This window comes from Pleuronectes platessa, chromosome 5, assembly GCF_947347685.1.
Source record: "Pleuronectes platessa chromosome 5, fPlePla1.1, whole genome shotgun sequence".
NCBI lineage: Eukaryota > Metazoa > Chordata > Actinopteri > Pleuronectiformes > Pleuronectidae > Pleuronectes > Pleuronectes platessa.
Window position 1 is genome coordinate 15,382,221 of NC_070630.1, and position 72,089 is coordinate 15,454,309.

The 72,089-nt window shown below is 41.5% G+C and overlaps 1 long non-coding RNA gene across 1 annotated transcript; it reads right to left on the reverse strand.

The window, feature by feature from the left end:
* Positions 1–36,642: 36,642 nt before the first annotated feature.
* On the reverse strand, positions 36,643–41,708 carry LOC128440850 (uncharacterized). The gene is made up of 4 exons (XR_008338583.1): positions 41,584–41,708; positions 41,323–41,378; positions 40,217–40,425; positions 36,643–36,756 (listed from the first exon to the last, which is right to left on the reverse strand). It is a non-coding gene; the product is annotated as an uncharacterized LOC128440850 (long non-coding RNA).
* Positions 41,709–72,089: the final 30,381 nt, after the last annotated feature.

Consider the following 72,089-nt stretch of genomic DNA (forward strand, 5'->3'; position numbering starts at 1 on the left):
GAATAATCCGACGCTTTGGAAAATGACCACACTTATTTTAGTCGAGAAGATTGATACCAAGTGCCGTAGAAATGGCAGTTGTATCGCAGGGAGTTACATGCTGCAGACATGACTGGTATTGATCTTCTCCTCGGACTTTCTGCAGGAAGGGGAAAAAGCCTTTTTTCCCACAATTGCAGAATAAGCGTACAGATGACCTAGGAAGCATCAGAGCGTCACATATAGGATCCCATCCGTCCCATGTAATAGACTGAAGGGAAAGAAGAACTGATCATACGTCATTTGCCTCGATAGAGTTTAAGCTACTCGGACCTGTGCAGCGTCCAGCTAATTGAAGAGATCAGGATTCACAGCCTCTCCAATATTGTACTTCTGCCTGTTAAATGCCCTCCTAGGACACAATGTACAGATATGCATTAATGCTTATTGATGACTTAGAGTGTGAGTGTGTGTGTGTGTGGTACAGTGCGTATGAGGGCGCGCTGACCTTTGTAATTGTGCTTCGGGGACAGATGGATAGGCAGATGAATAATAGATAGGGTGCAAATCGAACACTAATCCTGGGTCGAGAAATGATCTATTCTCCTGACTCCTCGCATGTTAATGCAAATGCTCACGCACACTGCCACACATGCATGACCACAAACACACACACACACCTCAATCAATGTTCAAATGAAGAGTGATGGCGTGCATCGGTCTATTTCACTGCAGTGTTGTCTTGCCATCTTTCTTTGCCTTTGCTTGTCCACACTCATTCTAAGAATATAACCATGTTTCCATCACTCGAACATTTGTTTCCCTTGTATTGTATAGCCATCCCTATGAGGTAGATGCTACACCATATCTCTTCCCGCTCTAAATTGGTCATGCAATTCAACTCCTGCTAAATTATAGACAAGAATTCTATTACCAACAGACTGTTTGTTTTACTCAGTGTATCAGGCAACCCACAAGCAAGGCACTGTTGTAGCTGTCATCATTCGTTTACAGGTGCAGTGGAGAACATTTACAATTATAACTAATAACTAATCATATTTACTAAAACTGTCACTATGATCCGACAGTAGTACATGTGGCAGGTAAATCTGAAAAATTTGGCTTCTCCGGCTCCAGCTCATTTAAGGCTATTGAAAAGAAACCAGAGCTCTCATTCCACCAATCAGAGCTAGAGGCAGGGGCGTTTCTAGGGTTGAAAGAAAGGGGGGGCTAAAAGAAGTAGGAGTTCAATCTTGCCTTCTATTTTTCTTCCACAGATGTCGACATAATTCTGAAGACCCAAGCCTCCCCTGTGTTTACGGATGACGATGTCACCTTGTGTTATCAGCATCAGAGCGGCAAACACAAACAAACCAGCTTCTTTAAAAACGGAGCATTGATTGACTCTAACAGTTCGTCTGGTTCAGACCGAGTCATAAAGATGACTCTTAAGAATGTGACACGGGAAGATGAAGGCTTCTACAGGTGTGCGTCCCACGACAGACAGCTGCAGAGTCCAGAGAGCTGGTTATCAGTGAGACCGGACAGAGGTCAGCTGAACATCATCACTCTGCTGTGTGTTCTATAGAAGTGGATCAGTGTCAAATATCAACTGTTGTTTCTTTTAGGAAACTTCACATCAGAGGAGACACCAGCCTCCACTGGTATTTTTCTTTTTCTTATTTTAAATACTAATATTAATCAACACATTTTCCATTATTGAGTGAAGCCTTTTGGTTGTCTGGTTCTCCTCCTGCTCTGTCTTTTCATCAAGGTCTAATTTCATCAGGAAGATCCCTCAGGATCTAATGAGATGAAAGAAACTAGAATGGGACTAAGTAGAGTGCATATTCACCAAGGCCCAGCAGTCCCCTTAAATACAATCAAGCCGCACCAAATTTCACACACTCATAGATATCAGTCCTCTACATACGGCAGATTTTTTTCATTAAGGTCCAAGAATTATTCCCTGGGAAAACGTTTTAAAGCACAATGTTAAAGAAAGAGATAAAAAATGACTGGATCAGCTTAATACAGAAATACAGTGGGTCCTTTCCTGACACTTACTACATCTGTCCGCCAAGTTGATTGGAAATCCAATTGTTGTTGTTATTATAACAGTTTTATTTATTTAAACAAGTATTGTGTCGTCTTGATCAGGTTCCTGGAAATGGATCATTACTTCATGTGGGGTTCTACTTCTGATCGTCATTCCTTTGACTGTTTGGCTCGTTTGTCACTACAGGTTAGTATTTATAAAATCTTCATCCGTCTTGACTTCCTACTTTCCACTGCATGAACGACAAGCCCAACAGGTGGTGAAGTAAATGATTCACTGCCTGTTGTTTTTTCTTGAAGGTACCACCAAGTTGGATGTGACGGAGGTGCAGTGGGACCTGTCCTGGATGGAGATGTCCAACCTGTTGGAAAAGGATTCTTATTGTGGCACTTAAAGGGAAACTCTCTTCTGAAGCCCAGAGCAAGTATTAACTATGTGGTCAAACCTATGAGAAAGCTCAGTCAGTGCTGCAATTTGATGGTCACATGTCAAAATAGTGCTGCCTGATATATTTTTGAATTGAATTAAATGAGATGTTTAGGATTTATAAGGATGACTACATTTGCTGATGTTTTTTCCACTTTGTTTGATAAGCAGGGGTTTATTTCTAATAATGTAGAAAATATTGGCTGTGTCAGGGATTACATCTCTTTGCGAGGACTTCACTCTTATAATGACTGATATAAATATGGCGACGCCTGCGAGCTAGTTCTGGCAGACAACTCGAGCTGCGCTGCGCCAATTATATTACATACATCATGTGACATACCTCAATCTCCACAACCATCTATAATACACACCCACCTTATCAGGTGGTCTATTTAACCAGAGAGACATTTCCCATCAACCCCTCTTGCTCGCACTGCTGCTGCAGTATTGCTACCTGTTGCTTCAAACCCTCCACTACCCCAGCATCCACCTGTAGGCTCCAACGGGGGGGTTACAAGTATTTGCTCATCACTCCCATCATTCCTGTGTAATCATATGGGGGAGTGATTAAGTTGGAGCCTAGACGCCAAACACTAAATCTGTTGTAATAAATATATTACATGATCGAACGTAAGTTGTCTGACTGAACTCACAGTGTGAGCAACAAAGTAAAGACTCAAGATCATCCAGTGCTGCTGTGTGCACACAGTTTGCCATGGATTTTCAGGAAAGCATTTGGTATGAGTTACCAGAGGAACAGAGAGGTGACGTGCAGGACAGAGAGCAACATTAATATTACAGCCCTACACTGTAAGACACGCTGAAGAAGAATCTGTCAAAACATCAGGTCAGAATTTGATCTCATAAAAAACTTCTCTTACATAATGAATGGTGTGTTATGTTGATAGTTGAAGGAGAAGGAGAAGGAGAAAGAGAAGGAGAAGGAGAAATAGAAGGAGAAATAGAAGGAGAAAGAGAAGGAGAAGGAGAAAGAGAAGGAGAAGGAGAAGGACAAGGAGAAGGAGAAACTTGTGACGATCTACAATGTCGAAATCCTCCGAGCCAACAGGAAGATGTTGGCTCTTAAGGAGGAGGTGTGGCAGCTGGAAAACCATCTTAAAGACAGAGATGATATCATAAAGATGGCGGTAGAGGAGGAGAAGGAGAAGGAGAAGGAGATTAAGATTGAGACTGAGACCGAGAGGGAGATGGAGACGGAGAAGGAGAATGAGATCCAGGCTCTGAAGGAGAAGTAGGAGCAGCTGGAAAACCACCTGAAAGACAAAGATGATGTCATAACGAAGGAGGTCAAGAAACGGCGCGCTCGCCTCAGGGCCTATGTTGACTGCTTGGCTGAGCTCACTGACTGTCAGGCCAAGGCTAAAATTCTGGAAGCAAGTATGCACAAGGAGCCTGCACCAGGAACCTGAGACAAGAAGGAGCAGTGAGGTGGAGGTCAACAAGGAGAAGGACAAGGAGAACGAGAACGAGAAGGTGCTTGCTTCAGGGCCGAAAGGAAACAAAACTGCAGCAGGAGAAAACTCCAACTATGGGACTGAGCTACAGAAAGGAGGAGGCCGAGATGAGCTGGAGGAGAGAGAAGAGGTGGAGAAGCCCCCGCCCTCACCCTTATTCTACTCCTCAAAACAAACCCCTCCCCTGTCCCCCTTTGTACATATTTGAAATGATCTAATGATGTGTTGTAAATATGTTAAACTTTTTTAATAAAAATAACTAGTATAGTAACATCTACCTCTGTCTTTCTGAATATACACACAGGATTCATTGATCAATTAACACAGTGTTGGAGTGAAACAAATCAGAGTGATTCATTTAGTTTGCTACTATTCATACGAACACAGCAGAGCATAGACAAACAATGTTTCTTAACTTTTTTACATTTGGTCAAATCTATATATTAATTATGACAACAATACAATAATAATACTATCATCTCATCTGAGGGCCCACCCATCACACTGACCACGCCCATCTGACACGCACACACACTCACGCACACACACACATGTGCACACACACACACACACACACACACACACACACACACATACACGTACACACACACGCATACACACACACGCACGCACACACACACACACACAAGTCATTATCATTTATATATTTACTGTATATATACACATTTATTTCAATATATTCATGGTTGAGGTCAATATCAGGTCAGAAGACATGTTCATGGAACTGAAGTCAATTTGAAATGACATGTAGCATGTTAGAGTTATAAATAACTTGTCCATGTGTAAAACAATAGTTTAATTAAAAAAAAAAAAAAATCACAATAATTATTTTGGGGGGCTGAAGCACATTTTAGGGGGGCTTCAGCCCCCCTAAAACAGGCCTAACGACGCCTCTGGCTAGAGGGAGTATCTGACAAAGTGTTTGAGCTGATATTTAAGAAAGTCTGAGCTCACACTTGTATTTGTGCACAACTGCATCTGAGACTATGAGGTCTGCTCTTTCTGCGTGGAAGCTAACACCTTTATGTACAATAGCGCACGTGAGAAAGTGAGCAGGCAGCAAATAGACATTAGTGATCTCTTATTTCATGATAAATGTTTGGTTCATTATGAAACTGTGGCAGGACAAATTTTTATATATATATATATATATATATATATATATATATATATATATATGCTATGGTTACAATAGTTGGTCATGTGCCTGGGGTGGGACTGGAGGGAGGGCTCTTGAATTAAAATGCACTTAAAGTCATTAAAACTCTCACATTCTCTTTCTCTCCTGAAGCTTTACAGAAAGGACACGTAACATAAGTTATCAGAATCCAATTTTTGTATATTGTTGCTTTTCATTTGTATGTGGCACCTGCAACCACTGTAGCAACAGTGTGGAGCGTGTTTGAATTTACACCAAATTCACTAAGCTGCATGTGTGAAAAAATCATTCATCTAGAGCATGCACTCTGAATGACCCTGTCCCTCTCCAAGCTCCTTCCTCAACTTTTTCCCAACATGAAAACAGTAAATGAGAAAACTGCAGGGACGAGAGGAGCCGACAACCGTCACAGAAACTGAGCGACACGCTTGCGTTGGAATGCACAAAAAATAAAAAATCTCTCTTTCATCTCATTAATAAAGATGACAGTAATGTGTACCCCTCAACAGATGACATCACATCTCATCACCTTGGTTACTCACTCGCCCCGTTTCCATGGCGTCTCGGGGGGAGCCGGTTTCAAAAGCAGATTTGATTGGCCGCTGGGGCTGCTTTCCTCTGTGCCGCTAATTAGCAGTCTTATGACTTCCCACCGGTCTGAAGTGAAGTTGGTGGGCAAACAGGCTCTCGTAAAAACACACACACATACATACACAGAGAAAAAAAACACGCACACAAACACACACTGATATGTTGTCGCACACGGGGAAACATGCATGCTGCAGTGCGCTGTGGTGAAGTCAGCGGGAAAACTGCACCTGTGGGCTTTCATCATGCGGGTTCAACTGGAACACAGCCATCTTCCTCTTCCTCTCTGTAGTTCATGTGTGGAGTCCCCCCCCCTTTGTGTGTCATCACTTCCACGTACTCCCCCTCACTCACAAACACACACCCTGCCTGACTTGGGGATGTAATCAGAGAAACAAGCTGGAAGAGAGTCAACTCCTGATGCAGACGAATGGAAATACAAAAATAAAATCCTAGTCTGCCTTTTCACTGAGAGAGCTGCATCTTTCTCTCATCCCACAGAAGAATCCTCTGAACCTCATCTCTACAGCTCCCTCTTCATCCTCCCTCGATCCATCACCTGTAGCCCGCTCTCCCCTCCTCATACCCCCTTGAGGACTGCAAATAGGGTTAGTCATTAACCCTGGAATTTCTATGTCTCACCCCTCATTCTACTTTGGTCTAAATTGGATAGTGTTTCCAGGGACATATATTTTCAGTACTCTGCTGTGTGTGTAGGTAGCTTTAATGAGCATTGGGACAAAGCTGTATGATGCAGTCAGGTCTGACTGCTATACCGAGACAAAAGCTCATAATCAATACACAGCCTTGATCTGATACTTGGAATCACAGGGGGAACTAGAAAAGGAATAAATCAGTAGAATAAAAAAGAAAATACAAACTTTTGTCACTTTCAATTTCTTTAGATGCAATAGTTCAACGTTGCTTATTCACTGTTTTGACAAGAGTTTAATGAGAAGTTCAATACTACTCTCATACGTGTATGGTAAACATGGGCAGTTAACTTATGGAGCCAAATCAGTGCCAATTGTTTGGTTCATTCGAAAAAAATGTTTCCTTCTTGAAGATTTTGCCGATCAAACTAAAAAGGCTCAACTGACTTGATGCCATGCCCCCGACACCAAATCCAGGCCAAACTGAACTTTACATTACATTGAGGCACCCAATACATATAAATCCAGTAAATAGACTGGAGACAGATTTGTGTTGACCTTAGCCAGAGTTGAGTCTGGTTGTAAATACTGCAAAGCTTCCTGAGTCTCTAATGTTTGCGGGTATAGAATTTTCCTTCTCCAATACTTTCAGACTTGAAAGTGGGGGAACTCATGCATGACTCTGTTGTTTTCTAATCTAGAACTCAGCACAGAAAAATAACCTGACCTACGCAGTAACATCTATATCTGCTACAGCAGCAGCCTAAAGCGAGCTGCATACGGTTATTAGCAGGAGCCACTGGGGTAAACAATGTCATATTGTTTCTGAGTGTGGCTAACGCTAGCAGGGCTGCCGTTCTCTGGGGGCGCACATGATGACACAGATCAAATGTCAGTTATGATGGATTTCATATTCCGAATCAATGAGAGCTTGTGCATCAGGGCCCAGCTTGAAACTTGGTATGCTGTGGAGGTGTGGGTGGTGCATTCAAGGACCTGAGAGGGGGCGTATGGGGGCAAGTTAGGCGAGGGAGAAAGTGATGCGAGTGAGAGGAGAAAATTTAAAATGCAGTTAAAGATGTGGAAATAGGACAGCGAATCAGTGGGGCGAGAGAGGAGAATGTAGGCGGGAGGGATGCTTGTGCATAAATCTGAATGAACAAGAGATGATGTTCACAGGCTGTACAAACATAACGACGAGGCTTAGACAAAGAAGGTGAGAGAGAAGAACACCCAGGGAGGTGGAGAGAAAGACATGTACAGCAGGTAAGACAGATAGTAAAGGCACGAGGAAAAGTGACACAGCAGAAAGGATGGAGGCGAGGAGAGGGATGTTTATCTTCCTTATGAACATGTAGCCGTCTGTCGCTCATTTAGCTCAAGGTTCTGATTGAGTCGTTTATGTTTAAAGTGGAAGAAGCCTCTAATTCCCCTGCTTTCATCCAACTTCATTATGTGCTGACATTCTCCCTTTCTTCCTTAGAAGGATTTTTTTTTTTTTAAAACAGCTTATGCTTTTATATGGAGCTTTAATGACAGCGGCAAAGAAAGTTTCCTTGACGAATACTTGGCCTTAAGTGCGTCTACGGTGTTAACACAATCCTCTGTGTCCCGCACAGAAGCTTGTAAGCATGCTTTCACAGAGTGGGACACAACATGTCTTTCCATGTTGAACTACAATTCAGTCAAGGAGCTAGAAACATGGTGTTGTGTTTAACACACAGTTGCATTAATGTCCTTTGTTGCCGGCCTCTGTGAAGAGTTTGCACGCTTGTGTAGACGCATGCTGCACAACATCAGGAGAATACTTCCCGTTCTCACTCAGAAGGCAGCGCAGGTTCTGGTCCAGGCTCTGGTCATCTCATGCCTGAACTACTGCAACTCCCTCGTGGCTGATCTGCCTGCTAGTGCCGTCCGACCTCTGCAGCTCATCCAGAATGCAGCAGCTCGACTGGTCTTCAACCAACCTAACTTTTCTCACACTACAACACCCCTCCACTCCTTTCACTGGTTACCAGTGGCTGCCGGCAATCGTTTCAAAACACTAGGACCTGCGTACCGTGCTGCGGATCGGGACCAGTTTACATCCAGGACAATGGTCCAACCTTACACCCCAGCCCGCCCACTCTGCTCTGCATCGGCCAATCGGTTAGCTGCTCCTTCACTGCGAGCCAACCACTCAACAAAATCACGACTGTTTGCTGTCCTGGCTCCTAAATGGTGAAACAAGCTCCCCATTGACATCAGGAGAGCAGAAAGTCTACACATCTTCCACCGCAGACTTAAGACACATCTCTTCCAATTACACCTTGGATAAGAAAACTATATTTAGTAGCACTTATATGTTACTTAGATATAGCACTTTGTAGTTTGGCTTTCATCAAGAAAGTGTTACTTGCTTGCTTCTTGTTGTTCTGGGTTCTTACCCTCACGGTTGAATACACTTATTGTAGTTAACTTTGGATAAAAGCGTCAGCTAAATTAAATAATGTAATGGTAAATTGACCATGTGTTAAATAGCCAAAGCAAACAAGAAGAAGATGAAACTTCTCATGATGTGTCATTACTACAAGTTCTGTACAGTCTTGTAGGAGTGACCAAACTTTGCAATATGAAGATATGTCATGATTTCACTTTTGAATGAAGAATGGTGACATACAGAAATAGGTTTCTGTGGGACTTGGGTGTTTCCATCCTTAAAACATAATGCCTCTGACCACTAGCTCTGGCTGGCACAGTGGCATAAAAAGACATAGGAACCCCAGGTTCTACAGTATGGGATCCTTAACAAAGACCCTTTAATTAGGAGCTTTGGAGTTACTCCCTTAAAACACGCTTGTGTCAGCTTGCTCTGATGTGTGGCACATGGGTCAACTGTCTCAATTTCTAATGAGCTCCCAAAACTTCCCCAAAACCTAGGTGAAGTCGTAAAGAAAAGCATCACCTCAACAATCTAAAGAGATTGTAAGCATTTCTTGGGAAAATAATTAGGACAACAAAGAGAACTCGCACACAAACACTCGTGAAGTTTAGCACACGCTTGCATTTTTAGGCACACACTCACATGGAGGTTGGTTAATATTCCAGGCTAGTCCACACTTCACAGAAATATTCATCCATTCCCCATCAAAACACAAGTTAGGAGACATTCATCAAACTACAGTAGAGCATCAGCTTAACGGGCTTCAGCAAGAATTGTACTGTGAGATTCAGCTGTATAAACAGCACTACAGGTGGGGCTGAGCTAAATCAGCAGAAATAACTTTAATTAGGACGAGGGGAAAGGATAGAGTCACACAGACCAAATAAACAAGACATTCATCACCTCGTTGCTGGAATCACAAACACGTATGTAGGTATTTAAGAAAGAGACGAGGTGTGACCATGTGTGTGTGTGTGAGGACAGGGACAGAAAAGAGAGAGTCAGAGACAAGGAGCAATGAGAAGTTAACCTCAATAAAAACAGAGATTTTAAAGAGGCCATGAACAGGACATGGATAATGAGAGAGACAGTAAAAAAGGGGAGAATGTGAGACTGACAAAAGGCGCTAAATGAATACAGGCGGGAAAATAGAGAGAAGTAGAAATACAGAGCAGCAGCTTATTGGAGGACATGAAGAAACAGAAGAGAACCCAGTTTGGTATTATGCTGCTCCATTTGTTCATGTGTTATATAGGCCAACATCCATCATCCTCACCATGAGGGAAGTTAATGAACCCCATTGGCTTAGGAGCAGGATCCCTATCTGTGTAAATGGAACCTAATACTCAGCGTATCAGTCACTCATCCCTCTGTTTCATAATGAAATACTCTTTCATGCATTAATTCAGTGTTGGGAGTGTTACTTGAAAAAAGTACCCGAGACATTCCTCACTGAAAAAAGTCATTACATTATTTTCCTGATTCCTCACTAATTAAAGTAATTAGTTGAATTCCTCATTCACACTACTCATTTCTGTAAAACGTGTCTTTAAATGGCTCCAGAGCTTCCATAGCATATTCTGTATGTAAAGATGTCAACTCCAAGTGAGTGAAGACGAAATGAATTCAAAGTGGCCCGTCCCACCAGGTGGTCAGCTGCAGTGTAGGTCACAAACATGGCCCCCTCCATGTTAGTGAATTGGAGATGGACCAAACTGTAACGTCATGTACAGGTAGGGGCTTCTCACGAAGACAGGACAATCTCTTTTGTCAAACACTGTACCCGGCATTCTATTGGTTTCATGTGTCCGCAAACGCAGCGTGAGAACGAGAAGAGCCGAAGCTGGAGAACTAGAACTCTGTCAAAGCAACAATATATGAGTGCAAGCGTATCGTTTGAGCACAAGCAGAAAGAAACCTTGGCAGGACCCGGCGTGTAGTGGTGTATTTCTCTTCATGCGGTCTACAGAATTACACAGACACGGTGTGAGAGGGACCAGAAAGCTGATGGATGGGGGGGGGGGTGAACAAGGAATAGCTAACGAGGAGCCCTAACAGGTGTTTCTCATTCAAGAAGGAAGAGAGAGAAAGAAGACAGGGAGAAAGAGAGAGGTGTGAAGAGTGGATGAGACAGGAGGGAAGCAAACGATGAGCTGACATATTCCCCGTGTTATTCATTAGTGTCTTACAGGCTGCTGTTATTTATGATTCACTGTCCGTAACGTTCCCCCATCCCAACCACATCTGACACACAAACACTCACACAAACGCACGACAAAACTAGCTAAGGCTCACGGCCACATCTCCATCACTCTCCACTCTCCTCTGCTCTCTAGCCATTTGTGCTCTTCGAAAAAAAGATATTCCTTCTGTCTTTAGTGCAACTCCTCTGCCAGTTCACTCCTCATGTTATTCTTGCCGTATGTGTGTGACGGTGGGTGGGTGCGTGTGTGGGTGTGTGTGTGTGTGTGTGCATGCGTGTGTGTTCCAGATGTTTGGTGGAGAGAGACTGGTTTTGATTTCAGTGAATTTACTGAAGTTTCTGGAAGTTTATTCAAGGTATAAGATGAGGAACGTTCAGACTGTGACAGAAATATGAAGTTAAAGGATTCAGGGGCAAAACTCAGGAGAGTATATGTACTTGATTACATTTAATCTGATTCGATCTTATTTGAGACTAACCCTAACCCTTTCTCTCTTTCTTTCTATTTAGTCCTTAGTAACTTCCTTCTTGTCTTTATTCCTTCCTTCTTATTCACAAACACACAAACTTGAGTTCCCACCAAAATCTCTACTCTGCCACCCAGTTGTGTTATAGGACCAGTAAACGTGACCTTCGTTATGTAGCAGCCAGGATCGCTGAGTGGGATTCCAACCTATGGTTCCTCCCTCTGCCAGTGTCATGCCTTGTTGTGTAGCATCGTCCTGGTAGAGCTGACCCTCCCGCTCCCAGATGTTACAGTAGATATAATTGAAATAGAAGGTGGACACGTTGGAGATGCTGTCGAAGTGGAAGCACCGACATAGGGGAAGAGGCAGGTCGGAGCCGCACTGGCAGCCGCCTCTGAGGTCTGGTAGTCTGCAGGTCGGCCTCATTTGGCCTGATCTGAGGGGGCTGCTTCCTCTTCCCCCAGCTCAACCAGGAAGTGGGAGAGGCTCGTTTTATGAATGTGTGTGTGATGCGCTTGCATTCGGACACTATATACATAGATAAAAGGGCCTGCTACTAACCACCCTCCCTGACTTATTGAAATTGATTTGCGCATATTTGGCCTATTGGCAACTCTACAGACTGGTTTGTTTTTGAGACTCAAACAGCTTGGTTCCAGAAATGAAAAATTATTGGAATATTATTGTACAGTGGCCGAGAGCTCAAGCATCTGATTCTCATACATTTCCCACATTAGCATATTTTCACCTTAGTGGAGATAAACAGGAACCAAACATGAAGGTGAATGTGTCTGCAGCCTCTAAAGAGCTCCGTGCTCCCTTTATGATTACGGCAGACATTTAATCATGACTCTTCAGAGAGGTGATTTATTTCATGTTTTAATTCACATTACAACACTTTGGAAAAAGTCAATCAGGGCACATTTCAGTAAATCAATTAAAAAGAGCAGTTAAAACACAAGTTAGGTTCTTGACCGTTTTCTATCTCCTGCATGCCCTCTTTTTCCTCACTGGGCAGCTTTCATCCAACACTGGCGCCTCCTCTGCGCGCCTCTTCCTCCCTCGGGTTATGCACCCGGTAAGTGTTAGCTCTTCTGTGAAGCTCACGTTTGTCTTCTTTTTAGACGGGTTGCCATCGCCTGTGGGATCATCAGTCTTTCGCTTCCTCTGCGGGCTTACTGGGCCTTCCCATTGAAGTCTGAGCAAAACACCAGAATATTTACCAAACTGTTGAACTATTCTTCTACAATATAAAATGATGGCGACAGGGAGATATTTCAAACACCCACTTGTTGATGGTGTAGGTCCGCAAGAAGGAAGACTTCTCCTCTCTCATCCCAGCAGAGCCGCCCTCCTCGGCCGGGCCGGCAGTGCTGCTGGAGGAGTCCTCGGTCGGGGACGTTGCCTTGGTCACCTGGTCTCCGTGTCCACCGTCAGAGCTCTGATCCTGGCAGATGTCCATCATGTCCTGAGACCTATTCGCACTGGAAGACAAAATGAAACGTCTTAGCCAAACACCTTAATCTCCTTATATCTCATATATGTTTGGCCTATATCTATCAGCACAGACGTACACAGAGCCTCTCGGCACACACTTACTAGGAGCTGTTTTTGAATCGACCCTCAAAGTGGCTCATCGTCATGAACTGACTCTCGAGAATTTGCCTGGGGTTAATCCTGTCAGACGGGTTCATCTTTAGCATGTCAGTCAGGAGGTCCAGAAAGCACTCCAGGTCCCGTATTTCAGGAGGAGTCATCTGTAACAAGATGAGAGGAAAAACCCTGTTTGTTAAAGATATCTTGTGCTGTTATCAATTCATCCAGGCTGTTGATCGAACTAGAATTGAAACAGTCGACTGAAAAGAATAGTTTGCTCCGAAGGCAGTAGATGGCACAAGGGAACTAAACACAGACCGAAGGAAAGACACCTTATAAGGCAGCTATAAACACAGCCCAGTGATGGTAAACTCATTTCTTACCATGAATTTTCTTGAAATCCAGAACTTTGGCCAGAACCAGCCTGAATGGAATTGTTTATGCTGCCGTGGCCTCCAAGTTTTACGCATTTGCTTAAGCTGAGAAGAAAACACAACGTTGTGAGAGTTAGCTCACGTCAAGTTTGCAAACTCATCATTGTTGATCAGGATCATCAGGTGCTCTTCTATTACTGAGATGTATGGAAGAAGTGTCTCTAGTTTGTCTCATTAATAAAATAGTAGAAATCATTAAACTTCTACTAGAAACTCTCTCACTAGTTAAACAAGTGTGTGGATTTAAAAGAACAAAAAAGAGTCACAGCGTGTATGTAGTGTTTTCAGTGCAGCACGTGTGATAATGACCAAGTCATCCTCATTCCAGGCCGTGAACAACGGAATGCCCATATACAACTGGCCAATAATGCAGCCTAGAGACCAGACGTCGATGGCCTCGTCCAAAGGAGCGTCCCTGGAAGAAGAGAAACACATTCAATTTCATTTATTAGAGCAAACACAGCTGTCCCAGGTATACAGATGTGCTGTCACTTACTTACCTGTAAAACGAGTCCGGCTGGACCTCACCTATCTGCTCCTCATGAGTGGTGCAGGCTGAGCCAAAGCCAATGATTTTTACTTTCAGCGGCTGGATGACGTGATCCACTATCATAATTTTGTGTGCCGTCAAATCTGAATGAATGATCCCTGAACTTTCCAGGAATTCCAAGGATGTCGCCAGCTAAAAACATGAATAACACAAATACACATGTTCACTGATGGTAGCAGAAACAACAATTAGTCCGATATTCTAAAGTCGTAGAGTTGACTATAGCAGGGGTTTTCAACTGGTTTTGTCCCAGGGACCACCATTCGGACTACAAAATAATCCGCGGCCCACTGATGTGCCTACGCGCGCGCGCGTGCCTATTTGTGTGTGTTTGCGTGCATGCATGTGGATAGAAGGAAGTTTTAACATTTGTTTTTCCATGTTGGTTTTATTTAAAAACCTCAATCAAATCTAGAAAAATCTGTGTAAAAACAACAAAAACGGTTGATTTTCAGTGCTTAAGAATTGAAAACAAAATCAAAGTTTTGCTGACAAATATTTAAACTTGACAACAAAAGGTTCAGGTTGGAGCTAAATTAGAGTTTGATTGTGAGTCGCCAATGTGTGAACTTTTCAAAGACATGGAGAAATTGTGTTGTTAGACCTGCTCTGACCAGATGTCTAGCAGCAAAATATTTAAACAAATACAGCCAATCAGAGCCGAACGGACATATTAGGATTATGTAGCTGTATGTAGCTGTGTGTAGGTGTAGTTGTAGTTGTCAATATTGTTGAATCTGTTCCAGGGCCACAAACACACACACATATATATACACACACACACACACATCAGTAAGATAATAATCAGGACATTGTGTCGGGTTGTAGATCATCTGGGTGTGTATCTATATAACAGGTTTTCAGAGTGGGAGGGAGGTGTAATACATAAACCTATCTTTATTATTTCCTTTGTTATCAAGAGGAAATCATGAATTGTGTGTCTGTGTGTGTGTATAGATGTTAAAAGTTTTTCCCACACTCAGAACCTCATAAACCTCCCAAGAACAAACAGAGTGAAGTTATATTAAACAGTCGATTGTTGAGAATCTCTCGAATCAAAAATATCATCATGTTCACATTCATCACAACCGTCCAGAAATTCAGTGAAAAACTAAGGTGTGTGTGTGTGTGGGGGGGGGGGGGGGGGGGGCTTTGTTTCACACACACACACTCACTCTTCTTGCCTAGCATGGCACATGGTTCTTTTCTCCCAAGACAAGACATTTTACTTCCAGCCTTCACCCTCATTACCCGGCTGGACCGACCCATCACCTCGGGAGCTGCTCCGATAAAACGCAATGGCCCAAACCTGCCTTCCTGCCCCCCCCCCCAGAGACCCTCACCTGCCTCACCTGGCCCTTCCTTCATCCACCACCTGCAGTACTCTGCTGCACATGGATGCCTCCGCTCCATTAACCATTAAAACGGACCGCCAAATCCCACGTGCAAAGAGGAGGAGGGCAGTGGTTTTGGTGGTGGGTTCTCATTAAACACTTTGAGCCCCCGACAGAATCAATTACAGTGATGTATTGATTTACCAGCAGGTCTCGGTGGCTCAGCCGGGGAGCTGGGACCTGCCACCAAACATGAGGCAGAGGGGGGACAAATGGAGGGATTAAAAGGAAAAAGGAACAGAGAGGAGGAAAAATGAAAGGACGTGAATGGAGGGAGATGTAAGTGAAGGAGAAATGAGGCAGAGGAGAGAGGGAATAGAGGAAGAGGAGTGTGAAGGTGAAAGGAAAAAAAAGGGAAGGAGTGAGGAAGATACAGCTGAAGGAGGAGCGATGGAATAAGAAGAAGAGGTGGAGAACCGAGAGAGAGAATGAGGGAGGGAGAGAAATGTAGACATGACAAGAGAAGCAGGTGGAAATGTGAGCAGAAAAATACTTTTCTTTATCAAAGTAGATAGAGGTCTACCTCCTGGTGCCGCCCCACTTCTTTCATGTCCACCTTTCTTTAATTTCCATCCTCCACCTCCTCAACCTCTCCGCTCTTTAGATTTTCTCACTGCATCTTCCCCTCTCCTCCCCTCCATTATTACTCTCTCTGCCTGAACATTCAGGCTACACCGTACTTCCATCTCCAGTGTACGGGGTCATCTAAGGACAGACGTGGTTATGACCTTCAGTGTCATTAGGAGCTAAGTTAAGTTAATATAAGATAATATGTTAGCAGCAAGAGGGTAGTCCAAAATAGACAGTAAAGTAGTAATGTGTAGCATGCAGTACTTATTAATATATGGCGATATACAAATTTAAATGGAATAAAAAAGAAATATAAAACCGAATAGGTTTTGTAAGGCGACACTATGTAACTATTAGTGAGCAACAGCGCCCTCTGCAGCCACACACTGTGTGTCCGAGCGATTCAGTGGTTTTTATGTGGAGAAATAACAATGTGGATGTTCCTCATGATCCTCGGCTTCCTGAAACAGACGAGCCGCTGCTGAAACAAATACACCAAACTCTGTTTATGTTTATAGTCACATTTATACATAATGCACAAATAAGACTTAACATTATTACCTCTCGCTGTATTTGCCTGCAAAGTCCTCCCACACCTGTGTTCCGCCTGGCTGCTCCCTCTATTCACAGCCCGGGTGTGTAATAGGGTAGACACGGAGCTGCAGCAGCCGCAAAAACTAAGCAGCTAAGAGGCTTTTTATGTTTCACACTGACAGCCCTCTCCTGTAATGAGGCAGCAGGGCTCCAACAGACGGCCCGGGATGTGATTAGATGATATACATCCACAGCAAATACCTGCAGCCCGGCAACCATAAAAGGAAAAGGAGCCGGTCATTCATACGGTGGAGATGTCGCTGGTGTGCGCAGGTAAAACCCATGTTTCACCTGGCCAGGGGGGACTGATGGTGTCACGCTTCACTAATGGCGAGTTGTTATGCTGCGTTCCAGACAACTCGGGTGTCGGATATTCATAATTTCCAAGCGTTCCAATGCACGGTGATGGCCCAATGTCAAACGTAGACAAAGATGGCTGACCGTGAGAAGCTGGGGTTTATTTAGCTTGTGGTGTGGGTGAGAACACACGCACATGCAGTCATAGGGAGGGTGGACGGGCCTCTGAGCCACAGTCAGACAACTGCTTCTACATGAAGTCAGGTTTGAGAATGAATTTATATTTTTTTAAGCTAATGTACATACAGAATTTTTGCTGTTCAGTGTTTGTACCCTCGTGGTCTAATGTAGCTAAATGATATATAATTTAATGATACATTTTCAGAACTCTGACTTTGAGTGGTGTTCATTTGCTCTTTTTCCAGTAGGAGGTCAGAGAATTCCAGCATCCAGGTGGTCTGGAATGCAGCAGTAGGTTCAGGGGCAGCAGAGACGAGCTGCAACTACACATGAACATAAAGGAAAACTACAAGTGAGAGACGCTTTGATGTCGTGATAATACAACATATAATACAACATGAGACAATGTTTTTGCCATATTTATTTTCATGATTTCCTCATGTTTCTTCATCTTAAAAGCTCAAAGTCCGATCAGAGCATTTCATAATTCACTTGTCCGATTAAAATAAATTTATCTTTCATCTCTACGCTTCTCTGTAAATATCTTTTTTTTTTTCCTGGTGAGTGCAGCCCACTTCTTTTTGCATCAATTAATCAGAATCATGTTCCTGTCTGTGTACATGTTGTTAGAACACAGCTGAATCAAATCAAAATGCATGTGAAGCAGTCAGATCCCTTTTCTCTAAAGACAGCAGCCTCCAACTAGCCTGGATGCCAGACGAACTTAGCCCCGCCCACAACATTTTGGTCGGGCAGTTCGGCCTAATTATAGTCCTGCGACTGCAACTGCGGAAGGCCACGCAGCTGCATCGACGGACTCGTTTTGGTTTATACTTCTCTAACGTGCTGCGCATGTTGCAACGCAATTCACCGCCAGAACCCTAGGCGGAGTAACGTTTTTTTTTCAAAGACAAAACACACAAAGAAGAGACGTCTTCTTCTTCGTCGACTGTTTATTTACATCGCCACTCCGGCTCCTCATAGCCTATTTCTGGCGGACAAATCGGCCAGTCAGTGACGGGTTATACAAGTGGTCATACTTTCGGATCTCTTCTGCAAAGTGCTCTTCTATTTGGTCCATATTCGTTCTTCTAAATCTTCCATGATTTCCGCGTATTGTGGGGCATGAAACCGGAAACTAGAGTCCGGACGGGATGTAGTAAGCAGACCAATCACAAGCCTTGCGGGCTGCGTGAGGCTCGCGTCGCTTTGTCGTGTAGTTAGAAAAATTGGCGGACGCACGCAAGCCCGCAGAGGGCACAAAAGGGGCGTGTTGCGTGTCTTGCGTGCATGCTAGCGTGCGTGCAACACGACTATAATTCGGCTAGCCTCCAACACCAACAACAGCCTTTCTTACATGAGCCACATGTGCTTTTGCAAACCTCCGCTGGTGCAACACACAATCAAAACTATGCAAATAGTTTGTACAACTATTCATGTCAAATAAATCCTGATCTCTGCACTTAAGACCACTGCAGTTAAAATGCACACGTGTTAGTGCCTTTACGTCAACATTGTCATGCTACACATCAGTAGATCAAACAGATGCTCCACTGTTCAACTATTCACATAGTTTTACTTAAAGCTATCAGTGCAAAGGTAATAATACACTCTGATGTACCAGCATCATGAAGCAGCAGGTTGCAGAAGAGTGGAGAGCTCCTACCTTTACAGCGGTGGTGAGGTAGCAGTCTGTCCAGTCCTTGATGGTTCATGTCTCTTTAGTCCACAAGGGGCAATATGTATGTTTGTTTTAAGTTTCCCATGTTTTAGATATTGTTGCGTGACGTCCATGACGCGCTGTCCCGGAAACTCCTTCCTCCACGTGTGTGCTATATCCTCTCCTTCTGACGGCCTGGTTTGCTTGTTTACTCTGACTTTCAGCTTCCAGACTGGTAGTCTTCCGGAAAAGTTCCCACCTCAGGAAGCTCAGGTGGGCACAGCGAGCGCTCCTGAGCAAAAGACCCAATGAGGAGTGTCGAGCAGGTGCAGAATGAGCTCTTATTGGTTAATACTTTTTTCAATTACAATCACCTGCAGACAGACATTTGTACTGTCCAATGAGAGCAGATGATTGGCTGTGTAAAGGAGTGACATAGCCTTCCAAATTACAGGTGGAGTTGAGTAAGAATAAGAGGAGCAACACTCTAATGAATCATGTTAAGTTTTAAGTGATATAATATAAACATCTTATAAGTACCAAAATGCTTCGCTGTGTTTTCAGTGTTGCAGAATTTGAGTATTTGGATTTATTATGGAGAGGATGGAGGACTTCAGTGACACCACAAACTAAAAGGTCTCTGACTCTGATGAGGTTAGGTCTGGAGAAAATATTTCTGACAAAATGTAGAGATGTGGTGACTGTCATGTTTCTCTTATGAAACTGTCTCCTGCTTATTGTTAAATATAATTTTAATAAGGCGAGGACACAAAAGTACTTTTCTGAGCCACACGAGAACTGAAGGAAATTTGGTTGTGTAATGTACAAGCATTTTGACTTTCAGATCTTCTGTCATTTGGGCATGTCAAGTGGGCAAATATAACATTTTAAAAGGTATGAATTTTTAACAGCATGTAAATCCACCTGCATGGGACGTATCAGCTCCTTTAGATGCTGTTTTAGTCCTTGATGTCTTCAATACAACACACAGTCTTTGACACGTGGGCTTCAGCACAAGTTTACTGTATTTCAGCTTCAATACAATATTTGAAAGCAGGGCTGGGGAATGTGATCTATTGTTGTTATGAACAGGCCATTTCGTTTTTCATAACATCCCTCTCAGCCCAAGTTATGGTACACATATATCAGACTAACCTTTCTAATCCAATGGCTGAATCTGCTTCTCTGTGTCTGATGATGATGATGATGATGATGATGATCCTCGCATCTGTTTTTAGTCAAATCAATATGCTCAACCAAACTCTCACCTGTGGTAGTGTCATGCATGGCAGCGATTCCTCTGATTTACCAAACGCTGCAGTGACTCCACACACAGTACTTGCTAAAGAGGATTTAGAAACTATGATTATTGAATAAAAAGTCAACACTGACATGAATTTCCAGACGGATGACTTATTTAACCAATAACCCACCACAGTGTCACCAATGAGTGTGATACAGACAGCAGTTATATTTCCTCCATAATATATTTAATAATACAGTTTTTTTCAGTTAAAGGAACAAATAAAAGACATAAGACGACACATTTGCCGTGAAATACCCACAGAGGATTCCCTTGTGTGTTCACAAAAAGCCCTAATAATTTAACAATATATATGAATATAATCCCTTTCTACATTAGGAGCGCCCTTTCTTCTACTTTACCTATTTCATGGATGCAGCCTCAGTCCCTTGCGGCTCACTGCGGGTGACTTATGAGAGTCTGCGAACAAGTGAGTCCTCTCGGAGCGTTCTGTGTGAGGAAGAAATTGGATGTGTTCTCAACAGAAAACAAGTGAACATGCGGCCCAGAGGCAGAACAAAATGTTTCCTATGTGCAACTCACAGTCACAGAAAAAATGCCAAATCCCAAGAAAAAACAACGTAATATGGTGAAAATCCCAGCGGACTCGTGGGGGAGAGAGGGCAGAAGAAGGCAAACCATATGCTTGGATTTGATTTTCCAGTAATATCCACTGTGACGTGTTGGAAGAGGAAACTTATACAATATGTCTTCGAGAGTTAACTTTTCAGATTCAAAACAGTCACGAAAATTTGCGCAGAGAGATACAAAGTTTCAAAACAAAGCATATTTGAACTCCGGTTCTGAAGAAGGGTCAGTTAATTGTTCAGCTAAATGTCAACTCCTCCAGTTTCATTGCTTTTCTGACCCCATCAACAACATCACACTCAACCGCAAAGTCTAACAAAGGTCAGCTCTCTTTTTGCGTTTCTTTCCCCCATCCTTGTCCACGTGAGAGGGGGGGGGGGGGGGGGGGGAGATCTCAGAGTTGTTTAAACCCGGCCTAGCGGTTCGATATCCATCAGATTTATGTCTCTATTATTTTCCTCCCCTAAACAGTAAGTGATAAACTTAGAGAAGGACACAATAACATAGATCTACCTTTTCACCTCTCTTTCTCCTCGTCTATTGCTTTGTCTCTCGGTCCGTCTCTCCCTCTCTCTCCCTCTCTCTCTCTCTCTCTCTCTGTCTCTGTCTCTCTCTCTCCCTCCCTCCCTCCCTCCCTGTGCTATCAATCATTCTCGCTGTGATTGCTGTTGGATTACGGGGCTTTTGCTGTCCGCTCCTCGCGATTAACGTCGGGACAAATAAAACACCCTTATATCCCTCCACAGTGAGTGAAGTAAACAGCACGGTCACATCAAGGCATAGTCACACACACAACCGCATGCAGTGCGCAAATTAAGCTTAATCTTCAATTTAATCACAGCCTCTCTGACGTTTATGTATCTTCTGAGAGTTTGTGTGTGTTTGAGTGTAACACGGCTGTGACTCTTCTCTCATGTGTACTTTTTTGTCTTTGTTTGAACCCCACATGATGCACATGGTTGCAGATAACAGCGAGTGACGGGCTGTGAACTCAGCTGAGGACAGTTGCAGATATGATAGGTAAGGACGGGCTGTGGGGAGTAACGCAAAACAGTAGAGCTGAGAAAATAACATACAAAATATACACACTCACGCAGACCTACTGTGCGTGTACACAAGCCCGACAGAGATGAGGAACCAGTTCCAGCGCCTGGTGTTTATCTTCCCCAAGTCCTGCACACACGTACGGAGAGATAGCAGCGGCGGCCACTGGCACAGTTCCTTTTACCCTCTCTTACAAACAAAATGTATCACCTGTAGGAGACTCCCGCATAGGGGTGGGTGTGTGTGTGTGTGTGTGTGTGTGTGTGTGTGTGTGTGTGTGTGTGTGTGTGTGTGTGTGTGTGTGTGTGTGTGTGTGTGTGTGTGTGTGTGTGTGTGTGTGTGTGTGTGTGTGTGTGTGTGTGTGTGTGTGTGTCTGCGGCAGTCTGACCCGATCCAGTGCCACTCAAACCTTATTAAGGACCAAACTGGTGACAAAATTCTTCTTAACCCCTGCAGTTAAAATTGGCACCAGAGCCGAGTGCGTCTGTCTTGTAATGCTCACACGTCTCACACAGACTCACACACACTGGAAACACCAAATCAAAGCCATGAAAGCAGCCCCCTGCTGAGAATCAGAGATATTTGTCATCACTTTGCCACCTCCTGTCCTGTACCTATCCTCTGCCTGTCTTTATTGTTTGTTTTGTACCTTCAGCTAATCCATGCACAGGCCGCTTTTTATACGCACTGTAAATATGGTGCATGTTACATATGGAAACATTCAGAGTGATAAATCCCAACACAAAACAAACAGTTCACGACAATGTTTTTCAAATGATAACGTTTTCATCTATTTGAACTCGAAAAAAATTCCACACAGTTAAAGACACTTACAACAACCTTGACACCACAACAATTACACAATTTAAATTACATTAATTTTGCTTGCTTTCCTCTCTTACAACACAGATTATTTTTGTGTATATATATGTGTGTGTGAGAGTGTGTGTATGTGTGCTTTTGTGTGCAAATATGTCAGGGGAGTAATAGGACGCTCTGCCGGTCTCTCTTTGCAGCTTCCTCCACCTCCCTTTGTGCGTCGCTGACTCTGTCCCTGCAAAACCAAAGCCACCAATCAAAGTCAGAACATCAAACACACAAAGCACTTTAATACCAACCCGTGATTAAAAGACAAATGTGCTCAAGCACTTTAGAACCGGTGTCAGACGCAGACACCAAACACAGAAACATGAATCAAAATCAGACACAATGTCCAATGTCAGGTCAACCTTTCAGCTGGCGGTGGATTCAGGGTTGTGGTTTGAAAGCATTTTATCTAATCTGAATCCAAACAGTTCCCTTAAATTCAATCAAACTGCATCAGATTACACTCAAAGATCTTAGTTCAAGAAATACACCAGATTTCTTTCATCAAGTCCATTGAATTATTCCCTGGAACATATGTGAGATTATCATCTATCTTTTTCTTTCATCCTTGCACCAAGTTTCCAGAAAATTGGTTGTGCAGTTTTTTTTTCTTTCATTAATCCTGTTTAAACGCAGGCAAACAACACTGAAACATAACTTCCTCTGCTGAGCTGATTATTAAATCAAGCCAGTAAACATAAACAAATGGGTAAATATACCCCAAGTGTCTCAGTTAATTACAGTCAAGCTCAACTACCGAATTTAAACTTGTTACAATTTAAGGCTCGGTTTGAGATTATTGGAAATCCTGTGCTGTGTAGACTGCGCATGAAATGATAACGTACAGTAGAGGTCCTAATAGACAAACACATCTGACACATGCTGCATTGAAACACTGTCCCAGAATTATCTTGTGTGATATGAGGGGGGGGGGGGGGGGGGGTGCTTTAGAGTGTACATGTCTTACTGCTATAATATTCACTAAACTAAATGTGAATATATTTCATAGTTTCCAGAGATATAAAACCACTCCTTTTTTTTATGGTAGACTGTTATTCTGTATAACTCTTGGGCACCAGAGACCAGAGCACAATAGAACTTCAATATTATACATCTACTCTGTGATGTAAGTGCAGTCACCACACAGAGCAGTCTGAGAGCAACCTGGTGACTGTGAGGACGATAACACTGAGGTGTCCTATCAGTAGAGTGACACTATATTAAAGTAACAGTTTTTTAGTTAAAGAAGGGTTTACATTTATAAAAGGAAAGTGTAAAAGGTGAAGGTCCAGATTTATGGAACGGTGGATTCATTTCCCAAATTTGATCCCTGTATTGATGAGTAAATAACTACAGCCATGATATTAATATTGGATATATCTGAGGAGCCTTTCATCTTGGTTCTGAACCTGGTAACAATCTCCACAATCTTGAAGGCGATGACAAAGATCAAAATGAAACTATTGAAGAAATGACATGCAAAAACAAAACATGATACCTGCACAGGTACGACAAACTGGTCTGGGTAAGTGTAACTGGGTGATGTGTGTGTGTGTGTGTTTGAAGGATGGAAGGAGCTATTTAGAGAGCCCTCTGTGTAGTATGTGGTAATCCGGTTATTACACATCTCAATGTGATATTCACAGTGCTCTGCTCAGCACAAGGCCTCTAGCTCAGATTATGCCCATTACACGCACACACACAAACCGTCAACAAAGCGCATCCCGACACACTCCATTTCTGATATGTGAGAAAAACACACCGACAGGCCGTCTCTCTCCATCTCACACACACACATTAAGCAGCACATTAGGGCGCCCGATACCCAACATGTCGTCAGAGTTAAAGTCGTTCTGCTGGCTAACGATTCATTACACACTCCACATATCCGACAGAGAGCGGGATCGACGGAGCACAAAAAAGAGGGATTACCCCCCATCGTGACCATTGGTATGGTAGAGGAGAGAATAGGATGTGTACAGGGCAATGGATTACATGCCTCTCATGGAGAAAGGAAACGGCAGAGAGTTTGAAAACAGGAAGTCCTCACAGGGCAAGAGTGAATTTGTCTTTGAGGAAACAGTAACCAGAGTTGTAGCTCTTATTCTAAAGCTTAAGACTGTGACATATTTAAGCGACACTATGAAACTTTTGCTTCAAAGTTTAGTTTGAGGGCTCACTGACTTGGAATAAAGAGAATGGAGCAGCTCTCTTCTCAATCCTCACCCTGAACGTCTGTTCTCGATCTATGTAACTTTGGTGAGCGGGTACGATCTCCAGTGCATAACTGACAGATTATCAAGACTTAAGCGTCTTTCAGACAGGCATCGAAGTCCAAACATTTTCATGAAATTTCCCGAAGGATTCTCATATGTGAGAATGCAAAGTTGCTTTGGACATTTTCCAATTTCCATCGGAAGTTCCGTAGAACATTCAAGTCTGAATGGTATTAATGTCAAAGTACAGTAATACCATTCAGACTTGAGTTTACCCTTTAGCATGAGGTCATGTATATGATGTGTGTTGAGCAACCACAATGTAAAGATGGGAGTGGGTTTGTTGTGTGTGTGTGTTTTACCCACCGTGTCAGTCTGTGATTCTCATTCTGAGATTGTCTTCCACTGTTTACTGCAGCAAATAATGAAGCCTGTGTCCCTGTTTCTGAAATACACAAGAAAGGAGGGCAATGCTTATTCCCCTTATTTTAAAACCATTGTCAGCTCAACACTTCCGTGTTTGATTGTCATTACAAAATGCAAAGTAAGGTGTTCATTCATTAAATCGCACCATGGTGGTGAGATTGAATGCATGACTTCCATCTATGCTGTTTGTTTGCGTCTGTACCTTTGAGGTCTTGCTCGAGGCCGTGGAGCGTGTGTGCAGTTGTGTCTGTGTCCAGGTCAGGGTCCTCACAACCTGTCTGGTCCAGTCTACAGATGTCCATGATCTCTTGGGCTGCCTGAGACAATGGGCGAACTACTGGGCCCAATTCTGAGGCCGACGTGGGACGAAACCGGCAGGCAGGGCGAGGAGGAGACGGAGACTGAGAGGAGGAGGGGAACACAGGTGGCCGGGGAGGACTCGGGGTCATCGTTGTTGGGTGAGACAGAGTTGGAGTGGAACTTTTGGGCGCTGAATAAAAATGAAAAAGAAGCAAGACATATGTAATGACATGGATGGATAAATGTATCAGGGCCCAGAGGGATAGACGGAAGGATGTAAAAATGGATATGACGACATGCGGTGAAGTGAAAACAGCCACAGAGAGCTGTGAGAAACAGATAAGAGGAGAGGTAGACAGGAGAGGGTTCAGAGAACGCAGGTGAGAGACAGAAACGATCACCCCAGTTAGTGGAATGGGTGGTGTCTCATCCCACTGTACTGTGAGCTACATCAAATTGAATCAGATTGAACATCCATCCCCACCTGCTCACTGTAAATTACATCGCGGCCCCCGTTGAGAATCTATGATGGTGTGGGTGTGAACGTGTGCGTGTACAGCACACTGATTCCTCTGTTGCATGCTGTCGAACCAGTTTCAGCTCCAACATGAAGTCTTTCATTCTTTTAATCTAGCATTGTCTCTTTACCTCTCCCTCCCTCCCTCCCTCCCTCCCACCTCACTCTCCCCGTGCCTGGTACAGAAACTCCGCTTAGCACTGTCAAACCAAGCAGCGTGGGGAATGATAAATGCGGCATCAGTGCTGCTAACACGTTAACTCACAAATACACAAACCCGTATATTTAATCGGCCTCCATTTCATGGCAAATAGGAAATATATCTAGATTTAATGTCCTGAAAGACCTGACATTTTAAATGGATTCATTATAAAAGGGGAAGATTAAAATTAGATTTCTCTCAAATGGCTCCTCAAGGAAAGTCAGATTTCAATCTTCCACCATTTGCATGTTCTGTATGTGCAATATATTTATAGCTTCAGGACATATGGATCCTTTTCAAGTGATAAATGATTATATAATGTGAGTTTTAGCAGCACCCATGATTTGGTGTATGATAGCTAGAATGATGTTTACAAACCAAGTGCTGTAAACCTGAAAAGGAGTTCCACCCTGACAAAGATGCTCGGGAGCAGAAAGCTATTTCAAGATGTTCATTAATAGCACAAGGGAGTCAGTACACATATGTTTTGCTGAGAAGCATTCTTCAGAGCGCTGTCACACAGAACACACTGCAGCTGCACAAAGACACACACAACTTGCCAAAACATCTGTGCACAGGTTCCCTCGAGGAACTAAAAAACATGTTGAAGTCTCTTTCTGACACTTATAAAGCTTTTCCTTACAGTCATACAGAGTATATACAGTATAAATGTATGTAAAAGTAATTGCTGTGAGACAAGAGCTCAGGCATCTGTACTTTTTTTCTACTTCAGTCACAGATTTCTCTGAACAGGGATCTGCTCCTAACAAAACTAGTTCCCTCCAAACAGTTTACTTGAGCAGCAAAGGTCAACACAACAATACGAGCAACCTATAGCAGACTAGCACAACATTTGTGTTTTTATTTCCTGACGTTTTCGACTTCAGTTGTTATTTTAGGACATCTCCCTAATGTACACCAATTAATAGCGGCTTATATAACAAAAAAATGTATAAACTACATTGAATGATTGAAAATTGCATCCACCATTAAACAATAAGGTAATCATCGGGCTGTTTAATATTAACTGTTTGTCTAGTTCAACTATACACATTCTTCATTGGATTCAGGTTGTTGAAAATGAACTGATGCATTTGAGAATATTTCAATCAGTTCAAATCAATCATGTTCTGTTAGCTAATAGTGGAGTCCCAGAATCCAACCTATGAGCTGTAAATGAGCATAATAGATCTTCTGTAAATATCTTGGAAAGGTTCTGAGCTCTGCTGGCGCTTTCACAGATTCCGACATTAGTGTTAAGTAACTTAACAGAACCTCAAGTCAAGTCAGCAGAGAATCAACATCAATGCCTCAATCTATTTGCTTTGGGAGTTCAACTACAAATGAACCCTAATAGGGAGAGGAAAAGGAAGGATTTTGAGGATTGTGCCTCAAACGAGTAGGAAAGATTCATGAAGAAAACAGCAGAGCTAAAAAGTGTAAAAATAAAAGTAGAAGAATGTCATTTCCACATTTAAACATGGATGTTAACAGTGGCATACGGGATGAGGGGAAGAGGAAGGAAATTGATTAGTGGTGGGTTCCTAAGATACATCTCTGAATAAAACAGATCATTGTTATTTCTCTTTGGTGTGTGTGTGTGCGTGTGTGCGTGTGCGTGTGCGTGTGTGTGTGTGTGTGTGTGTGTGTGTGTGTGTGTGTGTGTGAATGAAAATGTATGCATGTGTGTATCAGTATAAAAAGATTACTTCAAGGTTTTCTGGGGGTGAAGGAAGTAATGGGGAGACATATACATTATTCCTGGACTGACTTCCAATCCCACATATGTGTGAGTAAAATATGTGTGTGTGTGTGTGTGTGTGTGTGTCTGTTAGGGTTTGAGAGTGCTACAGTATAATCTCTTTAAGAAACCTGAATGTTCTGTGCCAAGACAGTGAGTAGCCATGAGCAGAATTGAGGTGTATTAATTGTGTAGGAAATGGAGTTCTGTATGTATGAGAGTAAATTGGTAAAAAGTTAAAACTCAGTCTGCCTGATCTTGTACACAAACATACACACAAACACACACAAGCGTGCATGTGAGAGAACACACACATACACTTACCAGATGTTTCTAGTTCATATGCTGATATTTCTCCTCTCCTGGAAGTCGTGCTTGAGCAGATTTGAATTCCAGTTGGCTGCGTGTTGCTGTCCTCCATCATTCTGCAAACAAGCTGTCTCTCAGTGTTGGTACGGAGGCGACTGCTCGGTCCACAGGACTCTGATCCTAAAAGAAGGAGAGATATAGAAAGAGAATCGAATTAAACAAAGAACAGGCATCATTCCACTACCGGTCAGATGAATCCAGTTGTTACTGTTATGTAAATTCTGTCAGAGGATGTACGATGTATACAAATTATATTTACACTGCGTAATGTCTAAGTGTACAGGAAAGAAAGAAATGAAAAACCTTAAAATTGAAATGATGGAATCTTGAATCTCTCTCAAAAAGACGTTTCTCTACTTTTACATTTGCCTGAGAAAGGTATTGCAGATCGACACATTTATTATTTAAAATAAATTATTGGGAGCCAAACAGTGTGTAGAACTTTTATTTCGTTCTGTCTGGAATAGGAATAGAACACTATATTGAAGTATGTCCCAACACTGCTGCAAAAGTTCTCATAAATATGTTGCTCTTGTACTTTGCTTTGAGTTCACTCTTCTGTTCAACTCATCGCAATCCAGCTCAGTGAGGTTTTAATCTATAGACTCTGCTGCTCTTCTATCATATAAAGCCACCTTCAAGTTCTTTTTTCAAATGTTTTGAGTTATTATTTTGCTGTAGGATGAACCCCCTCATCTACAAGTCTGACTCCCTTTATTATTTTATTTATTTATTTTATTTATTTATTATTGCTCACTATTCGGATATTCTTATATACCATACTAGCTCTTGCAGTACAATGTTGTGCTGAAGATGCAAAAACAGTTGCTTTACATTTGTTTCAACTCCATCTTAAAGTTCAGGCAACTTTAGGAATTGTTTGCATTAACTTTCAAGATTGTATTACTTTAAATGCTGCAGGAAATCTGTGTTTACTTGGTTAAATATGTTAATTGTTAATCTGTTCTACATCATTTTTCAGCTTTAGTGTGACCTGAATCTTTTTTTTCCTATTTGAGCATTCAACTTTCTGTCCCTGTTTAAAAGGTTAATGGTCTTTTGGAATCTTGATGACCACTCAGAGGGCTTTACAGTAACAATCACCCATTCACACACACATTCATACAGAGCATCTGTGCAGCCCTTTCTCCATTATACATCACTCGCATTCGGCCGTCAGGGGAGAGTTAGGGCGCTGTGGCACACGGAATGGGTCTTCTGGAACTGACCCTCTGGTTAGTGGATGACCTGCTCTACCTCTGAGCTGCAGCTGCCCAAAAGCCTTTAAAAGCTTCCCATCACTTATTCCACTTTCATATTCTTTCATTGCCCTTCACATGCCCAAGGAAACATTTGGAGAAACTGCATTCCAGATAAATATCATCCAAAGATAACGACCATGCAATGTGAGGCTGCTATCAGTTGAACCTGTAGCTAGCAAATGGAAACAGCAATGTATGCAATTTACAGCCTATCTGCATCTGTTAGAATTTATAATACGTGAGACTCAAGTCCCAGAACACATTAAGCAAACAAAAAGCCCCAAACCGACCAGTCCTTTAAACGCTGTTGAGTTGATGATAGCTTGAATGAGGAAGAGGTGCGGGGAAGAGTGGACGGGCAAAGCAGGAACGCAGGAGGTCAAGCCCCTAACCAGCAGAACCCACTGGGGGCAAGGTCACACATACGGAAATCTGAAGCAAATATCATTGGGAAAAGTTCAGCAAAATGGACCCTCCCCACGAAGCCACACTGCAAATGTGTTTCCCCACAGGAAGCGAAAGTTTTGTTTTCCCCGCTCGCTTTCGCTGATTGGAAGTGAATCAGGGGGCTATAATTTACTACTGCTGGATTCACTTATATGTGCCCAGGCCCTGTCAGGAGAATAGAAGCAGAGCGGCACAAGGAACCCACACAAACCATCCTATAACCAGAAAGTGAATCGGACCATACAGATGGAAACATTTTTTGATTAAGCTTCTGTCAATTATCGAATATTGTTTTTATTTTGTTTTCATGGCTGATTATTGTATTAAATCAATGATTTCATCCTTAAATTAAATGTAATAATTTATATTTGGCTCAATAAAACAGGAGCAGCATCTGTAGCAAAGCAATATTGCTAACAAGTATGTTCAGCTAATGCTGACGGCTGCAATGCAATCACTGCTGTCTCCCTAGTGGTTAGCCAATCAATTAATAATATCGACTGGATAGAGAGTCCACTAACTAGTTTGAATCAGCTGAAATGAGGAGAGGAGGAGAGAAGGGAGGAGGAGAGAAGGGGGGAGGAGAGGAGCCAGTTCTCCAGATTCTCAACTCATGAACAGAAAACTGAGAGGGTTGAAGTAGTATTTTGGAAAACAAAATAATTTGAAAATACAAGAGATAGATACGACTGGAATTCTGTCAGTCTGCACGTCTGTCTTTTTCTCATCTTGGCTTTTGTTTTTGTCAGGGTGGCTGTCTACCTGTCTTTTCATTAATCTGTCTGCTTTGCACCACATCATACAGCTTGTGTAGCTGCCAGTATATCTCTCTCTCTCTCTCTCTCTCTCTCTCTCTCTCTCTCTCTCTCTCTCTCTCTCTCTCTCTCTCTCTCTCTCTCTCTCTCTCTCATTCTCTCTCTCTCTAACTGGATGCGCACAAGACAGAAACTGCACACTAACAACCTCATTTTCCAACTGACCAGGTGACAGGGAGGACAAAGAGGTGGCGAGGGAGAGCAGGAGACATATTAAAACCTTTTGGACCTCAGCCCTGCCTGCAAAGAGAAAAAAGAGAAAAATAGAAGAGACAGATGGAGGGATGGAGGGAAATAAACGAATGTGGAGTGTTGTCAAGGTGATATTCCTCCTCTCTAACCTTTCTCTCTCATTAACTTTGGTGCTTTAACGATGGTGGCAGAGACAGTGCGAGGTTTTGACGAGAGGCTAGCTGCATGGAGCATTTGACAGTGGTGGTACTTTTGTGTGAGTCTCAAGCTCGACGTCATTCATTTAACAGTCTTGACAATGGCACAGAGAAGAGCTGAGCTTTTAGACCCAATGAAGAGAAGATGAAGATGGAATCCTTTTGGCAGAAGAAATAATAAAAGTATGAATAGGAAATGTTTCCTGAATCCAAAAAGCAACCTTTGTTTTATTGCATTTAATCACAACGCCTTGGACAAGTACAAGGTGTAATGAGCACTGTGTGGCTGGACAAATTACAGCATCTGATTGGATCTGATTGGATCCAGATATTATTACTTTAACTCTGATGCAATTTGGAGGCGCGGGCTCGACTACCATCAGCCGTGCTGCACAGTGTGCACACCTCACAGACAAGGTCAATTTATAAATCATTAGCGTTAAAAAATTATTCCGAATGCCTGGGCTGCAGTCAGAAATAGGATATTTATCATACACCTCAGGGCACTTTCCTCAACAGGCTATTCGGTCGAACAGACACAGTGAATGTCAGATGATTTTAAACCATCTTGTTACAACGGTCTTTGTCTGGTGTAGTTCAAGGTTAAATTTGGCATCGAAAAGAATGAGAAAAATATATTTTAGACTATGCAGGTGCCTGAAGGCAAGGGGCAATGATGATAAAACAAAAGTAGCATGAATAATGACAATACAAAAACCTCCCAATAGATGTGAAGTGCACTGGGCTCTGGATACTGTAAAGTCTGAAAAATAGGATTTCAGAGTTACACTGACAACATGTGAAGGATTCAAACTGCACTAACTTCACCTTTAAGGAAGAAACAACACCTACTGTTTAAGAAATTAGAGGCACTACATACTACATATTCAGAAAAAAAGATGCACGCAGGCTTAGACGTATCTGCAGAAAAAGACACACACATTTATGGGCACACACACACACACTGAATGAAAAGGAGTCTTTGCAACGCTCCCCTCGGACCCACCGGTAGTAAATTATCCTTGTTGTCCCCCATCTCTCGTTTTCCACCGCGCAGCCAACTCTCCTCTGGGTTTAAAACTCATTTTCATCCCTCTTGTAAGCTCTACGTTTTTACGTATTTGTTCTAAATCCTATTATGAGGCCTTTGTGATATGAATAACACTTGCAAATTGGAAAGTATCTCCCGGCAAAAGTTGGACACAGAGGTAATCTTTGCAATCTAATCTCCTGAAGCAAGGAGAGGCAGCTATGGAATTTTCTGATGCAGTGTGTTGGAAAACATGAGAAGAAGAAAACAGTTGGTATGTAAAGGTTCCCGCAAACGTACAAAAACAAATACTTTGCGTCTTTAACATACCTTTTGGGTCTGAGTCATTTGGTGGAGTTTGGCGTGTTCGCTGTGCATCGCAGCTTGTGTGTTCTGGTGTGTTGGAGAGACTAGAACTCAAATCCACACTGAGAGGAGAAAACCTCTCAAGATCATAAGACTGCTCTGATCCAGACCCAGCACTCCAGTTGTGCATCACCTAAGAGGAAAAGGAAACAGATGGGAGGAAGAAGGGAGTGTGTGGTATCAAAGGGAATAAGTGGAAGGAGTGCCACAGAAAGACGAGAAATTTAAATGAGAAATATATTATATAGGGTAGAGGACGTAAAGAGAGAGGAAGAGACATTCAAATAGAGTGAAGAAGGGGGAATAAGTAATTAATATGGTGTTCTCATGGCTTGGGTTCAAGTTTAAAGGACAAAGTGAAATTCAATATCAATTCAACTTAAATTTCGACAGGTAGGTGTGTTAAAACTTGTGTGTTTTTCATTTTTTGACTGTGTAAATGCATTTTAATAAGCCCCTCTCTTTCATTGGAGATTATTCCCTTCCCTCCCTGTTTCCTTTGTTTCCACTTGATGAATTGATTTTTAATTAACCCCTGGAGCTGCCGGGAGCATCTCACAACGCCCTGGTGGGCCAGCCGCTCTTCCCACGCAAGTGTCCTCCTATGAGACGGCTTTAAAATGAGGAAGCTCTGTTTAGTTAAGATTGGAATCTGATGCATTTGCATGCCAGCCACAGTGCTGCTAAAGAGAGAGAGAGAAAGAGAGAGAGCTGCAGATGGGCCAGGAAATAATAGGAGGGAAGGCATGAGGGAATCTTGTTGCTAAGAGTGAGGAGAGAGCGAGAGCTGAGAATGACAAGGGGAGGAAGACAGGGCAAATGAAAGAAGAGTGGCATAATAATGACATAGCGAGAGACCTTGCTGACCGAACTGTCTGGTGAAAGGGAGAAAGAAAAAGAATGGGGAACGGCAAATAGACAAAAAGAATTATGAAAAATAAAGGCAGAGATCGCATAAGAAGGAGAAGAGAGGCTATCGGGTCGAAAGACAGATAGACGGAGGGCTAAAGATGGAAAGAAATGACCTAATCATTATCTAATCGTATTAACAGCAGTTTGATTTAGGTCCATAGGCCACAGCTAACCACCATCTTCACAATCATGAACCTCATATTGCTCCAGCATTTTAATAAGGCTCTACCCCCATCGCCAACCGCCCTCCACCTCCTCCTATGTTTTTCATCCCTCTGTCACGGTATATAAAGGATTCCTACAATTAAATGGCTGACAGATCATTCGGGGACATTCCAGGGGTGTTTTTTTTTTAATCCACTGTTTCTTTTCTCTTCCCTTGGCAGCACACCACAGCCCCTAGGTGTCTCGGATTCAATAGATTAAAAAATGTAAAGCAATTAGTGCGACACAAATCTTATCTAATATATCAGGTCAGCAACAATGATAAACTCGATGTCACAAAATCTGCTCATTCTGCGCAGTAATTATTCCCACTTTAATGATGTGTGTGTAAAACTTCTACAACTCCTAAAAGTTGCCCATTTATATCTTTTATTATTCACTGTAGAGATATTTCCAATACAAATTTGAGCATAATGGCATATAACTATATCAGTATATTTAGGAATTATTTTAATGATTTACTGGCAAGCAAATGTTTTTCAATACTGTTATATCAATAATCATATTTAAGGCAGAAATTTCAATATTTGCATCCAAAGAAATGACGCTTTATTGGTGGTAAATGAGCCAAATTCTAATTATAAAGTCTATTTATTAGGCCAATGTTCAGTACACAGTAAAATACTTTATTGTGCTGGCTGATTGTCGGCTTGAAAAGCACTTAAAAACATATTTACAGCTGAGTCCTGTGACTTTAGCTTAAACTTGTGCCCCAGAGAAAAAATACTGCTATTACATCTCTTGGCCCAAGATTTCCACCTCAAAGAAGCGAAAAGTATGTGGGAATATGAAAATATGTTACCATGTAGGGCTCTGACAGATGTTCTGGCTCATCAGTCTGCAGATCTTTTTCTATGTCTGCATATGTGGGAACAAAGGAATCTCTGAGATGAGATGTGACAGAATTCCCCTGCTCTTCTTCTCTGGATCTCCCTCTTGTTAAACGTCCGTGCATCTGGGTTTCTTCATCTGAGGAGCCTTCGTTGTGTGGAGCCAGACCCAGACTGTCGCTGGACATTTCATCTCCACTGTCTTCATGAAAAGTACAGACACAAACTTTTTAGAGGATAAAAGAGACGTTTGTTGAATCATAATTAAAGCTGGGAAAGTGTTTTTTCCCCCCAAACAAATTCGATTTATTTATTCTACATCCAAGCAAACATAAAAAACTAAAATGGGATCTGAGTGTCCTTGACATTTCCATACACAGATCAAACTCTAAAAAGCTGATAAAGTCGGCTTTTAGAGTCAAACTGGTCAAAGAGGTGCAGGAAGGGGAAGCAAGAGAACGATAGAAACTAAGGCTGAAATAAAAGAAAGAGATGATGAATCAGTGGAGGAAAAGAGGAAAGGGGGAGCAGCGCTTACAGAAGGAAAGTAGACCAATAGTCCATTTTAGACCAATTTTAAAAGATTTGAATCCCCTGATGGATTAACAGCGAGTCAGTGGGGGGATTAACAACGCTTCTAACCCAAATATTGGCCTTGGTAAATTATTCTTTGGTTCTGAAAATCTAACTGCATAGTACTGTCGTATGAGATAACCATAACATCATACTGCTGGACTATTGGGCCTTGCCGGAGGTATGCGCTATATTAGGTGCATTTGTAAGTTAGGGTGGAAATGTTATTTCCAAATTACATGATCAGAGTTAGAGTTGCTAATTATCTGAGGTGTGAATTGGCAAATGTGTTTAGAATAATGAGGAACCTCACGGAGTGAGCAGAATCTCAAGAGGGTCCAGGGAAGTGTATCATTGGCATTGATATGAATGTAGGGAGGACTGAATTCTGATTGCATGTGTTAATATTTATGTAAACAGAGAGGAGGTATGCCATATACTCTTGTTGAAAGGAGAATAGGTGGAGCTCCCGATACTCCTTTGTTGTAATCACTGCCCCAAATTAGATTTGAGTCCAAACCACATAACAATCACGGAGTTGTCGTTCATCATTTGATTTAGAAGTATAAATGTGGAGATACAACCACAACCACAACCAGACACACACACACACACACACACACACACACACACACACACACACACACACACACACACACACACACACACACACACACACACACTCAGACAGCTCATTATCACAATTCACTTACCCACAGATAGTTCCTCTTCCTCCTCTAGTTTCAAAGCGAAAGGATGATTCTGGATGACATTTAAGGATTGTGATGAAAGCGTAGGTTTACACTGCGTATCTCGTTGAGACAGAGTTGATTCATGGTTCCCAGAGAAGGAGCAAGGAGACATTAAAACTGGAGCATCCCCATATGTTGGAGTTGACGTACGTCTAGAATTTGCATCTGGTGGGGACTCATTAAATAAAGATAAACTTAACAGGGCTTTCACAGTTGCGCTTGGTGGTGCTCGGAGGGCTTGTGACTGACTTGGTTCTAGGGATCTTGGTTGTGGGTTTGGCCTGGGAGACTGAGGAAGCTTAAATTGATTATCCGATAGGAGAGACTCTGGGTCACTCAAGGAATGCAGTGATTTCTCTAGGGACTCCAGATTGTTTGGTGGTGATTGAAAAAGCTTTGGTGAAGAGATTGGTTCTTGGAATAAAGTGGAAGGTTGGTGTCGTTCTTGCAGCAGAGCCGAGTCTGAGCTTTGTTGTAACGGGGTTGAATGGCAAACTTTGGCCGACAAGGTTGACTCAGTGGAGCTTGATGGTGAGACTGTGAATGTAGACCCAAGCATGAAGGTTGTGGACGGAGAAGGTGAGAGATGCTGGTTTGGGAATGGTGATCTGGTGGTAGCCAGAGGAAAGACATCAGGTGGAAATGAGAAAGGGGCGTGGGAGGATTTAGGGATCTTAGCCTGGGGATGTGGTAATGAGGACAAACGTGGTGGTGACCCACGTTCAGCTTCTGATTTGTGGAAAGTTGTGGAACAATTGGGCTTTTGCGACTTTGAGGTGTTGATTGATGTCTGTGAAGTCCTTAGGGTCTCAGCAGTGAAGTTTGCTGGTGGCATACTTTTAGAGGGTAATGCTGCACAAAGATATAGCAATAAATAGTTATTCGATTTTGCAGGTATCTGGTCACATATATTCTTTTAAGAAAAAAACCTACGTGCAAACACAAAGGAGTCTTTCTCCAAAAAATGATTATTAAGTTTGTCCTTCCCTACTTCTACACTTCAAAATACAAGTGTTATTTTCATTGTATTTTTCAGCGTGGCCAAGGTTCACTACAGAATCCTCCGAATAGGATTGTCCATAATGACTTTGAGGTCAAATTCACTGAGGTGTCACCACGCAAGCTTATTTCATAAAATACAGCTTTGCATACTGAAAGATGGACATATGATATGCAGCCAGACCAAATTCTTTTAAATTGATTTTTAGCTTCTCGTTCAGTTGATCAACTATTGGCACTGCAACCACATACTCTGTCTCTTTCAGCCATCTTTAATGGTGTAAACACGCATCGGGATAACTTGCAAGGTACGTTTAAATTTTATAAATAAATTGTTATCAAAATATAAAACTGGAAAATAGTTTTTTATTTCCCTAATTTTGTATTTCTCATTCATGACATCACTGAATCATTAATGTTTTGGAATAATAATGCATATGTAACCATACATGGTGATTTACTTTAAAGTCCATGAAAAAAAGCTAAATATGCTCATCTCTGATGGTAAAGTTGATTTTCTGCAGTGTGTCCATGTTATATCAACATCTGCAGATCCACAGACTGAAGTGAAAAAAAAACAGTAAAATTGTAGAACATAGACTGGTGCTGTAAAGTTGTTCAGCTGAGAAGACTCCTCCCTGGCCAAGGTAAATACACACTGTGTAGGACTCAGGACTTAATGAGTTATTGTTAATGTTTCTGTGTAATAGTAGAAGCTCCAGCACCTTGGTGATGCATGCTGTGAGCTGATTCATTAAAATGCTTCTTTACCCTCCCCTGCAGTGCTGCAGTGGGCATCCTGCTCCCTGACTTTGCAGCAGCTCACTGCAGAGCCTCATCTCAACAGGACGTTCCTTCACTCCGCAACAAACACTCAGTGTTTACAACTGTCTGAACACGTTTTAGCACAATATTGTCCATCATTCAGCTGGTAACCTGTTACACATGGCTGCATAGGTGAACAATCATTTTATAGAGTGGAAAAGGTATTTTAATGAGGCAGTAAAAACTGATTCCACAGACTCTTCAATCTAAATCTCGGATTTGTAATATTTTCTCAGGGGAAACTACAGTGTTCAGCAGACACAGCCTTTGATTTTGTGCAGGTTTTAGCCCAATTAAAAACAAAAAAATTAAAAGGTGCCTCCAGTCTGATGCTGGTCTTAGTCTGGTTCAAAAGCAGCTGTTGGGATCATTAACTGGATGTTACTCCCCTCCTCTCTCCATACGTTGTCTGTCTATCTGCACTACTCCTATCTAATAAAGGGAAGAGGCCAGAAAATAAAGTAAAACAAACTTTTATATATTTTAGATGAATATAGTTTAACTTGGATAAACAACACTTCACTTTTCTCAAATATTTGATCAGCCTGCAATTTCTGACTCCCCTGGTAGTCGCCCAGACTGTTCCTCACTGCGGCTCATCCTTTATGAGAAGACGAAAATGCTAATTCACTAAACATTCACACAAATGTCTACAGTCATTTTTATGGTTGTAATTTATCATTACAATTTTGAACTGTTTACAAAATAGTGTACATACAAAGTGTACAGGCTGTGAGAGGTTCATTAGAAGAAGATGTACACTAATGAGTCAAATCATTATGACGACTCAGGTTTAGAGGTTTATGGTAGAAGATACATTAGACTCATGGTCATAATGCTTTAGGCTCATTGATGTACAACCAGGTAACGACACTTTTGCAACAATTACAGCAAGGACATGTCTTTTGGATTTAAAAATGTATTCCTTCATGAGTGATTTTCATTATGCAAACAAAATGTGAAAAATGTCAATCTCAAGTTCCCAGAGCTCATGGTTGCTCTTCAGAACGTGACACAAAACGATTTACAACATAAATCACTACTCGTCTCTTCATTTCTCAAAATCCTCTTCAGGAAAAAAAGATCTTACATGGAGCTTATTGCTGAGCTTGTTGCTCAATGTACTAAGATATTTTTTTTTCCTGACTAAGATAGTTTCTGCCTTGAGATGCTTTTAGGTAATGGAGCTTTGGCTTCTGATCACACTTTGAAGAATTGTATTGTCAGTGCCACTCAAACAGAATCATACACATTAGAGTAAACTTAAGGTAAAGTATTTCTAATCTGACTTTAAATTTGAATACAATAAGGATAAAAGCAACTACTTAACAGCTGCTTTTGAACTCAAATCAGACCAGGATCAGACTGGAGGCATCTTTCCATTTTTGTTTTTAATTGGGCAAAAACCTGCACAAAATCAAAGGCTTCGTCTGCTGAGCACTGTAGTTTCCCCTGAGAAAATAACACAAATCTAACATTTGGATTGATGAGTCTGTGGAAACAGTTTTTACTACCTCATTAAAACAAGTATTTCCACACTATAAAATCACGGGCCGCCACCTTTGCAGCCATGTGTAATTACAGTTCATTGGTTACCAGCGGAATGATCAACTGAAATGTGTTAGAACAGACAGATACAAACGCTGAGTGTTTGTTGCAGAGTGACTGAAAGAACGTCTTGTTGGGATGAGGCTCTGCAGGGAGCAGCTGCACAGTCAGGGAGCAGGATGACCACTGGAGCACCACAGGAGAGGCTGAAGATGCATTTTTAATGAATCAGCTCACAGCATACATCACTAAACTTGTGGAGCATCTAACATTACACAGAAACATTTGCAGCAACAAATTTACTCCTGACCCGTGGTCTGCATTTATCAGCGCCAGTGAGGGGACTTCTCCACTGATCGACTTTAAAGCAACAGTCCAACAATCTGACTTTTGTCTTTTACACTCTGCCAGTGTTTATGGAAACAATGCAGAACAAAATCTTCACTTGACATTAATCTGAGAAAGGAACAGTACATTTTCTCTATCTACTACTGTTGTGCTTTGAATTTCAAAAGATTATAAAATGTTTTATTGTCAATAAAAATATGCCATATAAATTGATTTTGTAAGTCAGTTGTTCTAAATGATTTAAGAGGGAAACATCTATAATAAATTACTTTGGAACAATAGTTTTCTCAAACCTTTAGTCATTTTCAATTTGTCATATCTATCATTTGAGTAAGCATTGAAAAACGTACTAAAATACTATCAATCAATCGGCTGTTTTATCAAAACTCACTGGAATAATAGCCAAACGTATTTGTGCATGAGATTAGAGTTCTTTTGGGATATGTACAAATTCAAGCACATAAACATCAACAACAAAGCTTTCAGTTAACATAGTGCAGCTTTATAAAGTTCATTCATTGCATCTGCTATGTGAAAGAGACAAACTCAGCAGAAAACCCTTAAATTAATCTTAAAAAAATGCACAACTTACGTTTGTCTGTGTGATCTGCTTCGGAAGTCTGAGGCTCCGATGGATGGAGCCTCTGAGCAGCTTGAGGTTGTGTGGGTGCTTTGGACTGACTGGATGGTTGTGATGGACTGAGAGAGGAGCGGCTGACTCTTGAGGACCCAGCGCTAGTCACGGCTGTTTGGGGCACCAGTGTTCTTCCTTTGTTGGAGACTTGCTCAAACAAGTGATCCCTGTGGGGGGTGAAATAGGCGCCCATGTTGATCCAGTAATGGCTATATTTCAACTTTACCGGCAAGTATTCACAACCTTGGGAATCAAATGATTCCCAATTAAATGAATACTGGCTGATTGTTAATGCATGCTAATAGATTTTCTTCTATATTTGCTTTGAGCTTTGACTCCAAGCTCCACCAACACTACTCTTTCTAAAAAGTAAAGATATGCACACCGAGATGCATGATGTAATATAAGAAAGGTTTTCTTTCCTCAAAAAGAAACACCAAAGTTCATCCGATGGTTAAAAAAATTCAGAAATTACTCCTTTTCCAAGATGCTTTGAATTCTTAGTTTGTCACCTCATGTTTCACTTACGGGTGCTGAAAATTAACGGCCGACATGATTTCAACTTTGAATTTATCTCTCAACAGACATCAATTGTAAAAATCAGGGTGTTAAATCTCATCTATCACTGCAGAGTTTTAGTTTGTTTCGTTGGCCGGGACTCCAGCTTGATGGGCCCTGCACCAGTGCTGTACAACACTGATATATCATTGCATCACATGCTTTGGGTGAGCAGTACATTAAAGAGCCTGTTGAATTATTTATGCTATAATTTTGGTACAGGACGAGCAAACCTTGAACTCACACTGTTCACTAGACAGTTCAAACACATATTTCACACAGGCAGAGGCTGTTACTGCAGTATATTCCCCTGACTACACGCTGAGAGATTCATGTAGAAGATTTGATCGATAATAAATACAGATGCTGTCAGGCTTGTTTTGTAAATCAACAGTTTTCTGTGTGTAAACATGTGCTTGCTCTCATCACACCGGCCAATGTCAGTGAGGTACAGTAGGTGTGGGATTAGGTCAGAGTAGATTAGTTTTTGTTACATTGATTCTTACTTTGATTTGTTGCTCGTCCTCTGTTCAGCAGAGACTCCATTCATGATTCCCTCTGTCTGTAGGAAATAAAAGAGATCAATTGAATGAGACAGTAAGAGAAAGAAGGAAACAAAGAATATGCTGTTTTTTATGAGGTCTTTTCTGCGATGTGTGATCGCAGAAAAGTGTGACTTCTCCCTGGTTCGCTTGTCTAGATTCACTCTGCGTGTTCATGTAGGTAAAACTTTGCTGTTAAAACAAAAAGGCTTGAGTGGTTCTCACCTCATCCAGGACTTCTATGACGAGGCACGATTCAGGTGCAGTGATCTGAGCCCGAGTCTCGCCCCCACTGACAGGGACTGCAAACAATGATGCACAGTAGCAACGAAAATCCTCCTCCTGAGCTGCAGACACCAACACGCACACAAATCAAGATGGTCAAAGGGGGGCAGAGTCATGTTGGGATGTGAGGGGGAGGGTGACTTTGTTATGAAGTTATCTTTAAAGCTAGAGTAAGAAAAAAAAGATAAAATATAGGTAAGTATATGTTAAATAATGAATCCAGTCAATTTGAAAATAATCCCAGATGTTTACAGCATTTATCATACAGCCTTTTCATTGACAGGAGGATTTATCATAAAACATATGCATGCAAACAACGAATCAATCACAGGCCATGCCAACAACCCCCCAGAGTTCTGTTTGACCTGTAGGTCAAGTCTCAACTTTCTGCAGTCAGTCAAATTGTCTGCTCAACTTTTCTATCTATATGTTGAAAGCACTGAAGGTGACCCCAGAAGAAACTCCAATAATTGATGATGGACATGGGTCTGATTAAAGATACATTTAACGTGAATTAAATAAAATATGTTTTCTGTGTTTTATTCATCTGATACATCTACTTCCAAATCTCAAGTTTAAATTACCTCAGCTTGTAGAGAGGCATTGTAAAATACGCTTTCTTTTCCTGGGTTTTTATACATACATCTTTTTTTTATTATGCATTAATATATTTCCAAAAATAAGTGGAATCACGCTGTATGAAAGACAGCATGTATTCAGTGCTTCTTTCTGGTAATGTTGCCAGTGTGTCTCTTACAGCTTCTTTGTATGCCTGGATATCTTGATACCAACAGGGTAACTTCGTCTCTTATCCCCTCATCCTCTAGGGATCAGAGGTCACATAGACACACTGAGCTGCACTGTGGTGTCTTTACTCATTTTTCATCTTGTTACAGTGGACAGATGCTGTCGACACAGCTGTGGTTGAATGGCACTCTCAGTGCTGAGGACCCTACTCTGCTGCAGGAGACATGTGGTCATCTATGGCACCTGTCTATGTCATACCAATGCCCCGAGCCATTGGGCATTGATATGATATCAATATTCCTTCGAATACCTCTCCGACAATAACAGTAACAACTGAATTTAGAAATCTTTTTTTGATCGATTTGCTAGGTAAAAAAAAACTTCAGCGTGTTTTCTATCATTGTTTTACAACTGCAACCTCCCTGTGTATGGCTCCTTCCCATCTCTCTTTCTCTCTGTTTCGCTCTTACTAACAATCCTCCGATCACATCACGGCATTGGGTCTGACAGATCAGAAACATTCGAATTTAAAACAAGAGAGTGCTCCCGACATGATGCCAGAAAACGTCTTCTCTTCATTCATCATTCATGGCCACACACACAGCCCACTCTTTCATATTCAAAGGCAGGAGATGAGGAGAATCTCTGCAACATGTTGTAATTGGCATGCTTTAGAAAAGTTCGGAGCAGGTGGCAGGAATGGTTTATCAGCTGATGGACAGCTCTGTATTTCCCAAAGACAATGCTTTTTCCCTCACATCTTTGTATCACTAAAACAATAGAACATCAATCACTACATCGTGAGGAGAGAAATGAAAGTCATGATGTGAATACTTGCGTTCTTAATAAAGAGAAATAGGTATATTTTACTTAACTTTAACGATGAATGTTTTGACATTTTGGGGGGGAAAAGAAAGACTTGGCCGGAACTTTATTTAGACCCTCGTCCTGCGATATAAATGAGTAGAGTTCCTGAAAAGGTTTCCAGTTACAGGGGAAAGCTCCTGTGGTCGAAACACCGCTAAATTCTACGAAGTAAATTACTTGAACTTTTAAACTTAAGCCCAATAAAAACCAACGATGCGACTCAATTTGAAAAACTTACATGTTGTTCACTGTGGACATGGTATAATCTCTGCCATAGTGTTAGGATTTTAACAGAAGAGAGAGTGACTTAAAATAATAATTTAAATAAAGAGAAACCTATGGTTGGCTGGCACTCATCATTACATATTCTGGGACAGAAAGAGCAAGAGTTGATAAAAAAGCAAAGTTGCCTCTAAAAGTTGTAATATTTAGGAGCCAACAGCTGTTTCAGGAGGCACAGTGTTAGTTTTCAGGCTGTTAAGTATCTCTTATTTATAAGAGCAGGCTCAGTGGAGAGCTGCAAGAGGGTATTGTTAATTTATAATATACACATTCAACCACAAGGATACTTCAGTCTGAAATATTGGTCAAAAGTCTGTGTCGTATTTGTATGGTTGCCTCTCCTCAAATTACACTGTTCTTTTGGGATCAAGGAGAAACATTTCTAACTCCAACATTTTGAAAGACACCACTATTTAGATGGACAGCAGTGGGGAAGCGGGCAAGCAGGCAAGGGCATGCAGATCTTGATTGATGTGATGAGGGGCAGTCGAGTCCAGAGGTTTGGAAGGGGACAGATGACCCGGTTGAACTTCCCTTCTGGCTACCCCTGCCGTCCAACAGCCAGGGCTCTCCCCCGACTGATGAGCTCCATGCCCTGAGCACCAGACTGCAGTCCAAACCCTATCCGCCCTCTCCCCTGCACCATCTCTTACCCAAGCAGAGTGAAATCTCTCAGGCATGAGCCGCCTCTAAGAGCCCTCTGCCCACACAATCACAGCCAGTGATTACACATCACACCAGCACGGATGGATGGGCAGGTACTGATACGTCAAACCCGCTGAGAGGGAGAGTTTTTTTTACTTTTGCTATTGTGTCTGTGGGTGTGTGGGTGTGTGTGTGTGCGTGTGTGTGTGTGTGTGTGTGTGTGTGTGTGTGTGTTTGTGTGTGTGTGTGTGTGGGGGTGTTAGTGTGTGTGTGGGCCAAAATCCTATCTCAGAATTTAAAGCTGTTCATGGGCATACAGATGTTTGTTGGCGTAGAGGTAGTTGTGTGCATGCGTGTGTCTTACCTGTGAGGCTACTCTCCTCCTCAGTGTTTGCTTGAGGTTTTAGATCAAGTGCTGGCAAAGGATCATACTTTTCGATCGGTGTCCTGGATATAAAAGAATAATAAATAAATCAATGAACAAATATAATAGAAAATACAAATTGAAAATAAACACACAGGCCCTGAGCTGGAGCACAGACAAAAGAGTCATAAGGAATGAGGAAAATCTGCCTATTTCTTTTCCGTCATACTCCTTTACGAATGGATGGATTGACTGACAACTGAATGGAGAGATGGATGGATGGATGGATCAACGTGCAGATGGCTGGATGGGTAGACAGTCACAAAAATTGACTGATCGATGGATGGATGGATAAATGGATACAAAGTTCTTTCTGATTTTGTTCTTTATAGTCACATAATTCTGTTGGCCCACTTAAGCAGCAAACCTGTATCCTTTACACTTCTCATCACTACCCACCACTTATCCCTCCTTCCCAGTCTAATCTTGCCAAATTCAGTGAGAGACTTAAGGGGCAACTACAGGTAAATACTTTCCTCCTACTTAGTCCATTTCCTCCAACCTGGCAATGTACTGTATATTCGTTCTCTACCTAATGAACTCAGAGGGGTATCTATTCTTGCTGTCCCTCACATCCCCCTTCTCATCCCTCAGCTCCATCCATCTTTTTTACTCTTCACACACAGTACTTCACGTGCAAGTAGCCTCACTAGCCTTAGGTTTTACCAGGGCAAAGTAAAAAGAACCATGTCGGCCTTTTGGTCTTCCCTGGTCTTACAATTTCCATCAGAAAATATATTATATATAATCATGATATCGGCCTTTTTAAATTTATGAAAAAGGCACAATATGAAGGACAGGATAAAGAGTCATCCATCATATGTTTAAAGCATCTACAGAGGCAAAAATAATTTCTGTTGTAAGGTTGTAGGAAGGATTGTGGCAAATTATTCACAATTTATTCTCAAATTATCGAATTAATCACCATAAAACTGTTAAAGTGAAATACAGAAAAACCACCTTGATGCTCTGAAGAGACACATTATCAAACTGTAGAACTGAGTGATTGGGAGATGATGCACTGCTACAATAGGTGCATCAATAAGACAGGATCTCTGAGACAGGCAGTAAGGCAAACGTTTTCTTTTAACATTAGAAAAGATTTTACTTCCTAATACAGTCGACCAAATATCAATATTTACATCTCAAGAATAAGAGTGAGGATCTACAGTATCTCTTTGTAAAAAATATTGCCATATACAAAAAAGGAAAACTTTGTTATTTAAACTACCTACTTATATCGCCAGCCTTTTATCTTATCATACCAGCAACTATAGCGCTAGATCTTCAACTTGATTCTTTTTAAATATCCCCAGAGTGCACTCAGAGCTCAGTAAAACAACCTCCTTTCATGCACCCCAAGTATAAAATGGGCTGCAAAATAGCATTAACTTAGAAGCACTTTCTCCTTTGAACAATTTTAAAGGTTTTTTATGAACTGGCCTCAAGGAAACATGTTGCTGTTTTGCACAACCTTAAAGTTATAGCACTGGCTTGGCCTGTGTACTTTTCTTCTTTTATAATGTTGCTTTTATGTACTGTATGTCTTTGTGCACTGGGGCTGCTGTCTTGATAATTTTTGTTGATATTCGTTGTTCAGAGGTCCCCTGGCAACGGCTGTATGTATGCTCATTCACAGCCTTTCCTCTGGCTGCTTGGAAATTATTTCTTTTTTCAGACTAATAATCTAATGGCTCTGCCCTTATTTGCCCTTTTGTTTCACAGCCATCGAGCCAATATTATCACCCCATTGGAGCTGCGCTCAATAAGCCAATAAAAGCTCTATACGGTCATTACAAGCTATATGTGTCCTGTACAGGCAGACAACTATGGCTTAGGTCTCATTGATTCCTTCCTAACATGCTTTACTTAACTTTGAAAAAGCATTTCTGTGTATCTTAGGTAAGCATATATTCCTTTTAGAAGCCCTATACATGGACGTGCTTTCCCTTCAGATATAACTCAGATATAATGTCACATGAAACCAGATTTGGGTTTTGAACTTGACAGGGCTGTCAGATCAGGCCTTACAGACACTGGAAGGGGCCAGTGCACACCCCAGTTCTATTCCTGCACTGACTTTTATTACAGGGTTCAGTGCCTCCATCAGAGATACTTTGACTCTGGCAGTTGATGGAGAACCGAGCATTCACTTACCCCCACCCACTCTGCCCAGCCGGCTCAAGAAACCATAATGCCCCCTCTGGTCACAGGATCGCTTCCTTTTAACCTCCGGGCCTTCCACAAATCTAACGAGGTGACAGAGTTTACAACTCTGATATAACTAAGCACTTTTAGCAAATTCTTAAAAACACATTCCTCCTCCGTGCTCCCTCCCTTCTTCACTCCCTTTCCCATTATTGTAGACGCTTGTTAAAATTCAACCTCTCACTCTTTCTCTCTGCCAGCCAGCGAGTCTCTCTGTCTCTCCATTAAGCTCTGCCACCATCACTGCTGCAGGCTTATTGCACTCTAGATTGGGTCTCTGGTCTATTCCACAGTTAAAGGCAGCTACAACAGGGGACTTAAAGCATTCCAGCTCAGGCAGTCAGCGGGCCCAAAACTGCACTCTGCTCTCCTCTCCTCCAGCCTGCTCTCCAGTGGGCTACTCAGCCCAAAAGGAGCTGCTTAAATAAAGGGCTGTAATAATGGGACCTGCCGAAGCCAGGCCCTCAGGCAGTCCACTGCACAATAAGTGCTGAGAAACTGCTTTGTACACTGGTGGGTTATAGGCTGAACACGGAGAGACAAGCGCAGCAGCAATGAAAGATGTGTGTGATGTGAAAACTGTGTTTCCACATACTTTATCAGCTTATTCATGTTTACAGCAATTGAAGAAACAAGATTACGTGTGTTAGACAGACAAAATCAATGTTCCCAGTAATAGAAATAGTGTAGTTACCTTAACAATGTGCCACTAAGTGACTTCTTCATGTGTGAATTAGTGTTAGTACAACATTAATTATAATATTTGTTACTATTTTTAACAGTTTTATTGAAATAACAATGGTTTCACTATTCCTCAAATAGTTTTATCACTATAAGCTTCAAGGTGTTGCAGTTATATTCAACATAACAATCAGTGAATGTCCTGAAGTGAAAGGCAAGTTTCACTTCTTTATTTGAACTTTCTAAGAACATGGACTGTGTATGTGGCAATGCATTTCGGGTGTGTCAAAATCCACTTCTACCAGTTAGACGCAAGGGTCGTCCTGTTTTGAGTGCACTTTGAGTCAGTGTGTTAAATAATACGTGTATTCAAATTAGCTCGAGCATATTCAGAGATGTGATGTGTCAGCTCGCAGCCTGGCTCGTGACTGGTCAATGTGCACCATCTTCTTGGGAGAGCAATCTAACCTTTTGATATATGATATCATTTCTTTTAAATATTTGGTCTCACAATCCAAATATTAACATTGTCCTACCTTGTCTGACAAGATGAATCTGAATACATAATATATTTGTTTTGTTGGACAGTTAAATCAACACCAATGCCTCTGTGGACTTTGTGGTGCAGTTGTGTTGAAGTGAAATCAGCTGATCTCAGCAACAGTGCTCCTGTTCCAATAGCGAATGGTCCTCCTGTCCTGTCTTCCACCATACAAAAATGAAGCCAAAAGATCCCAGATACAAGCGCTGCCAAATTTTTGCTGGTGAATTGGACCCTGAGTCTGCACAGTAGACTAACATTTAGGAGGAGTATTTTAAATGTTCTAGCTTCAATCTTTGGAAACTATCAAGTCATCCATTTTTAAATAGAAATGAGAATCGAGGGTGTGTCTGTTTACCTGCGCTGCTTCTTGAGAAGCAACCTATCCATGTAGGTAAGGCTGTTGTCACTAAACTCCACCCGGAGAAGTACCCTGCCTGGTCCCCCTCCTCTTCCTTGTCCTTCAGCTTCTCTGTCTGGAGAGAGGTCAGCCTGGGTTGCTGTGGCTGACATTGATACTGGAGAAATAGAGGGAGGAGGGAGATCACATAAAAATAAAGTTAAGGTAAGAGCAGCAAAATATAGCGCAAAGAAAAGAGGACGTCAGACAAAGGCAGACAGGGGAGCAAGAAAATATTGTCTGCCAGCTCCTCAACACCTTTCTCAAAACACCTCCCCTCAAGAAGTGAGAAAACACCTTGTCACTACGTCAAGAGTGCCAAAACACAAACAGACAGGAGAGTGCCCCCTGGGAATAAGAAAGAGATGTACACAATACAAGACGGAACGTACTAAATGCATGAGAGAGGAGGAAGCAAAAGGTAGCAAAGAGAAATGTTATGATTGTACTGGAGACACTTTGGCAGTCCACAGTGGCAGCTTTAAATTGGGCTAGGGTGCCTTTGGCCTGACAGAAATAATTAGGGCTGGAGGGGCTAGCAGCAATTTGCAGAGCAGAGCGAAGAGAGAGAGGAGCAGAGTCTGTCCAAGCAGTAAAGCAGAGAAAATAGGAGGCCTAATAAAAAGCACAAACACCTAAACACACACACACACACACACACACACACAGTCAACGTAGAATAATAGTGTTAATAATACACACCCACATAAACCTGGACATACAAACACTGTTGCACACACATGCATTTGGAAACCCAGTATGTGTGAAAAGGCATCAAAATTGCCTGACGCAGTGGAGCTTGTACACATGCCCATGCAATCAGCTGAGGCGATTAATACCGTGGTGTGGAGTAGGGCCACCCCCTAACACTCCTCTCATTATCTCAATATGCAACACCCATGGATTACCCTCCTACTGCCATGGTCAGCACTTTCTATGAGGCCTGAACAGATCAGTGCAGAGACAGGGAAAATGGGGGGGAGGTTAAAGCTGTGGAGTAGGAAAAAATGGAATGGAAGGCGAGAGAGGAAGAGCTAAGAGGAAAAGGATGGGCATAGGTGGCAAACGTGTAAAAACATTTAGTCAAGCTATAATGTGTACATCTATCAATGCATTTTACTATGGCTTAATTGTTTACTTCCATATATACACTTGACTTTACATTTTGCTTTGTAGAATCAGTTTTTACAAGAAAAACTCATCAAATGGGACACGTGCCGATCATATACCACACCTTTATAGTATGGAGGTTTTACTTATGTTCTTTTCCTGAAAATCAATACTTAAATTTCCCCAAAAATCTGTTATAACTAGAAGTTCTATTCATGTTATAAACGTCTTTTCTTTTTAAAATGCACTGGTATGGGATTGATCCAAAACACAGAGTCCAGGTAACAGTATAGACAAGGGAAAAATGGTATCGCAACAACTGAGGTTGCAACTATGCAATGTCTCAAGAAAAATCCAAAATGTCAATGGGTCTGTACAGAGAAAGTGGAGGACAGATGAGAGGGTGGAAGCAGAAAATAATGAGAAAAATTCACATGAAAATCTAAGATGACACTTTTTTCTTCATTATTCTCATTCAAACTTCAAATCCACTTGTATGTATGTGTATTCACGTGTGTGCCTGAAGCCGTCTGTGCAGTTTACCTGAGCGATCAGGTGTCCACATCGCTTCCTTCCTTATGGGCTCTCCTGCTCCATCACTCGTCTGTCCCCTCCACTGTCTCACAGCCTCCTGGAAGGATCTTGCAGACTCCACCTCATTGTACTCTCCTCTAAGAAGAGAACTGGGAAATCCCCTCTCATCCTCTCTTTTCAACCCCGATTCAAATTGTTTCTCTTCTGTGTAATTCACAACCAACACCTGCAACGAAATGTATGAACATTTATAAAGTTATACTCAAAAATATCTCAAAGATTTCGTTTTGAGTTAAGAAACTTATTTATTTCATTTCCACTTTAAATTGATTGGTCACTGTGAAGGAAATTTCAGGAGACCTCAGATGTCTTAAGCAAAAGCATTAATTGTGTGTGAGTGTGACCTTTTGGTTTTGGTTCCGACTTCGTTGTAGGTTACAAATTGAGTTGTGTGCTTGCAAATTACACCGCTCAATTACTTTGTTGCGGAATCCAACAACCACAACACAATAATGGCCAAGAAAAGTGGGACAACTTGAAAAAGCAATGTTGAGAAAAAAAGTAGACGTATGAAAAGCAGTGTGAATGTTGAAATTGGAATACTGGTGGCTTGTATTGAACGGAATTCCACTCAAAAGTTAATTCTCCAAGTCGACAAGTGTGTAATGGCATTCAGTTCTGAAGGCTGTCCTAAGGTGAAATTGTCGCATCGTATCGCAAAATGTAATGCAACAGTCTTAGCATTGTAATGCATAAAACACAGCTGAAGAGATGCAAGCAAAGTTGGAAAAACGTCTCGTGACTCCCAGTTTTAAAGAGCTGAAGCGTGGTCCTGAGGCTGCAGATTAATTATTATTAATGACCTGAAGAAGAAGCTTCTCATACAGTATAAAACAGCTGTGGACAACAGATATTTCACGCGGACTGCTTTACTGCTTTAATCACATTAAACCGTAAAGTTTTACTTTGATTTAAACACATCGGGAGGGTTTTATTAAATATCGGCTCCTTACTTATATTTTAAGCAATATTCCATTGTGCTGTTTCAGTGCATTTTCTGAAATCACTGATGAGCCAGTGGAGTATAGTGACACACACACAAGCGCACACACACATCTTTACATTTAACATTTTGAACTTGACCAAGACAGTATCCTACACATGTAGGTCTGTATTGTCTTTAGCCTGGCCTGATGCATCATACATTTTTGTCTGGGAGCAGTGAGGTGTGTCATAGATTAAGGTTACTTTATAGTTTGATAAAGTTAACAGGGCCTGGGCAACAGTGAGAGGGATGGTGGGTCCAACAGAGTGAGCGGGGTGTGGTTAGGGTCGCTACAGCCTGTTAGCTTTCATGCTTAAAAGTTTTAGCATATAGGATTTCTATGACCATTTCAGAGAAGCTTAGTGCTATTAGTGCTGCCTTTGCAGTTTCATAACAAATAATCATATTTACCAAAGTCAGGTTGTGTGTAGCTGAACTATAGACTTTTAACATATGAACTACAGAGAATTTGAATGACCAAAAAATAAAGTCAGCGAAAACTATGTATTGTTTTTGTAAGTCAGATGAAAGCTTGTTATTTCTATTATCTTCTTAGTTTACCTTGACATAGTGGCTGAAAACAATTTCACTTTCCTCTTTCACCTACCTATCATGCTAAAAATGGTTTGGTCTGTCATGCTAAAGTTAGGTTAAAAAAAGAGAGAGAGTTTTTTCAGACGCTGGCGGTGCATCTTTGGCAGGGATGCAGGGGACGGGGCTCTGGAGATCGTCTCGTCCCGGGCACGAGCAAGACACGCAGCGGCCTTGTGCCTTTGTTTGTCTATTTATTTCTTGATGTGAGTTAATTGAATAAAAATGTAAATGTTGCCGGCACACCACTGTCTACCAATGTCACATGCAAGGACAAGGAAAAACAAGTCTTTCAAGTTTACACTCACGCAGGTTTGGCCGTGACCTTGGTTACACTTTTGTAGCTACATCATTAAAATTGAATGGGGACATTTATCTTCATGTTAGACCTCCCAACTACTATCGCGATTGAAATAAAAGCAAAAATGATATGACATTGCATTTCATTATATATTTTTTTAGATAGCGTTCATCAGACGTACAGCATTTCAAAGATAATTCATCACGTTTCATATTAGTGGCTGTGTGACTGAAGATAGAGCAGGTTGTCCACTAATTAGAAGGTCAGTGGTTCTTAGACATGTCTTAGTGTCACTTAACCAAAGATTGCCCCATGACGCTTGTACTGTCAGTGTGTGAATGAAATGTATGAGTGACAGAGAAGTGCTATGTGTGTGAATGCATGTGAATAGTGTAAAGTGGTCATTACGAATAGGAAAATCCAAAATCCAATCAGTCCCTCCAGGTGTTCCTGACATATCACATTCCCAATAATATGAGATCACTATAACCTTGACCTTTAAACACACAAATCTAATAAGTTAGTCTGTGAGTCTATTGGGAATCTATTTTTTTACCAAATATGAAGAATTCTCTTGTGTCGTTCACGAGGCAAAAAATGTATTCCTTTCCATAATCAGCCTTATTATTGCCATGATTTAAAACACAGTAACTTTCCTCAGTCAGGCAGTTGTGGATGTTGCTTCTGCGGTTAATGGGATTTAAACATCTTAGCTCTATGAAGTCTGAACTTGTAAGTTGAACACTCGTGGATACAACATGGCAGAGTAGTTTGCCATTGGGACCAGCCAGACAAGCAGTGCTTGACCAGTTGAAGTCAAGTATAGGGTAAAGGTCAGCACATTCTCAGTAGCTTCTGACCCCTGCTGTTCGAAATGAGTGCTGTGTGAATGAGGTCAACTGAGCTCTGTGGTAGCTGCAATGTCAATCGGATTGCCAGGCTCTAACTGTTGGCGGGCCTTTTTTTGTCCAAAGGTACATGCAGTTCACACGCCTGACTGTCAATGCAGCCTGTGGATATTATATCAATTAGGGTTTGTTTGAGGTCTTTTCAATTGACTCCCAGGGCGCAAAGACAAAACTCACATGGCATAGAGGCTTGTTTGACTTATTTTGCTGCGGGTTATTTGCTGTGGTGATTGTCACAGCAAGCAGTTGATAGATGGAGAGAAATTCTGGTCATTTAGTTCTAAATGAATCATTACAGTTCTGGAAAAATTCACCCATTTGTTTACAAAAATATTGTTGGTACAATACAGATTTTTATGGATTTGTCTCATGAATGTGTACAAAAATTTGTTCATAAAGTTTAAGCAATTTATTACAGCACATTGGAATACAATAATATTTGTGTAAAAATACAGTGCTCTACTCAGATTCAGAAGATTAAAGTTATTTTTTATATAACATTGAGGTAACTGTGAAGAATAAGCCTACTGTTTTACTATATTTTTAAATTGTGATGAACTGATTTAAACCAGCAAATTTTTTTGTTCAAGGCTTTCAAGACCTAATCTTGTTTTTTCCACACTTAACATCACTTCTGTGATTAGAAGCTAAGAACAGTAAGTTAAAAAAAGCCACTTAACCAAAAACCATGTTACTAAAAGCCCAGATTAAAGAGTCATAACTCCTATTATATTGTTGTTTCACCATTTCTTACTTTTCTCACTTTCTTGTGTCCTATCAAACCGAATATGCACATTTTTGTTAGTTGAGTCAGAGAATTTCCACACAATTATATAATTTAACCAAATGATCCTTGATCATTTATAAATGTTGCAGAGTAGCAGTAGTAACTGAAGCATTTTAACAGTGGACCACATACCTGGCTGGTATCATGGTGCGCTTGCATTGGTATTGTCACAGCCTCTCTTCCTTTTTCTGGGCTCTGTTCATCTTGCCTGGTACTTGCATTGGACGTTGGTGTGTGACTGGTGCCGGGTTTGGAACAAGGATCAGGACTTGTAAAGGTGCTGGGATAGTAATCGACAACATCTCGAGTGCTCACACGGGTCTGTAGTTCTGCCTGTAAAATAAATCCATTGTACCTGAGATTAGATCAACATTGCTGTTACTGGATAAGATGGCAGCCCCACTTTTTCTATGATATAAAAATACGAAAATTTAATTAGTCAGCTGGTCTAAATTCCTCTGGAATGTTTCATCATATAAATCAGGCCCTTAGTGAATAGCTCAATTAACTGCTGAATGTTTATCCAGGAAAATCCACCTTCCATTTTTTGGGGATATTTTGACAGTCAAACCTGTGAATTCTGTGAAAGATACATTTTAATGTGTTTAATGGAAAAGTGTTAAAATAGTGGACCTTAAAGATGCAGTAAGGGACAAAAAAAAAAGAGTTATATAGTCCACAATGGATGAAATATATTTCAGTACTCTGTTGAAAGCTGGAAAATAAGATGCAATATGGGAGCCAACCTGATTTATGTATGTGTTCATAGCAGCTGAACTTGTATCTGTATCTTGCAGGGATTTCTGTCGCTATGGAATCAATTCTGGGACCTATAACAAGTTTCTAACCAAGCAAGTCCCACTTAATGTACACTGATGACATGGAGGTAATGAAATGATGACATGACGGCAGTGAAATAAGGCCACTCAGCTGCCATGAACCCCATTTAGAGGGTACAACCTAATCAATTTAAGTGCTTATCCCTACATCAATGGCATAACCTTGAAAGTCACAATGATAACCTCAATTTTATACAGTAAAAGCGTGTCTTTAATTTATGGAAAGGAAATCACATGGAGACAGTGGGACGACTGTGACCATGTCTTTCCCAAAGTGTCTCTGTTGTCCTTGTTTCCTATGTGTCTTGGCTTCATCGGTGTGTGTGTCTGTGCCATTTTTCCCAGTGCGTCCCCCCCCACCGCTCCATCAACCTTTGCCAATCGTCCTGAAACAATCCACTTTTCCTAACCACCTTCTTTGGGTTTGTGTTTGGGTCCAGAAATAAACAAACAGGAAGACACTGTATCACATGACTATATTGACAGGCCACCTCCTGTCGTTTGCCTTTAAATCTCATACTAATTCAGCCGAGCAGTAATACAGATGTATTAAAACACTTCCTTCCATTGCACATCACAAATACACCATTCCTGCTTTTCTTCTTTGAGGAGAAAAAGAATCCTTCACGATCAGTAAACCGGTTTTAATTAGTCGTATCTCCGTAATTATGAACCAGTGAAAATGGGTAGCACACTGCATGGGTGCTGATTGAGCTTCTCTGTACCATAGGCTGAACTCATTATTCTGTTCCATTAATCACCACTGACCATGAAGGCTGCTGAGGTTAACCAGACTGTTGACTGTTATCCCGTCCTTGAATGTGTGCAACAGACACACAAAAACAAAATGGAGCCATAGCTATGTGGATGACAAGAGACAGTGAGATCTTGAGAGGGAAAGATGCAGTGTTTAAACAAGGTTGCAAGGCTTCATTTTATGACGCACTTTATCGCTGTTTTGTTCGGTCACCTTGGCTGCAACTCACTGATTATAATACTAGATGGATTGTTTTTGCTTAAGTAAAGTAAAAAAAGAATGCTTCTTTTAATATAAATGTTTCCACTGCTGGTTAATTACTATCTCTCATAGACATCTAAAGGAGAACAGAGAACAATTGTGGTCATTATATGCAAAATTGCAGTCTGAGGACTGTATTGACAGGCTGCCGTGCAGAAAAGCTAGTGGACAACAGACAAACAAAGCCTATCAGCCTTTTTGTCTGGGGTTAACATAAGCAACAGTGGGGAACTTGCTTACAGTGTTTAGGAACCAATAGAAATGTGTGTCGTGGAAAAGATAAAAGGCTTATACTTTCCGAAAGTACTTCTTTAAAAAACAATATTTTTTAACATCATCTTGTGTTTGTATGTTGTATATAAGGTAGCTTACAACTTAAGCTACCAAGAGCAGGCTACACTAAGAAAAATGCAACTGATACATCCCATTCTCTCCCATCCATGCTCTAGTCAAAGGTACCCCTTTAAATCAGCTATTGCACTACCTCACAACTGCTAGAAGATTACTTTTCAGTAACTCGCCCAATAACTTCTGGCTATCGACACTTCTTCTTCCTAATGGTTTCTGCTGCAACAAAGTTAACCACTGAGACTCCAGAAGTCTTTTGTGGACTCACCATTTTCTGGTGAACTATCCCTTTAAGACTCAGGCACAGTAAGAGCACTTGCAGAGTTGGTTCGTGGCAGACAGGCAGGCCAACCAATCATTTGATTGATCATATTTATTATAGTCCTGCGAGGACGACAGACACCAGATTGTTTTTCCCAGATGACTTTATTTATCAATGGCTGTCGGGAACAAATTACTAACCCTGCCTATAACTGCTGGTTTGTGGAGTAGATTGAATTAGTGACGTATCAGCAGGTATAAGAGAAGTATAACCATTTCTATGTTGTTAGCCCCTGAAATGAACCCTGTCACACCTTCACAGAGATTCACACTGTCCGACAAGCGGCTACAGGAAACAAGCAGCCAACCCTTCCCTGATCCTAACACCCTCTGATCACCAAGTATTACATCGCATGAAGTTTTAAATCAGTACAACTGTTGAAGCCATCCTTCTTACTCTGTCTCTCCTTCTCTTCTTTGTCACCAGCCAATAGTGTCATGTGAACGTTTACATGGACTCAGTCTAGGAGTTTTTCCGATCTTGCAGAATTATAACCCTTTCTGAGGGTGTTACCGATCATACAGTCACACAGCCATACCATCTTCTCACAAGGGCCAAGAGAGTTGAGGTGTAACAGCAGACAGGACTTTGAACTTTTCTCTCCAGCTTTGTGTTTTTGTTCTTAAAAGATTTTTTTTAGCGACTTCTCAAGTCAACAAATAATTTCAACTATGTGAATCCCTCTCAAGAGACTGATCCAGACACTGAAGGGTTAGACAAATGGACCTGTTTGTATGTTGTGTGCTTGAAAAGAATCTTTCACCTAAAATTAAGTTTGGTTGAAAGTCTGAGATGTTCAAATTGCACACAACAAATGTTATCCTTTTCTAGAGCTTGAAAAAACCAGAGGGGTCACTGCTCCACCAACAGTTACTTATTTGATGGGTCGATGGGTAGTAGCAGCAACATGCAGACCTACTGGAAGAACACTGACTGGATTGCTGTTTGCTAAACTGACTTGTTACAACTAAATTCATTTGACAGAATACAAGGGAGTTACCTCATAAAAATAATAAGACTAGCATTGTTTGATCTGATTTTGATGGCACAAACTCCTGTGAGTTTTTAGATTATTTTTTTTTGAAGAAATGGGCCACAACATCACATTTCAAAGGCTAACATACGCATTGTAGCATCCCCACTGCCTGCATGTGCATCAGCTCTTATATATTCATGGATCAACCGCCTGTATTTTGTAAATCTTGGATTCAAGCCACCGCATATTAGTTTCCTCCCCATCTAAGTGGGGCAACCCCTCACACGCCAGTTCCATGAGGATAGTCAGCAGTTGAACCAGCACCTTTGACTTGATTTCTGGAGGACAGGGAGAAATACGATTTCACTCCGCAGCATGCAAGAGATTCAGGGCTGGCTTTTCTTCTTCTCATGTGATCATGCTTGTCTCAGCACTATAGCAAATGCTCTGACTCACAACCCCCTGTCTGTCATTTAACAATGCTACAGCTCCTTGTGGTTTCTATTACTAAGATAGGATGAGATCCCAACGATCCTGTATAAAAATTAAGATTAGATAGCGCCATCCAAGCTTCTCTTAGCTGCAGTGATTGGTGTGTGTGTGTGTGAGAGGGAGGTACACAGAGAGAGAAAGAGAAGATAGTGAGATTTTGTAACATTAAAATATGTTCAATGTATGTGATAATGTTAATTTTAACTGCATTATTTTGCACTTCTATAGTCCACTTATATGTAGCACTTTGTAGTTTGGCTTTTTTTAAACTAATGTACTTACATGATTCTTCGGGGTTGTACCCTCATGGCTGAATGCACTTATTGTAAGTCGCTTTGGATAAACGAATCAGCTAAATGATATGTAATGTAATAATGTAATGTACCGCACACAGGTTAGGCTAAATCTATCTGTGCCCGTGTGTGTGTGAGGCCGGACACACGGGCCGATGAGGTACTGATGAAAGCCCCAACACAGCATGCTGATGAAATTAATATTCTGTTTTTGTCTTCCTGTCTCTCTTTCTATGATTCTCCCTCTACTTATTCTTTCTAAGGCAAATGAAACAGGATTAGCATAGGGAGAGAGATGGCTGCGTCAGCTGCATGTGTATAATCCCCGGTTTTTATGTCCTGCCAAAATACGCAGTTTTGTGTGTGTGATTGAATAACAGAATGCAAGTTGGTGTTTGAGAGAACTTCCACCAATGCATCACTGAGTGCTGCGGCGAGGACAGAAGAGAGTGTTGTTTTGTCTTCACTGAATCGGTACAATGTGTGTACTGTTTGTCGCTGTCAGTGTGTGTGGCTTTGTTCCACCATGCTGGCTACCCAGTAAATACTAGTGTGTTGACTACGTAGAAGTAAGTCGGCACATTGACTACAGAAGGGCTAGTTTATCATGGGCTGTTCCAGAGTGTGGGTTCGGCCAGGTTTTGATAAAAAGATTGGGTTTAGAATGCTCATTTGTGTTGTTGGTGAAAAGATGCAATATGCATGTCAGAGGCAGGGTAACACAAACCGTGAGCTGCTCATATTAACTGCATCAGGCTCTGGTCAGGTTTGGAAACTAAAAACAGAATCTCTGTCTTGTTCTGGTGAGGCTGAGCTGGTTTTCTCTCAAGGTCGGATGGGTTCAGACAGAAAAAGGCAGCCCAAGCCATTGTTAATGCAAAAGCACAGAAAACAGCCTATGAAGCCACACAAAACAACATATAGCCTGACATACTGTCAGACACAAATGTGCATAGAAATATACAAAGAACATTTTGACAGGTAAACCATCAAAATGGAAATTCACACAGCCATAGCCCTGCACACACAGAAAGCCCATATGTTAGCGCGTGCTTCTAGAGGGAAATTATTGTGCCCAAGAAAACAATAACATGAATATTAGCTGGCAAAATCACACACATCCTGCGAGGCGAAAAGCAGTACAGCCAGCAGAAAACAGAAGATACACATAATTCATAAGTACATGGAGTAACTACATGAATCAAATACAACACACACACACACACACGCAGTGGAGAAAAACAACACAAGGGACTCCCACATTAAACAAGTTACTAAAGCTGCAAAGCTGAATATGGCCAGATATTAAAAAATATGTTTTTTCCTTGTCCTTCCATTTCCACTGTGCATTTGTTGCATATAGATACCTGTATACATGTTCGTTAAGTTCATACGTTAACTCTGGGTTTGACAACTGCATCATTTATGTAGATTTATGTACGACGATGTGTCACCAAGTGTCAAATTAAGAGTCATATTCTCAATTGATTGATAGCAGAATCTTGTTTTTCCATTTTATGGATCCAGCACAAGTGTGCCTGCTAAATTAAACTCTCTGCCATTGACCCGCTGTCTTGTCTCTCTGTCTTATCTTTGACTGAAGGCTGCTGTGGCTGGTCTTGGGTTGACTGCTGCCCAAGGCCTGTTTTCCGTCTCAATGTGAGTGTGTCATTGAGTCTCACAGTGTATGTGTTGTCCAGGTATTACTCATGTTGTGGGGACCTTAATCTGTTCACATAGTCAAGTTATGGGGAAAAAACAATCCCCACAACGTTAATAATTAAATTTGAGGGTGAAGATATGTTTTGAGGTTAGGGTAAGGTTGGGTTTAAGTTGAGGTTGGGGTGAGGATAAAGCCAGTGCTTAAGGTTAGAGTAGGTCTCCGGGGATTTAATGTTAAGTCAATGCAATGTCCCCTGAAGCCATGATGACAAGACTGTGCGTCTGTTTGTGTGTGTTGATGTGTGCGTGCATGCATACCAAGTGAGTTAGGGTGCAGAAGCAGAGAAAGGGGGAAGAAGAGGTTGTGAAGAAGTAGATACCAAAGCCAAGGATGCAAGAAAGGTAAAATAAAAAAAGAGTGAAGCAGAATGGGATCATCAGAGATATTATTGAAAGTATCTATGAAAGAGAAAGAGACAGAGAGAAACAGACAAAGATCAGGGTGAAAATCAACTTGACGCACATGGTAGCTTCCTCACCTGAATGGGGATCATTCTGTGGAGCTTCAGTGCCCCCTTCTGGTGAAATCTGGCAAAGCAGCCGATACAGTAGTGCTCCGTGCATTCAACGCAACTCTGCAAAACAGAGACACACCAGGCAAATAAATGGATGTGAAGATTTGTCCGTTCATGTGTCTGAGGCAAGCATTCAATTAAAAAAGAATGATATTGCAATTAAAATGTGCGGTATGTGCAATGATAGCAATGCACAAACAGTCTGCAGTAACGACCAGAAAACTCATAAAGCAATACTTCTCAAAGATTTAAACCTAAAGCTGGAGATTGTCTCTCTTCCTCTAAACTCAACCTTTCCAAACGAACTTTGAGAGGAGGGATGAATATTTAAATCGAATCTTTAGCAGGATGCTTCAAGGTGTTTGAGTGTGTGTGTGTGTGTGTGTGTGTGTGTGTGTGTGTGTGTGTGTGTGTGTGTGTGTGTGTGTGTGTGTGTGTGTGTGTGTGTGTGTGTGTGTTTGTTTTGTGGGTGAGTGAGAGTTAGCATCTTAAGGGAGGTCGTTATCATTTCTATCTGTGAAAATTTGGTCTTATTAGTGAGGGAGGGAGATAGGCCTAGATCAGGTGGAGGGAGAACACAGGCAAGAACACCAGGACTGGAGGCAGCGAATAAGAAGGGGAAATCGACAAAGGGGAAAGTGGGAGCAAGCACAGGAACAGGGCTCCTTAAAGTCTAAAAACAATAAACAGTAAATAAACAGCCGATCCAACTTTGGGTCTTTTCATATGGCATGCAGGTATTTTTTCTTTATGCATCATCAATACAGAATAAACTTTAGTGTAGTGGGATTTTAAGGTATGGTTGGTAGGTAGGGTTGGTCATTTGCTTCTGCAACCATTTCATTGTATTTGTTGAAATCCACCTCAAGTCCACCCCGATAGCCAATGATAAATTATGTCGTGGAGAAAAAAAGGGAAGAAGGCAGTGTCTCTCGCAGAACTGTGATAAACATATCAAAAGACCTGTCCGACTGCGTGCCATAGCCCGTGCTCTAATTGTGCATGACTGGAGCCCTCAGCCGAGGAGACGTGCATTGCGCATGCAGAGATAATAGCCAGAAGGGAGTCAAGGCTTCTAGCTGTTGTTGGTTAATGTGTGTCACGTGTTTTGGAGGCGTACCTTTCACAAGAGGGACGATGGGAGTAGTGGGATGTAAAGGTTGCATTTTTTTTTTACGTACAGCCTGCACGCGTTTCCAGAATTACAAGCCCGAGCTTTTACTGTTTTTGCTAACAGTACAATATATTTCTGGTTTAAATTACTTAAAATAGATAATTGAGCTAAAGTATACAATAAATTCCATAGAAATGGGTTGTATATTAAAAGAGGTCTTATCGTACAAAGTTTTACCAGCATATTATCTTTATTATGTATTAATTAATATATATATTTGTTACATTGTGGCGATCTGTTTCTGCTCTTGCACACATATCAGTGTGTGTGTGTGTGTGAAAATGCAAGTGCACAGCTGCTATATAGCCCTTTAATGGTCCCATAAACAAAGGCCTGATTTCCTCTATCAGCCTGAGGATATATTACAGAACGTCCCCAGGGAGTCGGAATCCCTCTCAGGCGGTGAGCGCCACATCACTGCCCTTGCGTGTGCTTCGCATTAAGGAACCGAGGATCTTTTTTTGCTTCGACAATTCTAGAACACTGCACAAGTGTGTGTGTGTGTGTGTATGTGTGTTTGTGTGTGCGTCTGTGTGTATGTGCACATGGGATTTTTGTAGAGTCATAGTTTAAAACAAGCCCAGATGTGTATATGACTATGAGTTTGTGAGTGTGCATTTATGTGGTTAAGTGCAGTTCCAGACATAACGGCAGAAACAGAGTCATAACACTCTCCTATATTGCCGTCATTATTGGGCACCGGGGCTGTCTGAAATGTGTGCATGTGTACACCAGTGGATTCTGTGTATCTGTGTGTACATTTAGCCCACACTACTACAAAAATTTCCATTAAGCCCCTCACTAAGGGGCACTGGGGGCACTGGAGCCTTCATTGGACGATTCAGCACCATCAGATGCACTATCAAGCAAATCACCACATTACATTTTACCACAATGTGTGTGTTGCACTTAAAAATACCTTACTCCAAAACAAAGTGGCAGAAAAATGGAGGCTGTCAGTTGAATCAGTTCAGTCCCGCCCCTTTCGTTCATTCCTTCTTTCAGTCTCTCTTTCTATAACTATTCCTCTCCTTCTCTGTCTCACTGTCTCTCAGAAGCATCATTTATTCAATACTAAACTTTGCTGTCAGAAATACGATAGGAATTACACATGAGTAGCTTAGGAATTACACATGAGTAGCTGAGGATTTAGAAGGCGGGGATGTGGGAGTGACTGGTCATCAAGCATGCATTACTCAGCTCAGTCTGCCACAGACTGCTATACACACATCCACCGGTATACATACACCGGGGCTTTTCATGTCTCGCTTTCTCCCTTCCTCTTGTTCACACATACAGTTGCAGACCACAGTCCCTCCTCTCAAGCAGCCGTGGCTGAAGAGAGCGAGAAAGAATAAACAACGGTGCCCTCAGAGGTCTCGGGTATCGATGAATGGATCAGGCTAAACTGTTATCAGTGCAAACACAAACACACGGAGAGACCCGACAGATTGGAAAGCGGAGGCACGGCGAGGCAGAGGCAGCGAGAGGAAAGAAAAAGACAGACAAAGATGATAGAGGGGCAGGAAAAAGAAAGACAAAATCAGGTAGGGATATAATAGAGGGGGGGGAAAGGGGAGGTTGGTGGGATGACAACAATTTGCGAGTGTGTAAGAGAGAAAAAAAAGGATAAACACATATTGCAAGGAGAAAGAGAAGAGGGATGGGAGATCAGAAAAGAGAAAGAGGGCGACAGAGGGGACAGTAAAGCACAAACAGATGGAAAATGATGGACAAGTAGAATAAAGAGAGAAATATACAGGCAAGTGACAGACTCAGCTGTCGGTGTAGGTCAAGTTTTTTGATTGCTGGTATTAATTTACAAATTCACCTAAAACATTTTATTTTAGCTCAGCTCATGAAATTATGGAAAAATTAAGAGCTCAATTAGACACCTGATGCCTCAAAAAAGATTAGTTTGTCTCATTGGACATTTTTTAAAAGGTATGCCCACAGGAGGCTGATGAGTTTTGGTCTGGTAGAAAGCACATACATTAAATATACAACAATTTCAGCCAAACAGTGTTGTTTGGGTGAGTTTGTGCGCATTTACCAGTCCAGCTGTCTTGACTTCACACTGTCCACAGATTGTTCCCGTTAGCCTGTTTTTTCTTATCGTCCGAGGACCAATGGTAGGAGGCAGAGGGGGCGGCTGAGGCTGGACTAAAAAGATCAAATATTCTGTTCATTTAATATCACTGACATTTAAAGATATTTGTCTGATAATAAGGTAGAGACGAGCACAGAAACAGTTTATACAAAACATTTTGACACGAACCAGACGTGTATGTCGTTTCTGTGCAAAAAGCAAACTAGTTGCAATCTTCAGCCACAGGGGTCAAAAGCATTTCATACACCAGATAAAATCCTTATAAAGATACATTCACGGTTACTATATAGATTTAATAAGTTTAAATTGTTTTGCTTTTGCATGTTCAATACGTTACTACTACTGCCAAGTTCTGGTACTGGCTAGAGATCAATCTTTAACAAGAGAACTGTACAGATTGGCCTCTGCTATGGCAAGTATCCAACTTATTGAAGTCAACTGTGGGCGAGGCACCCTGCTCCAGTTAGCAGGGTGGTGCCCTGTAGCTGCTCTTGAATGCTAACATCATCATGGAGGGTAGAGAGGATTTCAGAACAAGGTAGTCTATCAAAGGACCAATGGATTTTGGAAACACGTCCGTGCGAGGTCTGGACCAGGTTGTGCAAACTACTCACCTGTCAGCGGTTCATTCTTCAGCATTCGGATCCTCATCTTGCCTGCTGACAGCTGGGGAGGGGACAGGGAGGGTTGGAGTGACCTGAATTTGTATGGATGTATGTGACCTATTTCTAAATTTGCCCTTTGCTACATTTCTTTAATGTGCAAACAACAAAATAGATGAATAAAAACTTGCTACATAAGAGGTTCTCTAACATGTATTGAGTCTGTGTCATAAAAATCTATTCTTGATTACAGCCCTGACATGTTGTCAATCTGGTGACAATTTACTGTAAATACTACAATTTAAAGTGTCCTTGAATGTACCACAGAAATTTAACCTTCTCATTTTAGAGTTTACATTTTGTTACAAATTACTATGCCGGACATTACAGTTATTGCCTCTCAATGAGAATCCGTATTCTCTACAAGGGGATATTTAATAGCAGGGGCTGTCCTCTGCTGAAATTAAAATGATGAGAATGAAATCATTCTCGGTCTTCTTCACTCTAAGGCAGTACTAAACTAGATCTAGATCTATGGTAATAACTTCAAAAATTAAGCTCCTGGGTGCAAAGTGCAATCTTATCTCAAGCAATGCTTGGTGTCCTTGGTGTTTTCATGGATGGACATATATTTTTTATTCACATATGGGATATATAATGGACATTTGAAGACATCCCTAATAGTGCATGTAACTGTTAGCAATCAGGCTTAACAGGGAGTATATATATATATATATATATATATATATACACAAAATTAACACATCATAAAAACATCCATAGATTTGTCCTGTACCTTCTGGAGTCTGTTCTCCTTGAACTTCTTTGCGCTGTTTGAAGAACCACATTGTCCAGACGACCATCTAAACCCTCCTGAATGCCTGCAGACAGAGAAAATATATGTCTTTCTTTGGTAATTATCAACAAAATGCAACACAGAGTGTTGCATTTGAGTTTATATAATTGATAAATCCTAGTAGTACATGTTTAAATAGTTTAACATGACCGCAGTGACTGTGCAAGACCCAACAAAAACATTCTCAAACTGTGAAAGAATTGCAAGATTTGGCAACAACTGCAATGAAAGAACTTTTGCTACAGAATGAATTTGTATAACAATGCCAGGCTTTGAAAAGAAAAGCAACGTGTGTGAAAGAAAAATAAATATCAGCGTAAAAAAAGGCATAACATGATTTAATCCAAACTACCTCAACCAAAATCCAGGAAAAGGTGGTCCTTAAGGTGCCAAGTATATGCAAAGGGACACACACCTTTACCTCCACAACAATCTAACTTTGGCAACATAAATGTACACATCACACAAGAGGTTAGTAGAAAAACCTACTTAAACCTCAACAGACACAGACATAGGTGCAGATGCAAATGCAATAACCTTTTCGACACACATGCAGGACGCTCCTGTCAGCACCAGAAAGTGTAGAAGTGGAGAGGAATCCTCATTTTGACATGAGTTATTCATGCTCATGTTGTTGAATTATTTATGCTATTTATGCTATTGTGATGTCTGGCTGTCTTTGAAAGAAGTTTATTTTGGATTGAGCTGGCAGTCTGTCAGACTCGATTTGTGTGAGTGAGAGTGTGTCTGACTCTGTGTGTGTGTACGTGTATGTGTGCGTGTTAGTGTGTGTGTGTGTGTGATGACAAGAGTTGCCAACACCCCTGACACCGTTGCTGTGCTGCGCTGACACTGAGGGTGGGCGTCAGCTAATCACACCGGCAACATCACCTTGGCAACTGGACTGTCGCTATAGGGAGACAGTTGAGGCAAACCCCTGTCTGCGGGATGACAGGGTGTCCCCTCAAGACAGGCAACCTGGAGAGATAAAGTGTGTTTGTGTGTTGGTGTGTGTGTGTGTGTCTCTCACAATCTAATCCACGCAGACTCACGCTCAGTTACATTTACTGAGCTACTGTACACGTATGAGTAAACACTCACTTCAAAATAATAAAGTTTATTTATTTATAATAAACAGAAATGTTCCCACGCACACAAAGTACATCACAACTACTTCTTTTCCAATGCTTTCAAATACCAAAGCAGCCTATGTTTGTGTGTGTGTGTGTGTGTGTGTGTGTGTGTGTGTGTGTGTGTGTGTTTGTGTGTGTGTGTTAGTGTGTGTGAGAGAGAGAGACAGAGAGAGAGTCTGATCCAGCAGTGTGGAAAGAATGTCATGCTGTGACCTGACAACCTGATAATGAGGAAAAAAAATACACGAACTTACACTCACACCTATTCACAGACTATCACTATCACACATGATTGATCACAATTTGCATATTGTAAGCGAACATCACAACACCAAATGCCACCTCGTCAAAAAATATTAAAGTCAAGTTCCAAGCAGACAGAATGCAGAGTTCGTTACGTCGGCTCAGGGCTACTCTATATTTCTAAATGATAAACAGATATAATGCAATGAAAGCGAGTGAAAACAGCAAATGTTTAATGCTAACCCAGGACAAACACCAGCTGTCATACCTGGACACATTCAATCCTGGCAAAAACAAGACAACACATAAACACACCCACGCTTCTCACCCAAAGGATGAAATAAAAACATCTGTGCCCCCCCCCCACACACACACACACAAATGCACACACACACACACTTTAAGGTCTCTTGCCAAAATAATTGTGTCTTCTCTGGATTCCCTCTCTCCCAGTGTGAGACAAGAGGAAAGGTCAAAAACAGAGAGGGGTAAGTCAAAAGTGCAAGCGAAATAAATTTTTTCTCAAAGATGGTTTCTGATATTTTAGACGGCTCTTATCAGACTGATGTTCAAGTTTAGTTTTAATTCATTTTCTGATGATATAAAAACAAGGTGAAAAGTCATGTTTGACAGCTGGGACTTTGATTGGTCATTGGCATGTATTGGCAGGTCCTCAATCCCGTCAATAACTCAATCCCCAGATGGCTAATGTACAAAATCTGGCTCCAAATGACATCATTGGCACAAATGGCATCATCAGTACTATTGGCTTCATTTCTGGATGGTGGAAGAAGTTGAGAATATGTCATCCATATTTCTATACCGTCTTTGACTGAGACCGAAAATAAATTGAATCCTATAAACACAAACATAATCACTTTTTAGTCCAGCATGAACAATGCTGGTTGCAGGCGAATGCATCTGCATGGTAGACATAAATGCTACAGACTGAAACTAGTGCTACAAGCAGAGAAATGAATGAATCCAGCACACACGTAGATACAAAAATGTGACGAAAGAAAGAGTCAACAGAAAGAGAAGCACAGCAGTGAGAAAGCAGAGGACGCCAGAAAATGGAAACCTCAACTGTACTTAAGGTAAGAGCTAGTGTCTGTAAGCCATGCAGGACTAAAGACAAAGCTACATTAAATCGGCAGGCCAAAACAGAGAATGATGAACTGCTCTCGCCCCAAGCTGCCGGTCTGGCTTTATTATCGCCTGTGTGCTCTTCAACAAACTGATTATACCGCACCTCCTCTCAGCAATGTGAATTTGTTCGTCTATCCTTTAGGATGCCTACTTGAGGGTGTTTGTGTGTGTGTGCGAGTGTATCCCGACACTAAGACAAAGACGGACAATTCACCTAGGTATCGGGAGCACTGAGATCTAAAAGATAAATCGAGAGAGGAAAAACACAACACATGGTGCACATTACACAGACACACGGTACACTCCACAGCCTGAGAATAAATAACAGCCTGAAGATCTACAGCAAAGGCGCTTCAAACATACACCCACATGTTCTGAGAGGCACAGAGGACATCCAGGTAACCTTCACATTATTCACCAGAACACCTGATTAGCTGCCAGACCTCCTTCCGCGTCCACTTTTTCCCATGTCAGTCAGAGGAGAAGTGATAAGAACTGTTTCCTCTTTTTCATTAGAGGCTTACAAATTAATTGATTCAAAGTGTTAAGCTGGATTTCACATCTAAAGGACTGCTGCATCGCTACAAAGCCTTCAGATAAAAGACAGGAGGAAGTGAAGCCACATTAACGTGAGTGTCAATTGTAAAAGCCTGACAGGACATGTGGATCTGTTTTATTTTAGCACTCGATAATGTAATTTAATCCTTGACTGCCCAGCTTCAATTCTAGTTCAGGTGTTTTCAGCCACATCATGTGTCCAACAAACTTTTTCTTCTACCTTCCATTTTAATCGAACAAACAACAAAACAAGCCGTGTTTTGGAAACAAACTGATTAAACAGTATGGCAGGAGGGTACACATGAAAGACAGCAGCACAACTTATCATCTGACTCATGTCACCTGATTTAAAAGACTTGCTGTAAATGACAGAGTGCATTATTCCCCTCTTGAATATTAACAGTAAAAAACTTTTTATATGGTACTTTTCTTAACACTGCTAATAAGTTAAGTCCCTTAGAAGGAAAAGAGGGGGTTAACGGTTCTATTACAGTTGCACTCTCCTTGACATCAGCTCTGCACATTCCACGTCAGACCTCATACGGATGGCGCTATCCGGAACTAAAGCTACAATGTCCTGGACATGAGCATTCCCATCTTACGCATTTAGAGCCACAGTTTGCGCAGGAGCAATTGAGTAGTAGAGTGAGGTCCCGGCCAATACACATGCACTAATTGCAATTCAGTCTCAGCTATCAATCATGGTGTTTCACCTCATTTATATAGCATCACATACATAATTAAAGTCAAATTAACATGTAAACAAACATCAACCACAATAAAAGAAAGGAACCATCTTTGAGAAAAATTGATGTGTACTTAGAATTATTAGATGCCCATGTTTCATCCGCCAACATGGAGGAGGCAGGGTTTATACTGCAGCCGGTCACCAGGTGGCGATGGAGACTATTGACCATTCATTCCAACCAAGTCTACGGTTCAGACTGATTAGTGACATCACTGAAAAAAAAAATCACTGGAGCATTATTAATATAAGGCAGCCTTTTTAAAGTATCATTCTTAGTTCTAATAAAATATTAATCTTTTTCAGTTAGCTCTCACCTGCGAGTATTTATTCTATTTACACTTTGTAACTGAGGCAGCCGAGTCTTTCTCCTTCACCTTCACTCACTCCGTCTCGCATATACACATATCCCCACTGCGCTCCACTTCTTTCAAGCTGACGCACACAAATATAAAATCTTTGTCAGGTCGGTCAAGACATGGGACTCGGGCGAGACTCCTGTCCTGTCGAGATCAATGTGTCTTTAGAAATTAAGGAACACTAAATAGATTCAGCTGAAAAAAGGTTGTAGTCACACCCTCTGTAGCCTGCAACACAAGGGCCATTAATTATGGAGACTAGTATCAAAAACGCACGAAGGCAGACACACACACGCACACACGTTGTCGTATCTTGGGGTCGGCGGAGCGCTAAATGTTGCAGTATTTCAGTGTGACAGGAAACACTGTGTTTATGTGCTTATCGTTTGTGCTGCCGGGACAAGATGGCCCTATCCCCATGCTGATGTATGGCTTCTTAATTACTGATAAACAAAGTAGTATTCATAGAGTAGGACATATACACACACACACAACACATAGCCTAATTCATTACGATACTAATATATTTTGGGGATAATGTGTAAATCTGAAGCAAGCATTAAAAATGTGTAAAGAGCGTCTCATCATACCTCAGCTTTAAATCACTGATGCTGTAATGAGCGCCGCTGCCTGTAAATGTGTGTTTGTGTGCATCGTTTTCTGGCTGTTACTATCTGGAAGTGTCTGTGTCTAATATAAGAACTCTGCTTCTCACTAAAGCTGTCTCTGAGTTATGTGCTCATATATTGTGATATACACCCCTATTACATTTTTCAACATAACTTCACATTGGGTAACACATCTCTGAGTCATTAATGGAATTAGATGAAATGGGGTGAACTTGGAATGGAGAATAAAACAATCACATTAATAACTAGAGTTTGTTTTCATCACACAAATTAATTTCCTGCCCACACAGGCAAGAATGCCCCTCAATCTGAATTTGCTGGATAATAGTCACAGTATTGGACCAGGTACATACGCTGTAATAAAATGGTGAGGGGAAATAAATGCTATTGTGTGTGTGTGTGCGAATGTGTGAGCTGTCAAATCCAATTAAAATGTATTTGAGGATGTGCATGTAAGATTTTCTAATTTTAATAGTCTCACACACACACAACAGTTATGGCCCGATATAAATTTGCAGCAGCATGTGTTTGTGTGTGGCTGTGTGTATATGCCAGTGTACTGGACCACAACTGCAGGGCCAGCCCTATTAATGTGAATGCCCCTGACTGACTGAGCGATGAAGTTACACCACTGGTCACCCAGCTGACTGTTGGAGTTTCCCCCACTGGCCTTCATTTTTATGAAGTCTTAAGAGGAGCGATTATAGGCAGTGTTGTCAACTTGGCACTTTTGTTGCTGGATCCTGACTTTTCAGATATGATGGGGTTTTGTTTTCAGCAGTTGAGCCATTCCACAAGAGTTTTTAACAACATCCTTTTGTTTGAGTATGAGCTGGTCCCTGTTAAAGGTCCCATCGCATAGAAAGTGACTTACCAGTCATATTTGATATTTGATTATAAAGCAGGTCTGGGTGCTATATAAATACCATGAAAGTATTAAAACACTTGAAATACACACATCCTGTTCCCACAAACAAACGATTAGGATATCTGTAGGAAAATACAAAAGAAAAGGAACAGCCCTCTACTACTGTATGCCCGCCCAGCATGAACACCCAGTCCCACCGTTCAAACTTGCTATTATTAGTTTTGTTCGGCCTCATTTCAGTTTTTAATCTGATTAATTCCTCTACCAGATGTTGCATTATTTTTTATCTCTATGTTTTAAGTTTTTATTTCTTTTATGAGTTTAACTTGGAATGAACACTGCCCAATATTATACATGTTTCTGAGAAATATTTAGAAGAAATTAAATACTTCTGGTATTTTATTGCTTACATTTTAAGTCAATCCCTCCATGCTCAACATTCACTCTCATTAGTGTCTTTCACTTGCGGTTAACATTGCTGTCCATTAATGACAGCGAATGGGAAATAGGAGGAACTTCTGATACAAGTTGTCAGGACCAAGTGTCTGTAGGGCTCCACTGACCTTTAGAATAATCCACTAGATGGGTGAGAGCCTACTTTATCTATGAGTGGCTTTTCAGATTTTCTGACTTCTCCTTTTTTCCCTTCAGTCGCAACCTTTCCATGACCTTTATGGGAAGAGAAGTCATTGACCGTCCCCCTATCTGTCATCTAGTCACCTCCTCCATCTCTATAACTCTCTACGTCCATTGCTCTGCTGCAGCTGATGCAGTTTTCTCCCCCACCTGGTCTACCTCTGTCACTGTCTCTCCATAACTCACTAGCTCTCCTCCCTATGTGATTAGCTCTGACATTTTGAGATTCTCTCATATATTTTTCTTCATGGAAACTCTGCAACCAACACAGTTTAGAAATCAAGAGGACGGAGGGGATTTCTGAAGCTAAACCTTAGGTTTTGTAAAAAATACGCCAGCGAATTATTATTATCTGTTGGAAATCTTTCATGACAGTGTTATCTTAACAAAACCAACTTCTAACTGATCTATTTCCAACTTTGTTTCACGTTTCAGTTACAACGTCTATTTAATGTGATTTTTAAGCAGACAATGACAGTTATGGATGAATTATGTAACCTGGACAGTCAGACACATGGACAGCTCCATCCATTCATGCCGATAGTTGGATTCACATAAAATCCCACACAAGTAACTTTCATCACCACAAACTAATAACAAACACGTGATGGAAAGCAGACAACACATGGAGCAGTCAAATCACTGGTGAAGTAAGTTGAAACTTAATTCAGGAAAGTGAATCCCGCCCCCCCGTGATTTCTGTTGTATCAGCTGCAGCTCTTCCTGCCCATTTTACTTCACGTTTCTCTCTTTCTCTCTCCTCCCTCCCTTTTTCACTCACCTCATAT